The sequence below is a fragment of the Pinus tabuliformis genome, chromosome 7 (assembly GCF_031772625.1).
Source record: "Pinus tabuliformis cultivar Carrire ecotype Pingquan chromosome 7, CPIR1, whole genome shotgun sequence".
In the NCBI taxonomy this organism is placed as follows: Eukaryota; Viridiplantae; Streptophyta; class Pinopsida; order Pinales; family Pinaceae; genus Pinus; species Pinus tabuliformis.
The window spans coordinates 838,574,539-838,646,461 of record NC_142293.1 but is presented as its reverse complement, the minus strand read 5'-3'; the positions used below and the strand labels follow the sequence as shown (position 1 = coordinate 838,646,461).

At 37.9% G+C, this 71,923-nt stretch overlaps 1 protein-coding gene across 1 annotated transcript; it reads left to right on the top strand.

Moving 5' to 3' along the window:
- The first annotated feature begins 24,462 nt into the window (after positions 1-24,462).
- On the top strand, positions 24,463-45,520 carry LOC149250235 (eukaryotic translation initiation factor 3 subunit B-like). The gene is made up of 11 exons (XM_089458980.1): positions 24,463-24,782; positions 25,052-25,286; positions 40,211-40,357; positions 40,661-40,789; positions 40,927-41,055; positions 41,201-41,284; positions 43,388-43,512; positions 43,602-43,800; positions 43,946-44,478; positions 44,580-44,688; positions 44,777-45,520. The coding sequence occupies exons 1-11, from the start codon at positions 24,652-24,654 to the stop codon at positions 45,122-45,124; spliced, it is 2,169 nt and encodes a 722-aa protein (XP_089315106.1). The 5' UTR covers positions 24,463-24,651; the 3' UTR covers positions 45,125-45,520.
- The last annotated feature ends 26,403 nt before the right edge of the window (positions 45,521-71,923 follow it).

Below are 71,923 nucleotides of genomic sequence, written 5' to 3'. Positions count from 1 at the left end.
GACATTATCCCTCCTTTCCTAAAATTGATTTCTTCAACTGGCTGCTATGTCACTCCAAAATCTTGACTGATGAAAATCTTCAGAAGTGTGGTTTCCACAGTCCTTCAAGGTGCAGCCTTTGTAAGGTAAATCAGGAAAGAGTCATTCATCTAATGCTTAAATGCACCTTCACTTTGCACATTTGGATGGAAAACCCTGGGAACTTTGAGTTCTAGTTTCGCGTTGCCTTCCTCCATTCCCGAACTTTTTGCTAAATGGCTGCAAAGGTATCCTAGACCTCCCCCAAAAAACAAAATTATCAGAGCTGCTTGGTCTGCTCTTCCTAAAATAATCTGTTGGCAGGTTTGGCTTGAGCGAAATAAAAGAATTTTCAGAAACTACGAACAGGATGCCAAGCTTGTGGTAGTTAAGATTAAATGCCAGCTAAAAGAGTGTCTGAGAGACCATAAAGATGATTTAAATCTCAGCCAGCAAGATATAAATTGGGGCTCCTCTCTCAATCTTCAGTTCCAAAATATTGCAAATAGTATCACCCTCCCCAAAGATTGGCAAATAAGAGTTTCAACAAAATAATTCCAGGATTGGAATACAAAACAGCAGAGATACTCTCTCTTTTTTGATGGGGCTGCAAAGGCCAATCCTGGAAGAGCTGGCGCAGGAGGCGTCATATTGAACCCAGATGGCATAAGGATACACAGTTTCACCTGGGGTTTGGGCATTACTTCTAGCATTCAAGTTGAGGCTTTGGCTCTTTTCCAAGGGCTCAAGTTGTTGAAAGTGTTGAACATCAGGGAGGCTATGTTAGGTCCCTATAATACTAGTGATTACCCCATTACTATTGTAGTTGTATCCCTTATTAATATTGTTGTGCCCCTATTGTCCCCATATTGTTATTACTGTGCCCCATAGAATCCCTCTATTGTTATTTTTGTGGCTTTATATTATTATTGTTAGGTCGGTTGGGTTATATTGTGACTCCTTAGACTCCTATATATAGAAAGGAGGTTTTGTCATTTGAATCATCCAAGAATTGTTCATTTATGTAATGTAAAGGAGGTTTCCCCCTCGAAGAGGCTGAATTCTAAGGCGTTGATCTATCCATTCTATCTTTTTTTGAGCTGGTTTCATAACATTTGGTATCAGAGCTTTGGATTCTAGGGTTTCGCTGCTCCAAATAGGTGATTGTGGAATTTTCGCTATAACTTTTTTTTCTGCGACGTTTTAGAAGCTAAAAAAAGAACCCATTTGAGAAGAAATCGCACTGAACCTCTGGTTTGAATTGCAGAGCTTTTCGTGCTATATTTGCGGAGATATGATCTGAGGAAATTGGTCTTTTTGCAGACTCCTGAATTACATTCCAAATAGGTGACCTGGGGAAAATCGTCATAACTTTCTCTTTGAGCATCGGATTGAAATTTCGTCAGAAGGTACAAAAAGAGGATGGACTGTAGTTTCTTGTATATATTTTTCAGATAAAAAGGTCGAAATAGTGACTCGTGGAACGTCGTACAAGTTTGCACTACTGAACTAGTCTATAATCAGGTCACTGTGGGAGATTTGGCATAACTCTTCCTTGGAGAATCCAATTTGGATCAAACTGGTGGCATTGGAAAGAGGACATAGAGGACTACTGTAGGTCGCAATTTCAGAACTGGATGATCCGAAATTACAGAGATACATCGAAGGCAATATCGAGCTCCGACAAAGTGAAAAAAGGTGTGTAGATTTTTTTAAATTTTTTCTCAAGCTTGGTTTGAAAAAATATTTTGAAGAATTCAAAGGGCATAGTAGAGCATTATTATTGGTAACTGATGCCTCGAGGAAAGAAAATGCAAACACCTAGTAAGCAACCTGAAAGCCCTAGCATGACTCATGAAGAAGAGGAGGAAATGCTACATGATATATCAAAATTACAAGACCAAGTGCAACAAATGTCACTCTCACAAAAGCTAACAGAAGCTACGATAAATGGCGTGGAATCTAAGATAAAGGGCGTGGAAGCTAAGAAGAATGGCATGGAAGCTAACATGGACGATTTGAAGACAGGCATGGAAGATTTGAAGACAATTTGACAAAGTTTCTACAAGAAATGCATACTAATAGTGAAAGGGTAGTAAAGGAAACTCATGAGGAGAACAAAAGAAATGTTAATCATGATTTCATAGACTCCAATGTTGGACTGAAGACCCACCATATTCCAAAAATCGATATGAGGAAGTTTGATGGCAAGGATCCTGCAACATGGATATTACAAATGGAGCAATTTTTCAATCTCAATAATGTGCAAAACACACAAAAGATACGTATTGCAACTTTATATTTGGAACCAAATCAGTTTGTATGGTATCAATGGCTTTGCTCTCGTAAACAAATTATCACTTGGGCAATTTTTACGGAAGAATTGACAGCACATTATGAGGATATAAAAAGCAACACTTTTTTTAGCCAATTGATAAGTCTCAAACAAAATGGTTCAATAATGGAGCACATTGAGGAGTTCCAAAAATTGAACATAAGTGTAAAAAATATTCCAGAGGAGCATAGGATTGATGTGTTCATAGGGACTTTAAAGGATAATATCCAACATGATGTTCGCCTTTGGGAACCTGATTCATTAGAGAAGGCATTCAGGTTAGCAAGAAAAATGGAAAGCAAAATTATGGCAATCAGGAAGCATACCACCCACAACTATAAAGATGGAAGTGTTGAGGCCCCTAGTCTTCCACAACCTATAAGGTTGACACCACAACAATTGGAAGAAAAAAGAGCAAAAGGGCTTTGTTACAGTTGTGATAGAAAATACACTAAAGGTCATAAGTGTGCTGAGAAGAAATTATTCTACATTGATTGTGAAGAGGAAGAAGAAAAGGAGCAAGAAAGGTCAAAAGAAGAGGATATACTCTAGGAACAAAGCCTAGATAAAGAAGAAATGAATCCGACCATATCTTGTAATGCATTGGCTGGAATTACCACTCCTCAAACCATCAAGATAGAAGGACAAATCAAGAAGAAAAAGGTAATAGTGTTGATTGATTCAGGAAGTACCCACAATTTTATTCATTGTAAGATAGCAAAAGAATTGAATTGCTTCCTATATCCAGCACCAGGGTGTCAAGTGATGGTTGCAAATGGAGGAACGATAAATTGCTCTGGAAAGTGCCATAATATCAAGCTATCCATGGGAGAATATGTATTGAATATCCCAATGCTTTCCATTCCAATGGGAGGTGCTGATGTTGTACTAGGCGTCCAATGGCTACAATCCTTGGGTACAATAGCTTTTAATTTTCAAGAACTTTTCATGAAATTTTCTATGGAAGGAAAGGAAGTTGAATTAAGGGGTATTGTAGGGAAACCGGGAAAGATAATCAGCTCTAACGGTATGACAAAGCTTCTAAAAAAAAAACAAAGAGGTGTAATTGCACAATTATGTTCGTTAGATGTTTCCACATTGGAATCATCTATTTCTCCAGATCTCCAAAAAGTCTTGGACAATCATTCCAAGGTATTTGAGACTCCCAAATGTATCCCACCTATTCGTGATCATGATCATGCTATTCATCTGATTCCAGGAAGTGTTCCTCCAAACATCAGGCCGTACAGATATCCCTATGCCCAAAAGAGTGAAATTGAACGTATGGTTGCAGAAATGCTAGAGGCTGGTATAATTCAACCTAGTCAAAGTTCTTTCTCTGCTCCAATAGTATTGGTGCACAAGAAGGATGGATCATGGTGCATGTGTCCAGATTATAGGGAGCTCAACAAGCTCACTATTAAAGATAAGTTTCCCATTCCTGTCATTGATGAATTACATGGATCAATTTACTTCACCAAGTTGGATCTTCATTCAGGATATCATCAAATCAGAATGAAGACTGAAGATATTCTGAAAACATCATTTAGAACTCATGAGGGTCATTATGAATTTTTGGTCATGCCTTTTGGCCTTACCAATGCACCTTCTACATTTCAAGGTTTGATGAATTCCATTTTTAAACCCTTCCTTAGAAAATTTGTGTTAGTATTTTTTGATGATATACTAATCTACAGCAAGTATTGGAAGGATCATGTTGAACATGTTGACAAGGTGCTACAACTATTGGAGGAGAAACAATTATATGCAAAATGATCCAAATGCTTCTTTGGAGTACAAGAGGTGGAATATCTGGGTCATATTGTATCTCATGAAGGAGTTAAGGTAGACCCTAGAAAAATTAAAGCCATTAAGGAATAGAAAATCCCCGCATCCATAAAGCATGTGCGAGGATTTCTCGGGTTGACAGGGTATTATCAGAAGTTTGTTAAGAATTATGGGAGAATAGCAGCACCTCTAACAACATTATTAAAGAAAGATGCATTTTCATGGACTCTAGAAGCAACAAAGGCCTTCGAACATCTTAAAGAGGCAATGTGCCAAGCACCGGTCTTAGCTACACCAGACTTCACAAAAACCTTTATTATGGAATGTGATGCTTCAAGAAATGGAATTGGTGCTGTTTTAATGCAAGATGAAAGACCCATTGCTTTTGAAAGTCATCCAATCAAGGGAAAATTTTTACACAAATCTATTTATGAGAAGGAAATGTTGGCAATACTCCATGCAATTAAGAAATGGCAACCCTACCTAATGGGAAGACACTTCAAGGTAAAAACGGATCATGATAGCCTTAAACACTTTTTAGAACAAAGATTATCCTCTTAAGAGCAACAAAAGTGGGTCACAAAGATGTTGGGTTATGACTTTGAAATCATCTACAAAAAAGGGAAGCAAAATGTGGTGGCAGATGCACTCTCAAGAAAGGATGAGGATGTGGAAGCATTGTTGTACGCCATTTCTATTATCCAACCAGAATGGATAAACGAAGCAGGGGAGGAATGGAAGAATGATGAAGAAGTGTGGGCACTTATTCGAAAGTTACAACAAGATTCCACTACATCTGATACATTTAGCTGGAAAAATGATTCGTTATGGTACAAAGATCGCTTATACCTCTGTAAGAATTCCCAACTAAAACAAAAGATTCTTATGGAATTGCACACTTCTCCCTTAGGAGGGCACTCAAGATTTTTAAAAACTTACCACAGGGTTAAGAAGGATTTTTTTTGGGATGGCCTTAAATCGGATATTCAAAAGTTTGTGGAGGAATGTTTGGTTTGCCAACAAAATAAAGTTGAAACAATTAAGACACCAGGTCTATTACAACCTTTATCCATTCCAAGCCAACGTTGGGAGGAGTTTTCAATGGATTTTATCACAGGTTTACCCAAGTCTGAGGGAAAGAGTGTCATCATGGTGGTAGTTGACAGACTTACCAAGTATGCACACTTTTGTGCATTATCACATCCATTTAAAGCCAGTACAGTTTCTACTGCATTTATGGAAACAATTCAAAAGCTATATGGAAACCCAAAGATTATTGTAGGTGACAGAGATCCCATTTTCACTGAAAATTTTTGGACAGAATTATTTACTTGTCTTGGTACTCAGTTAGCTCATAGCTTATCTTATCATCCTCAATCTGATGGGCAAACTGAGATAGTAAACAAATGTTTGGAAGGATATCTTCGTTGCTTTGTATCTGATAAACAGACACAATGGGTCAAATGGTTGCCTCTGGCTAAATGGTGGTATAACACTTCCTTCCATATAGCAACAAAAATGACCCCATTTATGGCACTTTATGGATATCAGCCACCATCCATCACATCATATTTAAGAGAAAATTCTAAGGTTCAAGCAGTGGAACATCACATCGAACATCAACAACAAGTCCTCCAACTCTTAAAGGATAACCTCGTGTTGGCACAAAATAGAATGAAACAACAGGCAGATCAACATCGCAACGAAAGAAGTTTTGATGTAGGTGATTGGGTATTCCTACAGCTACAACCATATAAACAAATGTCCCTCAAGCAAGCTAAGAAGGATAATAAATTATCACCAAAGTATTATGGTTCGTACAAGGTGTTGCAAAAGATTGGTACTATAGCTTACAAATTGAAGCTTCCTGCAACTTCTCAATTGCACCCAGTTTTCCATGTTTCATGTTTAAAGAGGGTTATAGGCGACAAGCTCCCAGTTCAAACAATATTGCCAGAACTTTACGAGGAAGGAAAAATTATATTGGAACCGGAAGCAGTCACAAAAATAAGAACTCGACAGCTACTAAATCGATCAATTTCGAAGTATCTTATCAAGAAGAAGAACTTATTCGCTGAAGATTCCACATGGGAGGATGAAAATTTTATACAGAATCATCCACAACTACTCAAGCGTTGAGGACAACACTTTTTTGAAGGAGAGGGGCATGTTAGGTCCCTATAATACTAGTGATTACCCCATTACTATTATAGTTGTATCCCTTATTAATATTGTTGTGCCCCTATTGTCCCCATATTGTTATTACTGTGCCCCATAGAATCCCTCTATTGTTATTTTGTGGCTTTATATTATTATTGTTAGGTCGGCTGGGTTATATTGTGACTCCTTAGACTCCTATATATATAAAGGAGGTTTTGTCATTTGAATCATCCAAGAATTGTTCATTTATGTAATATAAAGGAGGTTGCCCCCTCGAAGAGGCTGAATTCTAAGGCGTTGATCTATCCATTCTATATTTTTTTGAGCTGGTTTCATAACAGGCTAATGTATTTGGGGACTCTCAGGTCATCATCAACGCTATGGTGACACATTCTAAGCCAACGGATTTAAGGCTTGCAAGGCTGATTTTCAGAATAACAGACCTTGGAGACTCTTTCTAGAATTTGAATTTCTACCATGTGTTGAGAGCTAATAATAAGGAGGCGGACATTGAAGCCAACAAAGCATCCCTCCTTACGGTTGGAGCCTTACTCAGAGGCGGACAGGAAACATGGGAACCAATTCCTTAATTTAGATAGCTATCATGTTTTACTGCTTTTTGTTAAACCAGTTCGTATGTATTCATAAACTTGGAAAAATCTCTAAAATTGACCTCATAGTAGCAGCCAAAAAGAGATGTGAGCTAAGCATAAATGTCATGGCCTTGCATGGTTATGCGGTACTTGTGCAATTAGACTCACCTTTTGTAATCCGATGTTTGGCATTAAGGCCAAGAATCTAATATATCCACTACATGTTTTTGTAAAAAAAAATAACTTGGAACAAAAAAATATTGGCTTAACAATAGTTAATGAAAAATAATAAAAGGGTTATAGGTATGAAGTGTTGGGAATCACGATTGTTGCTAGAACAAAACTTGCAGGTGTTAGTCAACAATCGCATCACCAGACACAAGTATCCACAAGAGGCGGTTAGTCCATGTTGTGAAACACATGAGGAGCGTTGGTATCTAATGTCCAATAATCGCTCCCCCAACATGAGATGGGTGTGCATCGAACTCATGACCTATGCTTGATACCACTTGTTGGGAATCACAATTGTTGTTAGACCAAAACCTGCAAGTGTTAACCAATGATCACATCGCCAGAGATAAGTATCCATGATAGGTGGTTATTCCATGTTGCAAAACACATGCAGAGTGTTGGTTTATACAATGTCGAACATGAAGGTATTTCCTCAACTATTATAAACATTTTAAGCATAGTATGTCTCTCTAAGCATCCCAATTCTTCCACATTTTCAACAGCAATCAATACAAACTTCCATGAACTCTTACCATCCACCAACACATGGGAAAATATTTCCATAATAGTCATAACAATCATGAAAATGAAGGAAAAAACTTCCTCTGACATGGGTGCTTATCCCCATATGATCCAGAATGATCCAACGAATCAAAATATGCTCAAAAATCAAAGAGCTCGGAATTTCTCGAAACCAATGCCAAATCATAGTTCTCGTCATTCTGATTCCAAAAATGCTTGAATCGCCTCAATTTGGCACCATATGCGAAAGTTATGGCGTTTTGAAGTTTTTGCCCAATAGTTAAAAAGTCAACTTGTAGGGTTGACTGGGTTGCTGATGGGTAGAATCTACAGTTGAAGTCAGCAGGTGATTGTATAGGGTACAATGTCAGATGGGCTAATCTCGTGCTGACATGTGGTAGGGTCGTACAGGTTGGTTTGGCAGTTTGTGATTAGTTACTGGTTGTTGAAGTCACCTAATTAGGAGGTGCCATGTGGCCCAATGAGAGGGCGCCAAGTGGCCCTCTATTATTGGCCAAAAATATTATAACGGGTTGAATGACATTAGTGGGGTTTGACCCCTCAACCTTCGGCAACATAGTCCAATGTCTCCCCATTACACCACACACATGTTACTTGATATGTAATGGATGTCAGTTATATTTAAAGTGCATGTGCTAACAATTTGGGGATAGGGGCTGGGCCGGTAGGCCTTCCTAACCGACCCTGGCCCTGATCACATTATATAGCACATGCCCATAGGTGGATGTAGAAGCAGAGGGAGGAGAAGTTAGCTCTAGCCATGGGTTCTACATGAATGCACATACATCCAATGATGGGAGGCACCGAAGCGGTGGGGGTGGGTGGTTAGCCCAGCCCCCGGTCCCATTTGTAACGATATAACCAGAGCAGTGTTGGCGCGTAGCCCATGGCCACTTACCACCACATGCAACCGTTGGTAGGGTCCGCAGAGGGGTCAAACTGGTGGGGTGGGCGCGTAGCCCTGGCCCCTGACCACATGGTCCCCACGTGCCTAGAAATTCAAATTCAAAATTTGGTGCTTAAGGCTTTATGGGTGCGGTTAAGGAGGCGACAATTTGCGCCAATTGCAGCAGGAATTGCTCCGGTATTAGGCAAAATTGTTGCTAGGCGGTTAGCGAAAAGGCGTATTTCGTTGCATAATTAGGCAGTTTTGCTAATTTACAAGACAATTAGCAGAGAATTGTGGCAAGAGGCCTAACTTGGTCATTTTCAGTCTTTTTGAGCTCAAGAAGAGCCTAGAAAAGGGTTTTTGGGTGTTATAAACACAATGGCAACATTATTTTTGTGATTTTATCACTGTATGTTGGACAATTTACCATATAACACCTTTTTTAACATGAGAAGAGCTTATATAGGGGTTTTCCAGCCTTTTGGATGCATCTCAAGCAATTTTTTCTTCATTAGAGCAGCAATTTTTAGTTTATTTTCTGTTTGATCGTGGGGAAAGACCATTTCAACACTTCATGATGAAGTAGTTGGTTTTATGCCTTTTTATCTCAAAATGAGTACAAAAACTTGTTGCCACATTCAATGTGAGAGTCTTTTTTCTTTGTTGCCATCATTTCTTTGCTAAAGGGAGTCAACTTGTGACTGAGAGTTCTCTGAAGGAGAACATTTCTTTGTAGTAGAAACAAGTGCCACTCTAGAAGGAGTTTTACTCCATGAGTAAAAGATTTGTAATGTACTCTTTTGTTGTTGAGATCAATAAAGCGACCTAGCCATTGGAGCAGGGCCCACAGATGCAGCTCAAGAGTGGTGAACTCCATTATCACATGGTTGCTCATTTTTTTACCATGTTGGATTACATATAATTTTGTTTCATATTTAAGTTCATTGAAAACTTAACTATTCACAGTTGGAAAAGTTGCAAACTAAGTTAACTTTTGAAGACCCAAATTTAACTTGCAAAGTGTGAGAGGACGATTGATTTTTATTTTTTTCAGATCATGTGGTATCAAAACATGTTCTGACTAGATTGCAAGCACAGGTGAAATTTTGTAGCACGCGAGGCTTCTAGAACTAGAGGTAATGAATTCTTCTCTCCAAGTGGAGAACATGGAATTGAGAAGATTGCTCAAAGCAATAGAGGATGAAAAGAAGAAGTTGTGCCTGATGTTGCAGAATGTCATTGAAGAGAAAACTAGGGAATGTTCAGCTACTGAAGCTTCCCCCAAGGCTCAACAAGTTTGTGGTCATGGGATGACTAATGTTTGTACCCTTTTTCAAATGAAGAACATTACTTATATGTTAAATCACAAGAGTGGTTTTCTTGAATCTTCATCTACCACTTCGTCTACAAAAGAGAAGAAGGAGGAGATGGCTAAGCTTCAGGAAGAGGACCAAGAGTCTCAAGCAAAAAAGGAGGTAAAATATACTTCTTGTTCAATTCATTCTCTTAACAATGATAATGCTTCTTTTGCATCATTTGAGAAACATACCAAGGGTATTGGTATGAAATTGTTGACCAAAATGGGGTACAATGGTAAGGGTATTGGAATCCATAGTCATGGAATTGTTAATCCTATTGAGGTGAGAGCACAACCTTGGCATGAAGGATTAGGATATGTTCAAGATGAAGTTGGAGAATGCTCCAAAGATGCAAAGTCAAATAATTCTTCAAGTGTGAAATTTGTGAAGAAAGAACTCTTGCAAGTTGAAGGAGAATCATGTCATGATGATGATGTTGATGGAAAAACATCTCCAAAGAGAGTTAGACACTTCACAGGAAGAATTAGTCAAGCTCTCCTCATCATTCAAATTCCCCTCTCCACGCTCATAATCAAAAGGACCATCATAAAAGGTATAAACGTCTTGATTATTCAAAATATTTCTATGACTATAAACAACATGATGATTTGAATAGAATGTTGTGGAATGTGTTTCCTTGCACTTTTTGTCGTGCACCTAACCATTGTGTAGCCAAGTGCCAAAAAAAGGAAAGCATTAGTCAAGAAAATGAATATGTTGATTGGAAGTAATACCAGGAAGGAAAACCCTCTTCCAAGTTTAAAGACATTTTTTTCCAAGAAATACTCATAAAAACTTTTTCACTCATTGCAATATAAGTAGGCATGGGATCGAGAAATGTTGCAAGCTACATCCACATCTTCATCCCAAGAAGGACAAACAGGTCATGAAAACACTTGAGAAAGGGAAGGTAGAAGAACGTACAAGGCACACAATAACCATTCTTGAAGCAGCTCCCAAAAAAAAAAAACTCTCTAGCCTGTTTGGGTAAGAAATGGTTTGACTATTTGTCTAATTAAATACTACATTTCTTTTGTATTACATATGTTGCATATTCCGACAACTGGGTATCTTGCAAAAGTGATGTTGTGAATAAATCACTTATATGCAACAATGTTTTCTTTGGCATGTTATGTTATTTTAGCTTCTTGTTAAGACAATTTGTATGGAAATTTGAGCATCGAATTTATTACATATTGTAAAAAGATGCATCTCATTCGGGGATAGTATGGTAAGCATCCTCAACTTTGAGATGAGAATTTGCATTATATTCCACATGCTTACAATCGTGCCCAATATTAATCTACGCAAGTATTTCGATTTGAAGCTTGTTTGGATTATTTTCCAAAGTCTCTTTTGTATTTTATCTTTGGTAAAGGTTTTGCAATAGGTGGACATAGTGATGTGGACAAAGCCAAGCATTTCATTGAACAAATGCAACCAATGCATCAAAGAGTACAAGATCATCTTGAGGAAAGCAAAGGCAAGTTCAAAGCAAGGCATGTCAAGCATCGAGTTGATCATGATTTCCAAGTGGAAGATCAAGTTTGGTTGTATATCAGCAATGAAAGACTTCAAGATGAATATTATATGAGCTGCCAAGGAAAGATGGTCACGAAGAGAATGTTAAGATTCCATGTATTAAAGATTTTTTTCATGAATGTTTAGATGAGTTGCAGCGAGACTCAATCCTTGACATGAGGATTCAAACTTCACGAAGAGGCAATGTGGAGTATCTTTGAGTGGGGCTCAAGAGTACCAATCCAAGTAAAGCAAGATGGATTGAGATTGGGAAAGTGAGGAAGCTATACTATCACTTAATTACTGAGTAAAAATAAGCTTTTGGTGGTCCAAAATCTTCCCAGTGGGGAAGAATGATCCAGGGGATCAAAATATGCTCAAAAATCAAAGAGCTTGGAATCTCTAGAAACCGATGCCAAATTATATATCTCGTTGTTCTAATTCTAACGACACTTGAATCGCCTTAATCCAACACCATATGTGAAAGTAATGGCATTATGAAGTTTTTGCCCAATAGCTAAAAAGTCAACTTGTAGGGTTGCCTGGGCATACCATACAGCTAATGTCAACATGTGACTATACAATGTTAGATGCGTCAATCTCGTGATGACATGGGGTAGGGTCATATAGGTTGGTTTGTTAGTTTGTGATTAGTTGTTGGTTGTTGAAGTCGCCTAATTAGGAGGCGCCACGTGGCCCAATGAGAGGGTTCCAAGTGGCCCTTTGTTATTGGCCAAAAATATTATAATAGTTCAAATGACGTCGGTGGGGTTAGACCCCTCAACCTCCGGCAGCATAGTCCAACGTCACTGTTACACCACACACATGTTACTTGGTATGTAATGGATGTGAGTTATATTTAAGTGCATGTGCCGACAGTTTGGAGATAGGGGTCGGGTCGATGGGCCCAATCACATTAGATACCACATGCCAATAGGTGGAGGAAAAAACAGAGGGAGGGGCAATTAGCCCTAGCCCCGGGTTCTACACAAACACACATACATCTAACGACGGGAGGCACTGAAGTGGTGGGGGTAGGTGGTTAGCCTAGCCCCCGGTCCCATTTGCAACGATATAACCAATGGCGGGAGCATCGGGAGTGGTGCTGGCACGTAGCCCACGACCACATGATAGCACATGCCACTGTTGGCATAGTCCGCAGAGGGATCAAAACAGTGGGGTGGGTGCGTAGCCCTAAACCTTGGCCACATGGTCCCCACGTGGCCAGAAATTGAAATTCAAAATTTGGCGCTTAAGGCCTTATGGGTGCTGTTAAGGAGGCGACAATTTGTGTCAATTGTGATAGGAATTCCTACGGTCTCAGGTGAAATTGTTGCTCATCGGTTAGTGAAAAGGCGGAATTCGTTGCACAATTAGGCAATTTTGCCAATTTATAGGATAATTAGCAGAGAAATGTGGCAAGAGGCCTAACTTGGTCATTTTTCAGTCTTTTTTTTGCCTAAGAAGAACCTATACAAAGGTTTTTGGGTGCTTTGAACATAATGGAAACATTATTTTTGTGATTTTATCACTGTATGTTGGACAATTTGCAGAGTCAAGTCTTTTTTTGTTGTAGACAAATATTGTTTTATGGCTTTTTTATGCCATATGAACACCTTTTTTAGCATGGAAAAAGCCTAGATAGGGATTTTACAGCCTTCTGGATGCATTTGAAGCATCCGTTTCTTCATTAAAGTAGCCACTTTTAGTCTATTTTCTATTTTATTGTGGGAAAGACCATTTCAACACTTCATGATGAATTAGTTCGTTTTATGATTTTTTTAATCTCAAAATGAGTACAAGGACCTGTTGCCACATTTAGTGTGAGTCTCTTTTTTCTTTGTTGCCATCGTTTCTTTGCTAAAGGGAGTCAACTTGTGAGTGAGAGTTCTCTGAAGGAGAACATTTATTTGTAGTAGAAACAAGTGCCACTCTAGAAGGAGGCTTACTCCATGAGTCAAAGATTTGTAATGTACTATTTTTATTGTTGAGATCAATAGAGCAGCCTAGCCATTGGATCAGGGCCTAGAGACGTAGCTCAAGAAGGGTGAAATCCATTATCACATGGTTGTTCATTTTTTTACCATGTTGGATTACATATAATTTTGTTTCATCTTTAAGTTCATTGAAAACTTAACTATTCATAGTTGGAAATGTTGCAAACTAAGTTAACTTTTGAATACCCAAATTTAACTTGCAAAGTGTCAGAGGACGATCGATTTTCATTTTCATATCATGTGGTATCAGAGCAAGTTCTGACCAGATTGCAAGCATGGGTGAAAGTTTGCAGCATGCAAGGCTTCTAGAACTAGAGGAAATTAATTCTTCTCTTTGAGTGGAGAACATGGAACTGATAAGATTTCTCAAAGCAACAGAGGATGAAAATAATAAGTTGTGCCTGATGTTGCAGAATGCCATTGAAGAGAAAACTGGGGAATTTTCAGCTACAGAAGCTTCCCCCAAGGCTCAATAAGTTTGTGGTCATGGGATGACTAATGTTTGTACCCTTTGTCAGATGAAGAACATTGCTTATATGTTAAATCACAAGAGTGGTTTTCTTGAATCTTCATCTACCACTTCGTCTATAAAAGAGAAGAAGGAGGAGATGGCTAAGCTCCAGGAAGAGGACCAAGAGTCTCAAGCAGAAAAGGAGGTAAAAGATACTTCTTTTTCAATTCATTCTCTTAACAATGATAATGCTTCTTTTACATCATTTGAGAAACATACCAAGGTTATTGGTATGAAATTGTTGACCAAAATGGTGTACAATGGTAAAGGTATTGGAATCCATAGTCATGGAATTATTAATCCTATCGAGGTGAGTTCACAACCTCAACATGAAGGATTAGGATATGTTCAAGATGAAGTTGGAGAATTCTCCAAAGATGCAAAGTCAAATAATTCTTCAAGTGTCATATTTGTGAAGAAATAACTCTTACAAGCTGAAGGAGAATCATGTCATGATGATGATGTTGATGGCAAACATCTCCAAAGAGAGATATACACTTCAAAGGAAAAATAGGTCAATTTTTCCTTGTCATTCAAATTCTCCTCTCCAGGCTCATAATCAAAAGAGCCATCATAAAAGGTACAAATGTCCTGATTATTCAAAAGCTTTCTATGACTATAAACAACATGATGATTTGAATAGAATGTTATGGAATGTGTTTCCTTGCACTTTTTGTCGTGCACCTAACCATTGTGTAGCCAAGTGCCAAAAAAAGGAAAGCATTAGTCAAAAAAATGAATATGTTGATTGGAAGTGAGACCAGGAAGGAAAATCCTCTTCCAAGTTCAAAGACATTTTGCCAAGAAATAATCATAAAAACTTTTTCACTCATTGCAATAAGTAGGCATGGGATCAAGAAATGTTGGAAGCTACATCCAAATATTCATCCTAAGAAGTAAAAATAGGTTATGAAAACACCTTAGAAAGGGAAGGCAGAAGAACGTGTGAGGCACACAATAGCCATTCTTGAAGCAACTCCATGAGAAAGTGAAATGCACAAAAAAGAACTCCCTAGCCTAGTTGGGTAAGAAATGGTTTGACTATTTATCTAATTAAATACTACATTTCTTTTGTATTACACATATTGCATATTCCCACAACTGGGTATCTTGTAAAAGTGATGTTGTGAATAAATCACTTATATGCAACAATGATTTATTTGGCATGTTATGCTATTTTTGCTTGTTGTTAAGACAATTTGTATGGAAATTTGAGCATCAAATTTATTACATATTATAAAAAGATGCATCTCATTCAGGGATATTGTGGTAAGCATCCTGAACTTTGAGATGAGCATTTGCATTATATTCCACATGCTTACAATCGTGCCAAGTATTCATCTACACAAGTATTTCCATTTGAAGCTTGTTTGGATTATTTTCCAAAGTCTCTTTTGTATTTTATCTTTGGCAAAGGTTTTGCAATAGGTGTACATAGTGATGTGGACAAAGCCAAGCATTTCATCGAACAAATGCAGCCAGTGCATCAAAGAGTACAAGAGCATCTTGAGGAAAGAAAAGGCAAGTACAAAGCAAGGCATGTCAAGCATCGAGTTGCTTGTGATTTCCAAGTGGAAGATCAAGTTTGGTTGTATATCAACAAGGAAAGACTTCAAGATGAATATTATATGAGTTGCCATGGAAAGATGGTCATGAAGAGAATGTTAAGATTCCATATATTAAATATTTTTCTCCTAAATGTTTAGATGAGTTGCAGGGAGACTCAATCCTTGATAGGAGGATTAGAACTTCATGAAGAGGGAATGTGGAGTATCTTTGGGTGGGGCTCAAGAGTACCAATCCAAGTAAAGCAAGATGGATTGAGATCGGTAAAGTGAGGAAGCTACACTCTCACTTACTTACTAAGTAAAAATAGGCTTTTGGTGGTCCAAAAGCTTCCTAGTGGGGAAAAATGATCTAGAATGATCGAGGGGATCAAAATACGCTCAAAAATTAAATAGATTGGAATCTATAGAAATCGGTGCCAAATCATAGATCTCGTCGTTTTGATTCCAACAACACTTGAATCGCCTCAATCCAACACCGTATGCGAAAGTTATGACGTTCTGAAGTTTTTGCCCAATAGCTAAAAGTCAACTTGCAAGGTTGACTGGGTTGCTCACTGGGCATACGTGCAGCTAACATCAACATGTGACTATGTAGGGTATGATGTTAGATGGGGCAATTTTGTGCTGACACGTGGCAGGGTCGTACAGGTTGGGTTGGAAGTTTGTGATTGGTTGTTGGTTATTGAAGTGGCCCAATTAGGAGGCGCCACGTGGCCCAATGAGAGGGTGCTACGTGGTCTTCTGTTATTGGCCAAAAATATTATAACAGGCCGAACGACCTCAACATGGTTTGACCCCTCGACCTCCAACAACATAGTCCAATGTCTCAACGCTACACCACACACATATTACTTGATATGTAACGAAAGTCAGTTATATTAAAAGTGCACGTGCCGATGATTTGGGGATAGGGGTTGGGCCGACAGGCCTGCTCGACTAGCCTTGACCCCGGTCACATTATATACCATATGCCCACAGGAAGAGGTGGAAGTGGAGGGTGGGGCGGTTAGCCATGGCCTAGGGTTCTATGTGAACCCACATACGACCAACGACGGGATGCACCGAAGCGGCGCGGGGAGGTGGTTAGCCCGGCCTCCGGTCCCATTTGTAACGATATAACCAATGGCGGGAGTGTCGAGAGCGGTGATGGGGCGTGGAATGTAGCCCACGACCACATGGCTTCACATGCAACCATTGGAAGGGTCCGCGGAGGGCTCGGACCAGAGGGGCGGGCACGTAGCCTTACCCCTTGGCCACATGGCCCCCACATGGCCATAAATTCAAATTCAAAATTTGGCGCTTAAGGCCTTATGGGTGTGGTTAAGGAGGTGACAATTTGCACCAATTGCGGTGGGAATTTCACCAGTCTCAGGAGAAATTATCACTCGACGATTAGCGAAAAGGCTAATTTCATTGCAGAGTTAGCCAATTTTGCCAATTTGCAGGACAATTAGTAGATAAATGTGGCGAGAGGCCTAACTTGGTCATTTTTGAGTCTTTTTGAGCTCAAGAAGAGCCTATATAGGGGTTTTTGGGTGTTATGAACACAATGACATCATTATTTTTGTGATTTAATCACTGTATGTTAGACAATTTGTAGATTCGTGTCCTTTTGTGTTGAAGAAAAAGACTATTTCATGGCTTTTTGAAGCCATATGGAGACCTTTCTTAGCATGGAAAGAGAATATACATGGTTTTTCGAGCTTTCTGGATTCGTCTGCAACAATTATTTCTTCACTAGAGCAACCATTTTTAGCCTATTTTCAGTTTGATCATGGAAAAAGACCATTTCAACAGTTCATAATGAAGTAGTTGGTTTTATGCTTTCTGATCTCATAATGAGTACAAGGACCTGTTGCCACATTCAATGTGAGAGTCCCTTTTCTTTGTTGTTATCATTTCTTTGCTAAAGGGAGTCAACTTGTGAGTGAGGATTCTTTGAAGGAGAACATTTCTTTGTAGGAGAAACAAATGCCACTCTAGAAGGAGGTTTACTCCATGAGTCCAAGATTTGTAATGTACTCTTTTTTTTGTTGAGATCAATAAAGCGGCCTAGCCATTGGAGCAGTGCCCATAGACGTAGCCCAGGAGGGGTGAACTCTGTTATCACATGGTTGTTCATTTTTTACCATGTTGGATTGCATATAATTTTGTTTCATCTTTAAGTTCGTTGAAAACTTAATTATTCGTAGTTGGCAAAGTTGTAAATTAAGTTAACTTTTGAAGACCCAAATTTAACTTGTAAAGTGTTAGAGGACTATCGATTTCCATTTTTAGATCACCATAATCATCATATAATACATGAAAAAGACAATGGAAGACTTGAGATCGGTAAAGTGAGGAAGCTACACTCTCACTTACTTACTAAGTAAAAATAGGCTTTTGGTGGTCCAAAAGCTTCCTAGTGGGGAAAAATGATCTAGAATGATCGAGGGGATCAAAATACGCTCAAAAATCAAATAGATTGGAATCTATAGAAATCGGTGCCAAATCATAGATCTCGTCGTTTTGATTCCAACAACACTTGAATCGCCTCAATCCAACACCGTATGTGAAAGTTATGACGTTCTGAAGTTTTTGCCCAATAGCTAAAAGTCAACTTGCAAGGTTGACTGGGTTGCTCACTGGGCATACGTGCAGCTAACATCAACATGTGACTATGTAGGGTATGATGTTAGATGGGGCAATTTTGTGCTGACACGTGGCAGGGTCGTACAGGTTGGGTTGGAAGTTTGTGATTGGTTGTTGGTTATTGAAGTGGCCCAATTAGGAGGCGCCACATGGCCCAATGAGAGGGTGCTACGTGGTCTTCTGTTATTGGCCAAAAATATTATAACAGGCCGAATGACCTCAACGTGGTTTGACCCCTCGACCTCCAACAACATAGTCCAATGTCTCAACGCTACACCACACACATATTACTTGATATGTAACGAAAGTCAGTTATATTAAAAGTGCACGTGCCGATGATTTGGGGATAGGGGTTGGGCCGACAGGCCTGCTCGACTAGCCTTGACCCCGGTCACATTATATACCATATGCCCACAGGAAGAGGTGGAAGTGGAGGGTGGGGCGGTTAGCCATGGCCTAGGGTTCTATGTGAACCCACATACGACCAACGACGGGATGCACCGAAGCGGCGCGTGGAGGTGGTTAGCCCGGCCTCCAATCCCATTTGTAACGATATAACCAATGGCGGGAGTGTCGAGAGCGGTGATGGGGCGTGGAATGTAGCCCACGACTACATGGCTTCACATGCAACCATTGGAAGGGTTCGCGGAGGGCTCGGACTAGAGGGGCGGGCACATAGCCTTATCCCTTGGCCACATGGCCCCCACATGGCCATAAATTCAAATTCAAAATTTGGCGCTTAAGGCCTTATGGGTGTGGTTAAGGAGGTGACAATTTGCACCAATTGCGGTGGGAATTTCACCAGTCTCGGGAGAAATTATCACTCGACGATTAGCGAAAAGGCTAATTTCATTGCAGAGTTAGCCAATTTTGCCAATTTGCAGGACAATTAGCAGATAAATGTGGCGAGAGGCCTAACTTGGTCATTTTTGAGTCTTTTTGAGCTCAAGAAGAGCCTATATAGGGGTTTTTGGGTGTTATGAACACAATTACATCATTATTTTTGTGATTTAATCACTGTATGTTAGACAATTTGTAGAGTCGTGTCCTTTTGTGTTGAAGAAAAAGACTATTTCATGGCTTTTTGAAGCCATATGGAGACCTTTCTTAGCATGGAAAGAGAATATACATGGGTTTTCTAGCTTTCTGGATTCATCTGCAACAATTATTTCTTCACTAGAGCAACCATTTTTAGCCTATTTTCAGTTTGATCATGGAAAAAGACCATTTCAACAGTTCATAATGAAGTAGTTGGTTTTATGCTTTCTGATCTCATAATGAGTACAAGGACCTGTTGCCACATTCAGTGTGAGAGTCCCTTTTCTTTGTTGTTATCATTTCTTTGCTAAAGGGAGTCAACTTGTGAGTGAGGATTCTTTGAAGGAGAACATTTCTTTGTAGGAGAAACAAATGCCACTCTAGAAGGAGGTTTACTCCATGAGTCCAAGATTTGTAATGTACTCTTTTTGTTGTTGAGATCAATAAAGCGGCCTAGCCATTGGAGCAGTGCCCACAGACGTAGCCCAGGAGGGGTGAACTCTGTTATCACATGGTTGTTCATTTTTTACCATGTTGGATTGCATATAATTTTGTTTCATCTTTAAGTTCGTTGAAAACTTAATTATTCATAGTTGGCAAAGTTGTAAATTAAGTTAACTTTTGAAGACCCAAATTTAACTTGTAAAGTGTTAGAGGACTATCGATTTCCATTTTTAGATCACCATAATCATCATATAATACATGAAAAAGACAATGGAAGACCTTTTCTTGCAAGAGATGTACTCTCTTCCCAAGGATGTGGCACTTGGACTTAATACACACCCTTAAGTCAAATATCTATGTGAAGGCTCCAAGGAACATACCTAAGAAATGATAGTACTCCCAAAGGACAATGACATGGTCAAATCACCCAACAATTCCATTTTCTCTTCCCCTCTTTTAGCATGCAATCCCCTCATTGCTCCCTTAAGCAAATATTTTGGTATTATATTATTATGTATTTTACCTCTTTATACACGGATTTTACTTATTCATGAACATATCGTGGAAACTATACCTACCATATTGTAAACCTAGCCCATCACTTTGTCTCCTATGCATTTCACTAGTTGGGCCCAAGCTTTGAGCTCCACACTAGGCATATTTACAACACAATTCATTTTTGACACTACAATATCACTATATGTTAGTCCACATGGCTCATAAGCCTCATCATATAAATAATACATGTTCATTACATATTATATTGCATGATTACAATACAAGATATTACATTACTGAGCACATCTTAGAAATGAAGCATACGAAGCATGGTTAATTCAACCATCTTTTTAATTCCACTACATATTGAGTGATCAATTCATAATGTGTAGAAATACTAGTTATGCATGTGTTGGGGATGAAAACAATGATACAAAGGTCGGTATGAATGATTTCTTAGTGAATACCCATGCCTTGGAGGGAATGTTGTTAAATGCATTTTAACATGTGCTAGGGGATGTGATCATAGAGCTTTGCTTGAATAATATGATTATTTGTTTTGTTATTATTGTTTTTTAACACAATTTAAATATTAAAAATATTTTTTCATCTCTTTTATGCTAGGTTGCAAAGCATCTCTCAATAGAAACCAATGCACTAGTATAAAAGTGTAGAGGTATCTGAAGTTCAAATAAATTTCCATACAAATAGCGTTTTAATGTGTCTAGATTTAATCACCATATGATTGAAAATTTTATAAAAAACATATTTGCAAACTCTCTCAATTAAAGGCTAAGATTTATATTCGAAGTAGTTATGTTTTTTTTGGCATTTTAATTAAATTCATTAATTATTTTTTTTTCATAAAAACAAGTGTCCTATAAAATGAGTTATGATTTTTTGAACGTGCTCTATCGGTAAGCCATGATAAATGAATTATGGTTTTTGAACCTATGGTATCAGTAAACCATGATATTGTAAGAAAACCTATTTACAAATTAAGAATCTTGTTACATGTTCTTTTAAATGTACATATATTTGTTTTATATATTATTATTATCATTTTTATAATATTAAAAATTATTTTAAATAAAATCATAATTTAATTATTTTTTATAATTTTTTTAACCACTTTTAGAAATAAGTATTTTAATGCTTCTTATAAATTAATGCTTAACTTATATATCGCAATTAACTTATAAGTTATATGTTGCTAGCCTTTATTACATTGAAGGTGTTTTTAAGGGGAAGTTGCTTTGGGCACTTTCGTCATCTGTCCAGAACCTATACACATAGGCCATGTGTCCGCACTTTGTTGTTTGTCTGGTGTGGGAAGGAGGAAACAACAGGAACAATTTACGTTTGACTTGACGCCCATTTGCCCCGTTGATGGTAACGTTCTCGCACCCTGTGACTGATATGCCTCAGAACTCATGGGATCTCATGGAAAGGATTGACATTGGATGATGATGATAAGAAATTCCATGAAGCTTTAAAGGACATGCAAATGATCGGGGAGAAACTGGGTAACGTGTGGATTGCTAACCAAAAGTCGATTTAGCAGGATTGGAAGGACGTATCAGTAGGGAACAACATATACAAGCTCTGCAAGAATATTGACTTCAAGGAGGGCAATGTGATAGAATTGTTCGATGAGGTAGTGAGGTTGTTGGCATTGACCGCTGCATTGATCAGATATCAAATGCACTTTTGGTGAACTATAGGAGGTGGGTGAGGGGTTTAGATGAAGGAGAGGTGTCGAAATCACTGTATATAGCGGGAAAAACCAGAGGACTAATGGAGGTATTGGGTCGAGATCCTAATTTAACTGATGCAAGCAAATTTGATGACAACCTTCCCATTGAAAATACCTCAGATTTAGCCCTATGAGGCATCGATGACACCTCACCGAAATTTTTTCTACTTGTTCACAGACAATTCTGCCTATAGATAAGGAATGTAAGGCAATAATGTAAGGCAATAATGCCGCCAGGGGCTTCCCCTGAACTTGACTTGAGCATTCTGGTCATTTACAAAGACATTTGTTATTGTTTTTCTGCATCTAGTAGAGTGTAGGGTATATTTTTAATAGGGAATTTGTGATATCGCAACAACATAATGCTTTTACAAATGAAACAAAGTTACTTCAACAAATACATTATTCGTTCGCAATATTAGAAATCAATGCATTTAATATTTTTTAATGACGAGGAGGGCAAACAACCTCTATTTACATTGGCTAATTTTCTAAAACTATAGCCGATTTGCTTGAATTAGTAAACTGTGGAGATGTGTTCAATGGCAATGTCAAAACATTTGCACATCTAGTTGCGACACGAATGGAATTATCGCTTATCACTTTGTTTCAATAATGTTTTTTTAAGCCCTAGTTTTTGATTAATTTTATACGATTCAACTTAATACTAAATTGTATAATGTTTGCTTAGTAATTTCGTTTATTGTCTATGCCTTTTTAATAGAAAACAATTAGGTGTTTTTGAACTCATCGTGACATACCACAGGTATTTTGGACAACTTATTTTAATTTATAATATAATTATGTGATAAAGTTTTTAGAAGTTTATTTTAAATTGAGGTCCCAATATGAGATATTAATATTTTTATATGTAATTTTTTTTTATAATTTTAAAATATTTTTATATTAAATAAGAAAAATAAAATTTATATTTCAAAATATTGATCTTAACATTCTATAAATCAAAATTTAAATACCTTTCCAATAATATTTGTAAATATTTTTTTTTGGGTTGAAAAAAAAAATATTCACAAATCAAAACAATCATACATATATTTTCTAAATAGAGTTTTACATATAACATGACAAATACTTAACAACATTAAAAGAACAATGTATAAATTCTACAAAGTAGTTCCTTGTCCCATGGTAGTTAATGTTGCTTTGCATTGCAAAATGTTAGTTGATGTTATAGTGCAATGGGGTTGTGTTTTTTTTTTTCCCCTCAATTAAAAATCACAATTTCTTTTAATAAAACACATTGCATTTCCTAGGTGCTTATGTTGCGCTGCAAAGAAATAAAAAGTAGATGATAAATATTTCAAAGAGAGTAGAGATATAAATTGTATTTATAATAAGAAACAAAAAATTACATATTGAATATATACAACTCATTTTTTACAACTTTTGAAAATGGTGTATTGTAATCTAAGTATAGTTTTAATGGAACAATGTGACAATTCTTTTACATAATCTAAAGTGCGGAATTGTTGCTTCCAGTTGTTTAAGGCGATTGCCTATATGCACCAACATGGGTGTTTTCATTGTAATCTTAAACCTAAAAAATTGCTAATGAACAAAGATGTTATCAAAATTGTTGATTTTGGTCCAGCATGAGAGGACTCCTCACAATTGCCGTTTACATAATATGTGGTAAGACGTTGGTATCGTGTTCCTGAAGTTCTTCTCTGGTAGTAGTCCTATGTGGCCCCATTATTGATATGTGGGCAAAGGGTGATATCATGGCATAACTTTTTACCCTTCATCCTCTTTTTCCATGATATAGTGAAGGAGATGAGATATAAAAAATATGTAGTGTAATTGGTAGCCCGAATAAGAAAACTTGGTCTCAAGGGTTAAGACTTGCAAACTTCTATTCAATATCAATTTCCTCATTTTAGTGAGAATCATGTCTCACTTACCACTACATCAATATAACAACAATCAAACTAGATGATTATACATCAAATTAAGGATTCCAAATTTGTGTTCTTCTTGAGCCACTTTTGTGACAAGTTAAATATTACAATTAAACCCTTCATGTGGTTATCCCATTTTTGTTCATTAGATTTATGAAATGGAATACTATAATATAATTATTGTTTTAATGATGATTATATTTGGCTTTTTATATTGGTAATTAATTTTTCCGCTTTATATATTATTTTTTAATTTTTTTAAAAGCATAATTTCATTTTTCCACTTCATAAATCAATATGTAATTTTTTTTTAAAACATAATTTCCACTTGAGTGGCAGAGACTATGCTACTTGCAACACTTATTTATGTAAGACTAAAATTATAAATGGGTAAAAATCTCAATTTATTAATTCTTACCCAAATAAGAATATAGAATTTGATTTCCTATTGATAATTTAGTATAGACCAATACAATTTGTAATATTTTATGCCTTTTTAAACCTAATTTCTAACTTAACTAACCAATACTAAACTACATTGCAATAATTATTTTAAATAAATTATTAATTTTATATTCAATATATTTAATATAATCAAAATTAAACATCTTTAGTGTTTGGTTATATTAGGCTAAAAATAGAATTTCACGGCCTCTACAAAATGTGAACTTGTTAGTATGGGCAACACCCCGATTTTTTTTTAATGTATTCTCAGAGCTTTCATATCTTTACTGAAAGTCCTTCGCTCCCATAGAGAATCGCATATCGAACTCAGTTACCCACGCGTTTCCTTGCTTCGGAGAGGCCTCGATATCGAGTCCCGCAGCAGCAGTAGAAGGGTTTACAAAAAAAGATGGAGACGATGGAGATGCCAGTGCCTGCCCATCGCCTGGGCACCGATACCCAGCAGCTCAACATCGATTTTTCCAATGTTGACTTGGATTCAATACAGCTTCCTCCCGGCGAAGATTTTGGCATCAAAAGGTTCTCACTACACTCCACTTTAATCATCCAGGAAAAATAAGATTAATTATTTATCTGAAAACCCTAAACCCTTTCTATGGGGTCCATGGTTTCGCCTATTTGATTTGCATTGATCTCTGTTATTTTGTTCTAAATGTATTCTCAGGTAATCCAAAAAGTTAATGTTGCATTTTATTTCTTCACCCTTGTCAGTTGTGTATAAATTCAATTCGTAGTGGACTGTCTTCTATTCCTTTCATTAATTTATTTCATGTCTAATTTGCCACTAGTGAGGATGAAGAGGAAGAAGAAGATTCACTAGAGTTCGAGACTGGGTTCGGTAACATTGTAGTTGTAGACAATCTCCCGGTAGTCCCTCCAGAGAAGTTTGAGAAACTCGAAGGCGTTGTTCGCAAGATATTTGGGCAGATTGGTACAATCAGGGAGAGGGGGCTCTGGATGCCACTCCACCCCGAGACCCAGAAGACTAAAGGATATTGTTTTATAGAGTACAACACCCCTCAGGTACAACCTTGCCATCATTACTCGGTTTATTTTGTTTTTGGTTTTTTTTTCGGGCTTTGTTTTGTTTTGTTTGTTTTTTTGGTTGTAAGGATAGGATGCTTCCTATGTTCAATGTGTGGCAAACATGCCATTCGTGCTGATAATCCTTTAGAACGATTCCTTTGGCCAAGAACCCCGAAGGTGGTTGGGTTATCAGTTCGACCAAAGTCGCCCAGGGGCATATTATAATATTCCTCCGGGATTTGAACCACGAGAGGCTGTAAAACACTTCGCTTTACCATCTCAATGAAGCCCGCGTTGCCCGTCCCTCTAATAATCTGGTGGGTATGGATGCACTTTATTGCCTGGTGTTTAAGCTCTAGATGCAATTGCTCGAGGAAAATAAAATCTGTGTTTTGTGCATTCAGTGCAATTTGAGAGAGATGTATTGTACATTAGCATATCTTATACACCAAATTTTTACCAAATGTAATTTTATTATATAAACCAAATTGCATTCTACAGTTGTATGCACATTTTATATACCTACAGTGGGCGATTGTCCAAATAAAACATCTAGAAAGGATCCCACACAAGGATCTAATCTACCCAGATTGCAGAACAAAGTCGAAAGTGTGCAGATTTTATATACCTGCAGTGGCTGATTGTAAACAAAAAACATCTAAAAAGGATCCCACACAAGGATCTAATCTTCCCAGATTGCAGAACAAAGTCGAAAAAAGCTAAGCTGATGTTGTAACTTATTCCTACAGTATCTCCATCAGAATGTCGTAATAATCAAATAAAAAAGAGTATGGTAATTTCTTATCAACTGCAATATCCTCATAAACAAACTGACATTCAACTTCTTCTTGATCTATTAGAGAAAAGGGTATGCTGATATTTAGTGCATTGCCCTTCCAGCATCTCCTGCGCATGCCAAACACTAGGTTCCATCTGCAATCTGGCCTTAGAACTTCCATCAACTTCAGCATTTCTTTCTGTGTACACATAATGAAATGATTTTGTTTTAAATGCTGATTTTGCAATTTGATTCTCTGAGAAAATGGGCCTTGACACATATTTATCCAAATTACTTATTCCTTTCATCTGATTGACCACCACTAGTGAGTCACCAAAGATTTGAAAATTTAAGGCACTATTCCAATGGCCAGATTTATGAGCAGGTTTAAGGCCAAAAGTTCAACATAGTTATTTGTGCCCCTGCCCAGACCTGTTTTACACTTAAACACATGTCTGTTACTAATATCAATGATTTCACGTGCACCCTAATCGAAAGATTACCTGTAATATCCTAGGGGAATTTTGCCCTAGGGTTTCAGAAGCTAGGGTTTCAAATTTCTTTTTTTCTTATTCAGTGGTGAGCTAAACAAACCAATCAGTAGTACAGTATAATAGGATCTACAATAATTTAACATTGCAATATCACTGTTCATTCAATCACTGTTCATGCAATCAACAATGTCACTGTCATCCAATTAATAATACCACCGTTCACCTAATCTTCAACCAAATCAATGAATTTTTAGTCCAACCAAAAAGTAGCCAATGAACAATTTTATACCTAACTACTACTAATCCACAGACTACAACCACTGTCTTTGTGCAAATTCTACTCAGAGGACTTAAGGGAGTCAGTCCGAAGTCTTCTACAGGAGAACTATTGTCGATTTTAAGAACTCATTTGTAGCTTGCCTCAGGATCGGTTCTATCTCCAACGGAATTCCATCTGCCACAGTCTCCAGTTAAGCCCTAAAATTAGACTTTCAGGAAGGTCCGACTCCTTCAAGTTTAGGATACTTCTGTTAAGCTCCAAAGCCCGCAGATTGCTTCAGATAGGAGAATTATCACAGAAGATTAACCTTGGGAGATTTCATGGTGCCTCAGGAATTTTGGGTTTCCTGCCTTCAATCGGTTAGCTACAGGGGACCCCGACTGCCTCAGAAAATCACGTTTCTGCGTAAGGTCTGTTCTATCAGTCTCAGGGAGTTTTGTGGTCTGCTTCAAATGATTTTCACAAGGGTTTGGCCATGAGAATTTTGCTCTGTCTTAGACAATTAGCTTTCGACCATTGCGTTCAGTTTTGCCTTAGAGGGGGTTGTGGCTAGCACAGAAACTTTGGCCTATTGACCTCAGAGATCTCGGCTACTGCAGAACGGTTTTTTGAAACTGTTTTCCCTGCTTAAAGGAGCTTCAGCCTGTCTCAAAGGATATGTCCAGCTTCAGTTCTTTCCATGTACTTCATTTCTCCTTAGATCAATAAGTCCTTGTTGCTAGAACAAACCAAAATACAAAACCAGAGTTGATCCAAAACCTGTGCTAGGACAAATAAGAGTGACTAGGTAGGGTGGGATCACCTCCCACTGAAACTAGTCCAAACAGAAAATGGGTTCTTAATCTGTCCGAGTCTCAGGCTCAACAAAACAGAGATGAAATAATTCAATCCAAGTCATGCCTCAAATGATTCTAATCCTCTTGTATTTATAGATTTGCTTGAGGGGGTTTTCTTTTTAATTAATTGAGTGAGGTTCACACCAAGCCCGAACTTTGGGTTTTTTCGCCTAGCTGCCCCAAAACTTGCCCAAACATTGGGTATTTTGGGTTATTCCCTTTATCAAGGACTATAGCCTACGGGGATCGATAAGCTACTTTGTCCCTTGGACTAATTAATCCCATGGGGACATTACAATTTTTTTTCCAGAAACTCCTCATCAGCCTTTGTAACTTCCTTCCTTTGCCAGATAATTAGCATGCTGACAGGGGTCACCATCATGTCACAGTTGCTGCTTCTACTTGTTTGATCATTAGTGAGGTCTATGCAAAAGATGCAGCTCTAAGTCTTTAGAAACAGTTTTCTGGTGGTGAATCCTCCCTTAAGTAGTGAAGCCTTCGCAGTTTTGCTGCTTCTACATGTTTCATCATTAGTGAGGTCTATGCAAAAGATGCAGCTAAGTCTTTAGAAACAGTTTTCTGGTGGTGAATCCTCCCTTAAGTAGTGAACCCTTTGCAATTTTTTCTTGTGCTGTCCATGCTTTTGCCGCTGGCCCCGTTCCCTTTGAGGGTGACTTATTTCCAGTTTCTTGGTTGCTGTCTTTTACAGTGTTGCACATATTGTGGTGATAATATCAGAATTATCACGATATTATTGCTGAAAACAACCTCGCTGATATTATCGCCAGTATTTATTGCGATAAATTGCCTGAATTGAAATTATCGCGATAAATTCAAATTATCACGATAATTTAGGTAATTATCGTGATAAATTCAAATTATGACGATAATTTATGTAATTATTGTGATAATTTAGGTAATATTTCAATTTCAGCTTGTTAACAATTTTCTCTTTTTTCTTTTGACCCTAATTTTTTAAAAGTGAGTTAGGGGATTGTGATGTGAGGATACTTCGTTACTCTGACTATTTCCATCAAGCAAACAAGGGGAAACCTATTGTTTTCATTTACCATGGTAATATTAAATTCTTAAAGTGAAAGTGACATTTTCATTTATCTTTCGTTTCATCCTTTTACTTAATTTTTAACATTACCATTAATTGACTCGGGATGTTTGAGAGTGGTTTTGACCTCATTGGATTTCATATGGAGAAAGTAGAATTTTAGATCCCGCTCAAAATCCAGCAGACTTAACAATTTTAGGATTTCAGGATTCGTGGGATTGCAATGTTTCTATTACATTATGTGATGTATGAGGGTATGGAACTAACATTTAATCAAGATCACCAAGCCCTCTATGTACCTCGTTGTTGCTGGCAATGACTGTTGAGCTCCTCCTTCATGATTGTAGTATTAATGTACACTTAACTCAGTTATTCATGATCCTAGTAAAAATGTACACTTCACTCAAGCAAAATCATTGGTTAGGTTATTAAGTTTTTTTTTTTTTTAATGCTCAAAGGGTGATCTTGATGAGGAGGATCCTAATATAGGCAATTGTTTTGATGTTATGTTGCTATTTGTTGTAGCATGATTTTCTTTGGATTTCAGAAGCAATTTAGAGCCTCGCTATTGTTCTTTTCTAATTCAAATATGGCTTGCACTCTATGATATTTTAGTTATATACACCCTTGCTATATACATGAGAAATTTTGCATATTTGTGTATAGTATTTGGATTCATATAGATGCACATGAATTATATGTTGTTTTCAAAATTTGAATATTTTATCTATTATTTGGTTGACCAATCTTTTGGTCCAATTGAGGATGTTGTGACCATTTTCCATCAAGCAAACAAGAGGAAATTTGTTGTTTTCATTGCCATGATTCATCTCATGAGATACATTTATTTTTGTTTTGATATGATTTTGTATCATTCTATTAGATTTTATGACTTAGGACAAATATCATATTTCAATACAAATTTTGATGTATCACTTGACATCTTATACATCTTATATATCGATTTTATTTTCATATTTATGTAGCAATGTGTTTGTTTGATGTTGATGTTGTTTTAGAAGTTAAAAGATTGAGAAAAAATGATTATTTTTGTATTTTTTAAAGTTTTCCAATAATTTCTGATAATTTCCAATATTTTCCCTGATATTGCCGATAATTTAAATTTTGGACCGCCGGCAATAAATTGCTGATAATGATAAATGTAACATTGGTGTTTTAAGCATGGCTGGTCATTGAAAATATCTAGCCTGGTGTGGGAAAACAGCCCATCAAACAGCAGAAATTTAGTGGCAGCAATTCCTTTTGTAATCTTGCAACCTTTTGCCTTTGACAAGAATGTTTTGGCAGCCTTCATAATGTCTATCTGACTTGGAGATAGGCTGTAAATTGTCTCATTGCCATGGTTCAGATCCTTTCTTCCTGTAATTGCAGCCATCCCAAGAAGCATTTGTGCTGTTGCATGCCCTTTTTCATGCCCCTTGATGTGCCCTTTATAATCAGTGCGACCTGTGCCTTTTATAATCAGTGCGACCTGTGCCTATTTCCTTAAACCTTTTGGAAGGATCTTATAATACAACTTGTTCTCCTTTGTGGCCCATGTTTGCACAAACAGTTTGATCTACACATGCTGTTGTATAGCGCTGAGGATGAGCACTTCTAGCTGGTTTGTTCTGTGTAGTTTTGATGAGACTTTCCCTGAGAGTAGATTCAGGGAAATGTATATCTCATCTTTGTAGAAGATAACCTCATTCTCCACCTTGTGCCTATCATCATGAATGAGTCCGTCCAATACTTTGCAACCAAATTTATTTGAGTATTCTACTAAGAGATGGGCTCTCCCATCTCTCAAGAATGTGTTATGCTTTGCAGTTTGTTCATACCCGACCTCAGTAGATTGTAAGCAGTTACTTATAGTTCTACAAACTGAAATGCAATTGACTTTGCCTTGTTTGGGTATGACCTCCATTTGTTGGGCTGTGACAATACGGGGACCCCCATTACTCATACCGCTTAGAACTACCTTGTTGCCTTTTGGGTCTCGGAATTCCATTTCCATCATTTGGTGGTTCATCACGATTCTTCCTAGTGAGTACAACAACTGAACTCCCAACACCATGTTAGAATCTGCCAATTCTATCACATAAAAATCATCAGTAAGCATATACTTACCAAGAATGACGCTCAATTGTGGAATTACCTGGGTGCATGTCATATGATATCCATCAGCATCCCTCACTTTGAAGCCCTCAAATTCTTGGACGGGGATGCCTCTCTTTATCAGTATGATTGCATCAATAAAGTTGTATGTCGCTCCACCATCTATCAATGCTATTACACATTACCCTTAAATAGCGCCTTTGATTTTAAATGTGTGATGTTTAGGAACTCCTAAGAGTGGCAATAGTACCTCTTTCGATTCTTGGAAGTGGCTTCCTCACTGCTTTTAGGGGTGGTGCTACTTAATAGATGCTAAGCGCCTTGCTTGGTGGCTGCGTTGTACCACTCTCACTTATCGCTATCTAGTAGTGAATCTTACCTTTTCCCAAACATTGGTGACTTGGTTCCCATGGCTCTTTGCAAGTGAAACAAAGCTTCTTTCTTCTAAGCTCGTTTTGAGTCTCTTCTTCTAACCGATCCTTCTTGGTTTTGTTGTCCATAGATATCTTCTTGCCCTTGTCATTTGGAAGGACTACTGTCATGAGTGGAGCATTCACTTTTAGTGCTGCACCCCCCATATCTCGAGTTTTTTTGATGGCATCCTGTAGGGTTGCAGGGTTGAAAGACTTAACCCAGCCTTGTAGGGGTTCGACTAAGAGCATGACCAATATTTCTTTGGCGATGTTAGTGACCAAGACTGCTGTTCGTTTGAATTCTGCAATATATTCTTCATGTGATTGCTTGAGTTGTGCTAACACTCTAAAGTGTATATCCGGGTTCTTCCGATCAATTCTGTCTATCAACCTTTGCATAAATTCTACATAAGAAGTGATGTTTGTATGTCCCAATGTAACTAGTCCATGATACCACCAATCATGTGCTTCTCCTTCTAGGTGTAGCGTGGAAAATTGAAAGCATCTATTTCCTGCATGGGATTAAGTCAGAAATAGGTGTCCAACTTTTGCACCCAGTCCTTTGCTGAGCATTTTGATGACCACTCAAAAGAGGGGATGGGTAGCTTTCCTACCTTGTGCATCAAATTCGGATTTTGTTGTTCCCAGTGTCTATTTTGATATCTAATGTTGCTATATCCCGGGAAAGTTAGGGCTGCTCAAGTGTTCTCTTTGAGCGTTGGATACTCCTGAAAGTATTCATTAGAGTCTATTCTATTATGTTGCTTCTTGGGTTGTTGTCTGCTGTTGGTTTAAAATTTGAGGGAGTAAGGGTTCGAGATTCCTTCCACTAGTTGTCTTGTTGTGTGCTTGAGGAGGAGCATTGGAGAAACCGTGGTTATGGCTATTGCTTCCTTCAGTACTAGCCCTATTATCTATGTTCAATCCTTTGTTACGAAGATTATTTATGGCTTGGACAATAACCAGAGCCATCTGTTGTTGTCCTTCCAGTAGCACATTGTTGAATTGTTCATTTGTTGCTGCTGCTGGACTATTGCATTTAGTAGGTCACTAGGATGCTGTCCCCTTGCCCAGTTCCATCCCCCATAGCTGGCTTATGGGTATTTCTCCTTCTTCTTATAGTGACGTTGCTTGTATCTCTTGGAAGCATTCAAGGATCATGCACTTACAAGCTGGTAGGATGCTTGTATTTCCTTTTTGCTTATTCAATGGTGAGACAAACAAACCAATCAATAGTACAATATAATAGGATCCACAATAATTTAGCAACACTGCAATATAACTGTTCATTCAATCATTGTTCATCCAATCAACAATGTCACTGTCAGCCAATCAACAATATCACCATCACCGAATCTTCAACCAAATCAACGAATTTTTAGTCCAACCAAAAAGTAGCCAATGAACAATTTTATACCTACTAATAATCCACAGACTACATGTTAAAATTGGAAACTAGGGCCAAATTCCACCTTAGGACAACTTATATGATGGGAGATGATTATTGCATTGGATTCCTCTTTTCGAGAGGTCCAATTTTGAAATAAAGATCATCTCATTCTGACAAGCAGAAATGAAATTTTGAATTTATTCTCTCTCAAGCACAAATTGTCAAGGTCGGCCTCAGGCAAATGTAGGCTCAAGAAGCCCAATAGATGTGTCTCATCACCCTCAACGAAGTGTATAAATAGGAGTGACCTCTCTCCTCATTTGGACATCACTCATCTTATCACATATCTCTCTTTCGCCTCTCTTGATTGGTTCGTACAGCTTGGAGGCATCCTTCTCTACTTCACACGTGTGACAAAAGGACAAATTTCTGGGATTGTTTGCTGGCCGAATTTTAGGCAAACAAACCAGCGTTGACTAGTGCTCATTTGACCTTCTTTGACTTTGGTTTTCAGGGCAAAATTTCGATTTTCCCAAGCCTGGGCACAAAAACCGAGATGTTTTGGGAAGTTTGACTGGTGTTGACTTTAGCATTGACTTAAGATTTGATCGCAGAAAATTACAACATTGTTTCTCCCTTTGACCGAGTTTGATTGAATTGTTTTGGGTTGACTTTGACTCTTTGAACGCCGAATTGGACTACTGTTGATCAAGCTGCTTGGAGGATGTTTTGGTGTTGATTTGACCATTTTTGACTTTTTGGTTAGGGGTGAATTTTGACTGCAGTTGACTGCAGATTTGTCAGGGTTGTTTTGGGCAAGTAAATTTGATATTTGTACTCTCTCTCTCGCTCTGTGCTGAAATATTGAATAATAATAAAAAGATTTGATCAAAGGGTTTTCCCCACATTGGGGTTTTTCCCCGGCATCTGCCAAATCTCGTGTCCTCTTGTCTTGGCTTGTATTTTGCACATGTTTGTATGTTTTATTTGCATTTACTATCAATGTGTTTAAGTTAATGTGATTAATACTGGAAATAATTGGAAATTGTCATTGGGCTGATAAGGAACATTGAAGTAAATTGTGCTAAAGCATAGAACATACCATTGTTATCTAAAATTAACATTGTATCAAAGCTCAGGTGAAGACAAAGCCAAAGCAAGAGTGAGAAAAAGCAATCACTAAGGGAAGTTGTTGGACTAAATCTTGGAACTAGTCCCAATGACGACTACATCTTACTTCAAATCCGAGGACAAGTTTAAGGACAAATCCGAATATCATGCATGGAAGATGTCTCTAGATTTGACTTTGGAAGAAAATGATGCCATGGACTATGTCAAAGGAAGAGTAGTGGAGCGCCCTTCAAATGCATCCACAATTGCACAAACAAATTACAAGAAGGGTGAGGTTAAAGCTAAGAATTATTGTTGATTCTTTTCACAAGCCTTTGGTTGCCTATATTTTTGATTTGGAAACATCTAAGGAGATGTATGGCAAGTTGGTTGGGATGTTCAAAGTAAATAATGCAAATCAAGTTCTCTTTCTCAAGAACAAGTTGAAAAACATCAAGATGGATAAAGGAGAATACATCCAATCCTACTTCATGAGGATTACTAAGATCAAGAATGATCTCCTATCTATTGGAGAAGTCATTGGTGACAGGGAGCTCACTAGTATTGCACTTGGAGGCCTTACAAGAGAATGGGATGTGTTCAACACTACCATTCTCAACAATGACAAGATTTTGGGATTTGATGAATTATTGACTAGATGCACTCAAGAAGAAATAAGGATGATGGAAAGAGACAAGCCCTCAAATGGAAGCAATCCTACCACCTTCATTGCTCATGCTAAGAGGAAGAATAGGTCCAAGAAGACAAGGTCAAGGGTTCAAGCTGGGATTCAAAGAAGGAAGAAAAGGAAGATGCTTCAATTGTAAGTTGTAACAGGTTTGACCCCTTTGCTAGAGAGTGTCCTCACAAGAAGGATACTCCAAGAGATGATGATAACCATAATAACAACTACAAGGGAAATGACAATCAAAGGAACAACATGTTCAACAACAAAGGAAAGAGGAATGCTCCTGCTGCTCGAAATGGAAATGGTCGTCCTCCCAAGAAGTCAAGAAACTCTAGGTATGAAGAAGTTAATGTTGGTGAAAAGCAAAAATAATTTTATCTTATTTTTTCCCTCACCACCGCCTCTCCTCCGAATACATTAGATCATTGGTTGATTGATAGTGGTGCCTCAAGGCACTTCACTAGGTACAAAGAGGCTCTCTCAAACTTGATTGAAAAGAAGACAAATATGGAGATTATACTTGGGGATAATGCCACTTACCTCGTGAAAGGAATTGAGTTTGTTACTCTTCACTTAAATCAAGGTCAAACCCTTCATTTACAAGAAGTGTTGTATGTACTTGATCTGAAAAAGAACCTGGTCTCTATTTTTGCGATGGAAGATAAAGGTTTCAAGGTGACATTCATTGATGGGAAGGTTCGTGTTTGGCAAAGGAACCCGAGAGATGCATTCACTCTTGGATTCAGGGTTGAAGGTCTTTATCAGGTTGGAGGAAGTCCGTTGGGAGCAATGACTTGTGATACTTCTCTTCAATCCAAATTATGGCATTGAAGATTTGCTCACCTTCATTTCAAAGCCTTACCTGATGTAACGAAGATGGTAACAGGTATGCCTGAATTCAAGTTAGATCATAAAGGTGTTTGTCAGGGATGTGAAGCTGAAAAACATACAAGGGGACCATTCCCCTCCAATAAAACTCAAACCACCGATATTCTTCAATTGGTTCATTTTGATCTTTCAGGTATGTTTCCCGTAACATCTTTAGGTGGATATTTGTACTATTCTATTTCTTAAAGAAGAAGGACGAAGTTTTCAAATGGTTTCGCTCTTTCAAAGCCTTAGTCGAGAATCAAATAGGGAAGAAGACCGAAATATTGAGGACCGATAATGGGACCGAATATGAGTCAAATGAATTCAATGACTATTGTAGAGAAGCTGGGATTAAGAGGGGGACCACTACTACATATACTCCTGAGCAAAATGGTGTTGCCGAAAGGAATAATCAAACAATCTTAGAAGCCACCCATGCCATGCTTCATGACCAAGGTCTACTGAAGTTCTTATGGGGAGAAGCTGCCAACACTGTTGTGTATGTTCAAAATAGATGCGCACATCAAGCATTAGACTTCAAGACACCCGAAGAAGTTTTCACCAGTAAGAAACCTGATGTTTCTCATTTTAGAACTTTTGGTTGTCCCATACATTTTCATGTGCCGAAAGAGAAAAAAAACAAGCTAGATGCATTTGGGAAGAAAAGAACGTTTGTGGGCTACAATTAAACTTCGAAGGCATATAGAATCTATGTGCCTGGTCAAAGGGAAGTGGAGATAAGTCATGTCACTTTCAATGAAGATTCTGTCCTTAGGAAAGTCCGAGATCTTCTTATCCCTAGGAAGGACAACAATGATGATGATGCAAGAAAGCAGGATGAACCTCCGACTGATGATCCACGTCCTAGTGAGCCCACTACTTCAAGAAAAAGACCTTTGTGGCTCAAAGATACTCTTGAAGATGATGAGAAACATTTTGCATCGAGGGGGATATTTGTGAAAGCAAGAAGGCGAACAGGTACCAAGGGTACTTAGTTGCCATGAGTACCATTGTACAATTTGAGCCTTGTACATTCGAAGAAGCTATGAAACACCAAGTTTGGAAGGATGCGATGAATGAGGAGTATGAATCGATCATGAAGAATGATGTTTGGGATATGGTTCCTAGACCCAAGGACAAGTTAGTGGTCACTTCGAAATGGCTCTACAAGATCGAACATGGAGCTGGTGGGAGTGCTGAAAAGTTCAAGGCCAGATTTGTTGCTCGAGGCTTCTCTCAAAAGGAAGGAGTACACTATGATGAGATATTTGCATCGGTTGCTCGATATACGACTATCTGTTCGATCATAGCCCTTGCTGCCTTGCAAGGATGGAGCCTACACCAAATGGATGTCAAAATTGCCTTCTTGCATGGCTCACTTAAAGAGGAAGTCTATGTAGAACAACTTGAGGGATTTGAAGTTCAAGATCATAAGACACATGCATACAGGTTGAAGAAAGCCTTCTATGAGTTGAAGCAAGCCCCTAGGGCCTTGGTATGAGAGGATTGATAGCTACCTTATGACGCTGGGATTTACAAGGAGCGATGCTGACTCAAACCAATACTTAAAGGTTAAAAAGGACAAGCCTCTCATTTTGGTCCTTTATGTGGATGATCTCTTTTTGACAAGTGATAACCCTCTCATTCATCAATGCAAGGGAGTTGGCTTCCAAGTTTGAGATGAAGGACCTAGGACTGATGCACTACTTCCTAGGGATGGAGGTCTGGCAAAATCCAGGAGAGATTTTCCTTTCTCAAGGAAAATACATTGTGAAGCTACTTGAGAGATGTGGGATTGTGGATTGCAAGTCCGTGACTACTCCGATGGAACTCAACTTTAACAAGCTATGTGGAAGTGCTGTTGGACCCGGATTAGCGAACCCTTCCGAGTATCGTCAACTTGTGGGTGCTTTGATGTTCTTGGTCAACCCCTGTCCGGACATATGCTTTGTTGTGAACACGTTGAGTCAATTTATGGTTGAGCCTCGTCACATTCATTAGATTGTTGCTAAGAATCTCTTGAGATATCTCCGGGGCACAATCCACTATGGACTGAGATACATTGCTGGGAACTTGAGACTACATGGATATTCAGATGCTCATTAGGTTGGCAGTGTGATGGATCGTAAGAGCACGTCTGGGTGTTGCTTCAATATCTTCGATGAGCAAGAAGCAGAAATCGATTGCTTTAAGCACCACCGAAGCCAAATACATTGCTGTGAGTATGACCTGTTGTGAAGCTGTTTGAGTATGTGCTGGATACCACAATGATCTTCTGTGAAAACCAGAGTGGGATTCACCTATTAGAGAATCCCGTGTTCCACGACTGCTCCAAGCACATTGATATCAGATACCACTTTATCTGGGATATGGTACAACAGGGAGCAATAAGGCTCCAACACATTAGAACATATGAGCAGGTCGCAAACATTCTCACGAAGCCTTTGGGGAAGGTCAAATTCTTAACGTTCCAAGAGAAACTTGGAGTTGTGGAACGACCCTCTTATGAGGGACCCGCATGAATTGGACACTGAGCTTTGGGAGGTTCTTGGGGGCTTGGGGTACTTCTTGGAGCTATGGGCGACCATAGGGTGAGTGGTTCACCTTCCCCTAGTGGTGTGCTAGATACAGGGTGAGTAGTTCACCTTCCCTTGTGATACCCCTTGATGGTTGACATGTGTGTAGGGTGAGTGGTTCACCTTCCCCTACCATTGCCGACACATGTAGGGTGAGTGGTTCACCTTCCCATACGATTGTCATATGCATAGGATCAATGGTTCACCTTCTCCTATGGCATATGAGCAGGATGAGTATTTCACCTTCTCTTGTCGGTGCCACAACACACATCCTACCCATGGAGTCTGGGACTCATGGGAAGTACCTCTCATCTGGCCAATGAGTTGGGAAAAGTGGTTAGGGACCATAGCACTACCGATGGACGCATCGTGTACTGTCGTACTCCCTATGACTAGGATGCACGGTGTTCAACAACTTGATCTGGGATCAAGGACTGACTTTTGTCAGTGGAGAGTGGTATGATCTTATGACTCACTCTCGATCACTTTTTCTTCATTATTACTTCATGGTTCAACAGAGCAGAGTAGTGATGACAGAGATGGTACATGATGATAGGATGGTATGATGATAGCAAATGGATTGGCAGGTGGAATTCTCCCTAGTTGAGAGGGAGTGTTAAAATTGGAAACTAGGGCTAAATTCCACCTTAGGACAAACTCATATGATGGAGATGATTATTGTATTGGATTCCTCTTTTTAAGAGGTCCAATTTTGATATAAAGATCATCTCATTCTGACAAGCAGAAATGGAATTTTGAATTTATTCTCTGTCATGCACAAATTGGAAGTCCAAAGAGGAGAGGAACACTGTTGTAATTTTCTGTGGTCAAATCTGAAGTTTTGGGCAGTTTGACCGGTCCAATAAGAAGCGTGTCTAGGTAGGGTGGGATCACCTCCACCGAAACTAGTCTAAAGAGAAAATGAGGTCTTAAACCCTTGGAGCCTCAGGCTAAACAAAACAGAGATGAAATAATTCAATCAAATCATGCTTCAAGTGATTCTAATCCTCTTGTATTTATAGATTTCCTTGAGGGGGGTTTTCTCTTTAATTAATTGGGTGAGGTTCACACCAAGCCCCAACTTTGGGCTTTTTTGCCTAGTCATGCAAATACTTGCCCAAACATCGAGTATTTTGGGGTTTTCCCTTTTATCGAGGACTATAGCCTATGGGGATCGATAGTCTACTTCATCCCTTGGGGACATTACATCACCTTGACAAACCCTGTCAAAGTATGTGTAAGTACTGCTTTTATCAATCTGCTCAACAGTGATTTGCCTTTGTGACTTTTCCTTACTAGTCTGCTTGAAGCACATTGAATATGGAATATAGGCTTATCTTTACATATGTTGGAATTGCTGCTTAACCATATTTCCTAAGCTATGATCAATGGAAACACTTTTATATATTTTACAGCTGTGTTGTTGCACAATCTATTTAGTTCTTCATCTAATTTATTCTCACCATAAGTCCCATTAAGTCTGTAATGGATTCCACTTCATGCCAGGCCTGACCAGTAAATGTACAGAACACTAAAAGGTGAGAATTTTTTCTCCATTAACCCTGCAAACTGCACACCAGCTGGGCCCTTGGTTGCTTCTCTTTTTCGTTTTATCTCAACTTTCAAGTGAGAACCTTATTTTTAAGTGCCAGCCTCATGAATCTGTATGCTTTAAGTGGACATTTAAACTTTCATATACTTTTCCACCACCAAACAGGTTCTATTATGCCATTAGTAGCACTTAGAGCCTGATATACCCCTTTTGGAGGACAAATCCCTTTGATATGATTTTTTGACCATATAAGCTCATCCTTGTAATCTTTGATTTTCACATGACTTAACCTAAGGATAGATATATAGATTCCCATTTTTCTGCTTCTCTACCAAACAGACCAACCGTATCTGCTGTCTTCCATTCCTGTCTCAACTCAAATCACATCTTAGAAATTGCTGCATATTCTGGCAGCTGATATTGCTGCAGATGGCCAACCTGGCCTATCTTTAAATGTTGTCCTATAAAGGAACTGCTGTATGGGCAAAGATTAACCAGTGTTGTCATTGGCTTTCTGGGAAGTTTGCATTGAGACTATTAATTTCTTTTAGAATCTCCAGTGTTTTACCATCTTCATTTTTTCTATCAAAGTTTGCTGTATTCTAGGTTGATGCCCATTGCCTATTGATGCATTGCAAACGTCTCTTTTCTCTCTTTATTAGGAGCGTATGAAAAGTTTCAATGGTATGTTTTCAATCTTTTCCTCCAAGTGACACTTCTTCATAACTTCCTTTTGTTGTTTGAATAATGCAGGAAGCACAGACAGCAAAAGATCAAACAAATGGATATAAGCTGGATAAATCCCATATATTTGCTGTTAACATGTTTGATGACTTTGATAAATATATGAAAGTATCAAATGAGTGGATTCCTCCAGAAACAAAGGCCTATACACCTGTGGTAAGAGTCATTATCTAGCCCTGTGATATTAAAACTATCTGTCAAAGTGAACATGTTTGAATCTATAATAGTTTAAAAAACATTTCGAAGTTCTTGAAAATTTGTACATAGAATATCCACTTGAATCATATAGGATAGCAGAGAACCTTTAATAATATATAATTTATGGCTCTTAAACATAACTGTTGATTTTGGTCTGCTATAAGTGAGCATCATTGCCAATTTAGCAAACCTAACCATGTTGAGTTGATTTCTTATAAGTTTGTTTTTGCTTTTGCTTAATGTAGTATTATTATTTGGCAGGAAAATTTACAACAATGGCTAACAGACGACAAAGGACGTGATCAATTTGTTGTTCGTGCTAACACTGACACTGAAGTTTATTGGAATGATCCTAGACAACTCAGACCAGAACTAGTCTACCGACGTGGAGTAAGTTCATCATGGCACATTGATGCACGATATGATCTATGAAATATACTTCTTCACAAGTGTGATCACTGATGATATCGCCAATTCTTTTTTTCAACTTCCAAGGGTGCTGAAGTTAAAGATCTTTTCTTTTGCAGTACTGGACTGAAAGCTTTGTCCAGTGGTCATCTCTTGGAACTTACCTCGCAACAGTGCACAGGCAGGGAGCAGCTATTTGGGGAGGTGCTACAACCTTTAACCGTCTGATGCGATTTGCACATCCGCAGGTTTGTGTTTGCCAACAGTTATTTGGTGCATATTGAACATAGTATTTGCGAATTACTCCTCTGCAATTACATATTTAAGACCTACATTAAAAGAACTCTAGTAAATACGAGCTTAGAAAGTAACTGACAGCTATTATCTATACAGGTAAAATTGATAGATTTCTCTCCTGGTGAAAAATTCTTGGTTACTTACAGCAGTCACGAGCCAAGTAATCCTCGAGACACACAGGTACATCTTGGGATCTGTTACAATTTTTAAAAGACACGCTTCAAATTTTTATCATGTAGCAGTAAACTATAAAGTATAGGGAACATAGTGTGAAATAGTCTGTGGCAAAAGATCAAGCCACCGACTTACTCATTTGAGCAGGGACAAAACCACTACACTAGCAATAAAGTATAGGGAACATATTGTGAAATAATCTTTGACAAAAGATCAAGTCACTGACTAACTCGTTTGAGCAGGGACAAAACCACTAGAGGCTTTTTAACCAATATTATAAAACTCAGCTTGGTGAAAGACTCAGCAAGGCGGGAGAGTAAGAGTTTGACTCATATTTGGCAAAGCTTCTGCTGAAACAAAAACTTATAATGGCCTTTTTCACTGATTGAGTTATTAAGGGGCTTAATGAGGTTTTCAAGTGTTCGCAAGTCAAACTTGCCAGCCCATGAAAAACTTGGTGAATACTTGCATATCAGAGTTTGACTCTCATTTAATCCATAGTCGAAGAAGCCGCTGGTGAGTCAGACTTGCTGGAAGCAAGTGTTACTAGCCAGTGCCTCAACCTGGCTTGTGTTAAGTCCTAAGATGGGTTTTATTCATGAGTTTGATTCAAATCCAGTGAGTTCTGTAACATCGTCTTAAAGAGTAACCATGCAAGCTATCTAGAAATTGATGCCAGATTTCTCCTTACAAAATGCTGAATAGCCTGAAAACCATGTAGGGGAGAGGCATGGCCCCAAAAGCTTTGATCAAGTTGCCAAGCATGGCCTGAACATGAAACCAGATAGGGTAACCATGCAGATTTGCTACGTGGGTGTGTTGGTGAAAGCATAACACTAAAAGCAATGAACACAGCTCCTTTGAAAGCCCAAGTTGCATGCAGCTCTACAATGTTGCCGACTAGAATAGAAAAGATACCAGAGAATGGGGTTGAACCTCTCACAATCTGCTGCTATCGTGGCCTTCATCACAGCCAACTACCATGTTTCAGAAACCATTGCACACAATAAACAGGCTGAGCCAGAAAAAGCAAGACCATGGGCTGGAAGAGAGCACTTCATGATCCTTCATTGAACTTAACTTGGAAGCTGCTACCACAAACCCTCTCCACTTTTTTGTCCTATGAGGCACCAAATAGGGCCACATTTCGGAGAGTCTGGAATATAATATAACACTGCTGTGGGCTGGAAGGGAGCACTTCATGATCCTTCATTGAACTTGGAATCTGCTAGCACATGCCACAAACCCTCTCAATCTTTTTGTCGTAGAAGGCACCAAATTGGGCCACAGTTCAGAGAGTCTGGAATATAATGTAACACTGCTGCGACATGGCTAAACCTGCACAAGGTAATTGAGTGGTATGCTAAATGTTCCTGGATTCCAGAGTTGCCTCTTGACCAAATCACTGCCACATTGCTAAACTTGCACAAGGCAACTGAGTGACATGCCAGAGGTGCCTGCAGTCCATACTTGCCTCTCAGAGTCTTGACCAACTGGAGCATCCTTTTTCTCCCCTACCACCTGAATGGGATTCTCATGCAGGCAAAATCACAGCCTCCTTGGTCTCCTATGCCACCTGAATGGCATTCTCATGCTGGCAAAATACTCTAATATCATTTTGGAAAGGGAATGCATATGCCCAAGGGAGGCAATGGCCTTTCCTTTTTGCTTGACCTGGTTTCCCCATTTGAAGGCAATTACATTTTTAAGTAAACGTTGACCAGAAAAATGTTACCATTTTGCTGCACAACAAGATAAATACATTTGAATTATCATGTACAACTGTTGATTTTTGGTATTTATCCTTTAAGATCTAACAAATTTGTTCTAACTTCTAACACATAAATGCATTTTATTTAGAGGCTTACCCTCAACTTTTTTGACGTGAGGACTGGTAAAGAGGGAGGCAACGGCCTTTACTCTTCCCTTGACCTGGTTCCCCCATTTGAAGGCAATAACATTTTTAATTAAACATTGACCAGGAAAATGTTACCATTTTGCTGCACAACAAGATAAATTCATTTGAAATATTATGTACAACTGTTGATTTTTGGTGTTTATCCTAAGATTTAGCAAATTTATTCTAACATATAAATGCATTTTGTTTAGAGGGTTACCCTCAACATTTTTGACGTGAGGACTGGTAAAGTATTGAGAGAGTTTAAAGGAAGTGCTGATGATTTTGCAACTGGTGGAACTGGTGGTGTTGCTGGTGTGTCTTGGCCTGTATTCAGGTATTTTATTTCTCCTAATGATTTGTAGTCTATGGGTCAATACTCAATAATGCTATGTTTGACTTGTTATCCATCATATTTGTGAGCAGATGGGCTGGTGGCAGAGATGACAAATACTTTGCCCGTATTGGAAAAAATGCTATCAGTGTTTATGAAACTGAAACTATGACTCTCCTAGATAAGAAGTCCATCAAAGTTGAAAATGTAATGGATTTCAGTTGGTCTCCAACAGATCCAATACTAGCCTTGTTTGTGCCAGAGGGAGGCGGGGGTAACCAACCAGCAAAAGTGAGGATGATATTTTAACACTGATATATGGAGTCCTATAAATTTTTATCAAAGATTGTGATTGTATCAATTATTCTTATAATCAAAATAGAAAGTCACCTACGTCTGGGGTACAAATTTGACTGGAATGATTGGTGTGTTTCAGGTGAGTCTTGTACAAATCCCTGGAAGGGAAGAACTAAGACAAAAAAATCTCTTCAGTGTAAGTGATTGCAAAATGTACTGGCAAAGCAATGGAGACTACTTGGCAGTCAAAGTGGATCGCTATACCAAGACAAAAAAAAGTACATACACAGGTTTTGAACTTTTCCGAATTAAGGAAAGAGATATTCCCATAGAGGTCCTGGAATTAGAGAACAAAAATGACAAGATCATTGCATTTGCTTGGGAGCCCAAAGGCCACAGGTTTGCTATTATCCATGGGGATGGACCCAGGCCAGATGTTAGTTTCTATTCAATGAGGAGCCCTAATCATGTGGGCCGGGTTTTCAAGCTGGCTACCATCAAAGGAAAACAAGCAAACTCCCTTTACTGGTCCCCCATTGGACGGTTTATTATTCTTGCAGGTCTAAAAGCTTTAAATGGTCAGCTTGAATTTTACAATGTCGATGAACTGGAGACAATGGCAACTGGTGAACACTTCATGGCAACTGATATTGAGTGGGATCCTACTGGAAGGTGAGAGCTTTTTATATCCATATGACATGATGCATTTTTAGTTATTATGTCTGTGTTTTGAAAGTATCGAGTCACTGCTAATATGTACTTCCTGTTTACAGATATGCTGCAACAGCAGTCACATCTGTGCATGAAATGGAAAATGGGTTTAACATATGGTCTTTCAATGGAAAGCTATTGTACCACGTTTCAAGAGATCATTTCTACCAGGTAAGTATGCAAAGCATTTATTGTAAACTATGTTGTACTTCATTTTCTGATTCGTAATGTTTATATCTGTTTTCACTGTGATTTGCAGCTATTATGGCGGCCGAGGCCACCCTCTCTTCTAAGCCCAGAGAAAGAGGAGGAAATCGCTAAGAATTTGAGGAAGTATAGTAAGAAGTATGAGGCTGAAGACCAGGATGTTTCGTTATTGTTGAGTGAGCAAGACAGGGAGAAACGGAAGAAAATACAAGAGGATTGGCAGGTCTGGGTCAATGAATGGAAACGTTTTCACGAGGAAGAGAAATTATTTAGACAGGAGCTACGTGATGGAGAGCCTAGTGATGAAGAAGAGGAATATGAAGCAGAAGAAGTTGAAGTTGAAGAGATCGTAGACGTTACTGAAGAGATTGCTTCATTTGGTTTTGAGCAGTTGGACTGATTGATTGTATGGTATGCAGCTGCTTGTGCCTCCATACAGCCCTATGTTTGTGCCATTATGCAGACAGATAGCTTAGCTAGAAGATTCAGTGGTTTTTAATTGTTTTCCTGGCCAGATTCATAATAGATGAGATACTCTTTTGTTGAAATTTTGTAGAATGGGCATTGAAATAGCCACTTTCTCAAAGGAAAAATTGCAGTGTGAAAGGTTGATCTATTATTCATTGAATGATCTAATGTTTCTAGGGTACTTTCTTGCATGTCGGATTTTTTTTTTGTGTGTCGGATTTTCAATGTAATATTTTTGTGAGGGGAGATGCTTTATGTAAATGTACTGGAATTATATTTTAGTTACTCTTTCAGGAATTTTAATTACCATACTTTTTGAGATTTTGCATTTGGATCCAAGATTTTTGAAATACAAACTTTGGAGCTCATCAATTTTGGTACCAGCTTACATACTATTTTCACAGGCTGATCCTATAGACAGTTCTCTTAAACAGTAGCAGCGTGTAATGCAATAAAATATATGTATATAAGTGTCATGTTTGGAACTACATGCTCCCTAATAAAAAAATTGTTTGACATTCCTGTATTGGCTTTTCCGATTCAATGGACTGTTGGTCGGCCTGAAACGTTTTAGAAAAAATACTTGGAAAGGGGAAAATCTACTGTGATTTCACAACTCCTAATATAATGTCAAAGTCAAACGAATTCATACCTTCGATACTCGAGTGCCGGATGACTGGGTTTGGCTACGCGACGGTCTTATGACAGAAGCAATAATTCTGACTAAATCTTTTACTGTTCGAAAATAATACATCCAGATGGTTTTTGTTTAATGACTTGCATGTTAAAACCTTCAAAACCTTAAAAGAAAACGCATCGTTCCATGGGGACGTATCCCCAGGGTGAGGGGGTGCGGTCCCTATGTTTCCCGCACTATCAGGACAGGGGAGACCTGGGAAACATTTCCCAACTATTGTCCTTTTGAGAAAATTCAGGGAAACACAGCGGAAGTGTTTTTCCAATGTGGGGATGCCTTTCCCCAAAAGGCTGCTTCTGGGCATCTCCCAAAAAAAAAAAAATGCTGGGCACTCACTCTGAGTTTTGCCAAAATAATAATTTAAAAATGCTGGGCACTTCGAATTTTGCCTTCCCCAAAAGGCTGCTTGTGGGCATCTCCTAAAAAAAATGCTGGGCACTCACTCTGAATTTTGCCAAAATAATAATTTAAAAATGCTGGGCACTCACTCTGAATTTTGCCAAAATAATAATTTAAAAATGCTGGGCACTCACTCCGAATTTTGCCTAAATAAGGCTGCTTGTGGGCATCTCCTTAAAAAAAATGCTGGGCACTCACTCTGAATTTTGCCAAAATAATAATTTAAAAATGCTGGGCACTCACTCCGAATTTTATGAACGGGGAAGTTTGATATTCAACTTTAGGACCCTACTAATGCTAAGGTAATGCTAAATTTTTTATTTGAAATTTTAACATTATTATGAATTGTTTCAGCATGTTTAAAAGTGGTTCCAATCTCATTGGATTTCATACGGAGAAAGTATAATTTTATATCTTGCTCAAAGTCCACTGGACTTAAAATGGTTTTCATGATTTCAGGATTGTGGGGATTTGCAATGTTTTCGTCGGTTTCTATCATATATGAGAGTATGAAATTAACATTTAATCAAGAGCAACAAGCCCTCTATGAACTTTGATGTTGATAGTATTGATGACTCATATCCTATGTCATGAACTTGGTAAAAATGGTACCGATCATTAAAATAAAATCTTAATTTGACATGTTAAATTTTTCTATCTTATTTTAATGCTTATAGGGTGATATTGATGACTGAGACACCAATATATATGTAATGATTTTGATATGTAGGTATTTGATGTAACATGATCTTTTTGGAGTATAGAGGCCATCTAGAACCTCTTTGTTGATGTGTTTTTAGTTCAAATATGGTTTTTATTGGGTGCTATTTTCATTATATGCACTTTTGCTATGTATATATATATATATATATATGAAAATATTTGCATGTTGGTGTCCAATGGTTTGGGTTCATATGGATGCACATGGATATTTTTGCTAATTTTTTCAAAAAATGAATTTTTATATATTTTTTGATTCAATTTTTTGGTTCTTTTTTTTGTATTTAAATCCTATTTTTGGTTCCTAGTTTTGGGGTAGACTGGTTCTGGGTCTGATAATATTGGTTCATTGTCCATTGTTCATTTTCAGTTTTAACTATTGAGTTTTGAATCTAGATAGTTATCGATAATGATGACTTTAGATCAAGTCATTGAATCGTAACTCTACTATTTACTATTCTAGTCTTCATGCTTAGGTATCTACCATTTTGCTTCATACAAATCAGATTTTAGAATAATGAATGAAGAATTTAAATCAATGCCCCTCGGTGCCCTTTGAATTTCCTAAAAATTTGTGGCTGCTCCCACATGTCTTTGTGCATCTCTCAGTTCTCGCTTCCTCCATGTTAGACACTTGATGGAACATTGGAAGACTTGCAGTACTAATTGAGTTCAAGAAAATTCTTAGTACTCTAACGAGCATTTGAAGTTACTAGAAACATGGTGGTTGAGTGCTTCCTCCTGTCCATGATTGGATGGAATAGAATATTGTTTCTCGAGGTCCTTGTCATCTAGCCTTTGGTACACAATCTCTGCTTCCTTCAACTAACCCTGACTTGAAGTTATAGACATTCTTTGATTTGATGCTGTTGTTTGAGAGTTTTTGATAAAATTGATTCATGTTCCTTATCGTTCCACACTCAACATCCAATGCATCCACTTTCTACTCTTGTTGAACAAGAGAGTTCATGATTATTGTTGTTTTGGATGTGCTATGATGTTCATTCTCATGTGTTTTGGAGGTCATTACAACATCAAGGCTCGATTGCGTTGAATTGATTCATCATGGTTTCTCAAGATTCTTCTAAAATTTGGCACCTCTATAATCCATGATTGAAAATAGACTAGGGGAAGGAATATAACATATGGGAAAATGGCCTAGGGTCAACATGGTATGTAGGTGAGAGAGGCTTAGGGAGATTGAGTGGAGGGAGCCTTCTTTTCCACGTAAACTAGTCCGAGGGTCTATACCAAGGTTTTACAATACCGAAGATAGAATGACCCTCTCCTTTTAGTTGAGCGTGCTTGTGCATCCTCACTCTTTCTTTGGTTGAGCGAGGGGTACTAAAGCAAAGTCTCCAACGAGGTCATGAAATGCAAAAGAAGGTTTATATAATGTGTTCACATTCCACAAACCACCAGAGTCTTTCTTTGAGAAGATTGATTTATTGTTCCTCGATCTATGATATCGACAGGGATAGAGAGATTGCCTTTTTTGTGTTCCTTTTAAGATACAAAAAGAGGGACTAGGGCATAAAACAAATCGTGAAGGATCATAGCACAACCTCCAACATTTCACTTAGAGAAGGGAATGCACATCATACTAAAAAACTTGTATTAGAGTTATGCCAACCAAATATTATAATAGACAAGACGTTGAAGAGCTTAGTAAATAGAAAAAGCTAGATACCTAAATAAAACTTGACTTTGAGTGCACTTGAGAACCATAAGTAAAAATCACTAGAAGAAATCCCGTCTCATTGTTAATAGAAATTGCAGATGGACCAAGACATCAAAGAGGTAACAAACAATGTGAAGAGAGTCTTATTAGATTTGCCCAAGCCAACCACTGGTTATTGTCCTTATAAGTTTGGTCCCCACACCAATTCATATTATCACAACAACAACGTGTTCCTTCTCCATAGGTTTCAAAACACTACACACATTACTTTCAGTGTGTGAGAAGAGGAAACACTCATTCTTTTGAATATGGGCTCCATTCATAAAATCTATCATTTAATGATTGGGAAGTGGCTACTAATACATTTGATGATTGTCTACCCCATACATCCTTGGGATTATTAAGATATTGGGTGTATGCTCCACCCATTTTTTGTCCAAATGACACTAGTGGTGTAAAACACTGCCTCATTGTTGAACTTATGATTATACTTGGGAGGGGGAAGAGGTGGCAGTGAATTAGAGTAAGATCCTCCTTTTTTATTCATCAATCATTCATTAACATCAAAATATTAAATGCATGTAAACTCAAATCACAATACACAGAGTAAAGTGGAAACCCTCGTGGGAGAAAACCACATAACTTATCTTTATAGATGTTTGTAGGCACCAACTCACTATCACAAAGCTTGTAGGCACCAACCTACCGAAGACTCCAATCTCCTTGGTTAAGCACTAACTCAACAAGATATTGTGCAAGTACCAATCTACTGGGGACATCAATCTCCTTGATTAAGCATAAAATTTGCAATATTTGTATAAGCAACAACCTAAGGTCTTCATACATAGAGTACTTTTGACTTCACTTGCATGCTTCATACATTTCACAACATCATCACACGCTAAAGTGTCATGCTCCAATGCCTCTTTTTGCGTCATACTCCAGATATAGCTTCAAACCCTAGTCAGATTTAGTTTTCATGCCCTAGTGAACTTCATAGTATCATTTCCCATTATATGATCCCAGACTAGCATACTTTACAACATCACAAACCCAAAACAACACATTTCATAACATCATAGGCTTTAGTCCTTCACAGTGCACCCTTGGTACTCTATAAACTTCTTAGAATCCTCTTGTGCACCTTTAAACCCCAAGAACACTCTGCGACTCCAGTTGCACACCTGTACTCGTTCTTCTTGCTTGATATACTTCAAATGCACTCATCTATCCTGTATTTTTAATGTTTCTATGTTCACTTATGGGGTTGGCTTGTAAAAACTAATTGAGCCAACCTGTACCTTTTGGCTTGGTCAATTTAACAAAATATTTCATATCTCCTCATCCTTTGGAGTTAGAGGGAGTGCTATATACCATTGGAAATGTTTTTGAATAAGTTTTTCAATGATATATCTTATGTTCCCATTTGAGATGGTTATTTAGATTAACAGACTTTCAAAAATAGGGTATCCAAATTGGGCATGAAACATCCAAAAACAATATTTCCAACAATCTCCATATATAAATATTTATCTTAGAAACCTGTAGTCTCCCATTTCTTTGACATCAATGACAACAATATTTCCAATAATCTCCCCCTTTGTCATTGATGACAACCTATCATGATAATTCTACAACATTACTATAATACTCCCTTTGTCTACAACTCTCCTTGTATTTGCAATTTCTTTCCCTTCGACATCAATGACAAATAGCTGTTTCCTTTGGGCTTGTGCTTCCCTTTACTGGTGGGATGAGAAGGATATCACTTCTAGCTTTTGTTTGAGATAATTCAAATGTTTCTCTGATATTGGGTTTGACAAAAATATCTGCAATCTATTCCTTGGTGACAATGTATTTTAGCCTGACACTTTGTTCACCTACTTGTTTTCTTACAAAGTGGTACTTGATGGGAATATGCTTTGTCTATGAGTGCATAACATGATTCTTTGAAATTTTTATTGTTGTTGTGTTATTGTAGATGATTGAGATTTCCTAATCATAGACTACCTTGATATCCTTCAATCTCTGCTTCATCTATAGAACTTGTGTGCAACATGTTGTTGCAATATACTTGGATTCTGCTATGGATATCAGTGGGATAAGAAGGATATCACTTCTAGCCTCTTTTTGAGATATTCAAATGTTTCTCTGGGACGGGGTTTGACAAAAATATCTGCAATCAATTCCTTGGTGACAATGTATTTTAGCCTGACACTTTGTTCGCCTACTTGTTTTCTTACAAAGTGGTACTTGATGGGAATATGCTTTGTCTATGAGTGCATAATATGATTCTTTGAAATTTTTTATCACTGTTGTGTTATCGCAGATGATTGTGATTTCCTAATCATATACCACCTTGATATGCTTCAATGTCTGCTTCATCTATAGAACTTGTGCGCAACATGTTGCTATTGCAATATATTTGGCATCTGCTCTAGATAGAGTTTGAAGTTCGCTTCTTACTTAATGATGGTACTAGAAAATTGCCTAGAAAGATTGCTCCTCTACTTGTACTTTTCTTGACGTCAATACTTCCTACCCAATCTGCATTTGTATATGTTGTAGAGTGAAGTCCTTACTTCTTGAATACCACAATCCAAATTCCAATGTGCCCTTCAGATATCTGAATATTCTTTTTGCTGCTTGCACATGTGTCTCCTTTGGTGCAGATTGAAATCTTGCAACCAATCCTACTACTTGCATGATGTCTGGCCTTGATGTTGTCACATATAGTAGGTTTCCAATCATTGACTTGTACACAATTTTATTTGCTTCTAGGGATTCATCATCTTTGCTCAATTTACATCTCTATGATCATGGGTGTATTAACAGGTGCATAGTCTTCCATTCTGAATTTCTTCAACATCTCCTTGATGTATTTGGTCTGAGAAATGAATATGCCTTTGCTGGATTGAGAAATCTACAAACTTAGAAAGAATGACAATTCTCCAAGCATGGACATCTCAAATTATTTTTGCATTTCTTCTGCAAAATTTTTACTCATTTTGTCAGCACTATTTTCAAATATGATATCATCCACTTGAACCACAATGATCAAGATATTTTCATTTTATGTTTTGATCTAAAGATTTTTGTCTACAACTACTCTTTTGAAACACTGTTGTAGGTATTTGTCAACTCTTGAATTCCAAGCTCTAAGAGCATTGCTTTAGTCCATAGAGTACTTTCTTCAGTGTGCATGCATGATATTTGTTTTTTAACAATTGAAATCCTTCTAAATGTCCAATATATACTTCTTCTAGATTTCCATTTAGAAGGTTGGCTTGACATCTATTTGATAGACTTTGAAGTTCATGATATACACACAAATGCCAAAAACATTTTGATTGCTTCTAACCTTGCAATTGGAGCAAAGGTTTCTTTGAAGTGAATAACCTTAACTTGAAAAATACCCTTTATAGACCAATCTCACTTTATTTCTTACTACTTGTCCATCTTCATTCAACTTTTTTTTGAAGACCCATTTGGTTCCGATCACATTATTTTCTTTTGGTTCGGGCTCAAGTTCCCATGTCTCATTCTTCTCAATTTGATTAAGTTATTTTTCCGTAGCATTCACCCAATGTTGATCTTCACTATCTTGGGCAATATTTTGAATAATATTTTTGTTTTTTGGCTTGTTTTGGTGTTCTTGGGCTATATTTCAAACAACAAAGAAAATTGTACTTTGATGTTGACTACTCTGTTTTGAAACTAACTTTTGTTTGTTTCTCGTGCTAACATGGATTGCAAATAGTGTCTATAGGTTTTGAGATCATTGTCATATCTCTTACTACTTGTGTCTTATTGAGTTTTACTATATTGTCAAAGTTTATATGACCCATATTTTTATGCTATAACCAACTAATGTCTACTCATCACTAACAACATTTTTCTCCTTTGAATTCATTGAGGACATAGACATTACTTAGGGTTCTATTTGCATTTTCCAGTAATCTTCTTGAATTTGCTTTGATGATCTCACATACTTTAGAATGAAATGTGAGGTTTTAACTTAGATCACATATTTTTATTGACACTTTAAAGATTGTGCTTTAGCCCTTAAACATACAATACTTTTATTTTAGTCTGTACATCATTAAGACTAAACATACACTTTCCAAGTATACTTGCATTATCTCTAAAGGTAACACTACCTCCTTTTTCTTCCTTTAGGGTGAGAAATTTGTTATGATTCTCTATCATGTGTTTTGAACATCCATTATTAATATATGTTGAGCCTCAAACCTGCACCTTCCTATACACCCTCTCAGCCTTCCTTTTCCACTTATTTCATCCACCCAGTTGTTAAATCATTGCATTGTAGTTTAAAAAGAGCTTTTTACATGGTTTTCTGACTATGCTTATGACTGTTGTTTGGTTTAGTTTTTTGTTCATGCAGCTGCGGAAACTTGTCAGTTTCCGCAGCCAGCACAGGATTCCACAGCTATTTTGTTAAAAGCTGTGCTACAGGTGTCCTATGAAGAAACGAGCCACATGGGCAAGCTCCAGGTGACGGATACATGGAACGTGTCCCTTCAAATCAGCCAAATCATCCATGGAAGGTCACGGTCAACGAGGGTCAAAGGCAAAGCCAACCAAGGAGTTCAGCGGTGGCACGTCTCTGTTTTGAACATGTGAACGTTTACGTGGCACAGTCCTCAGCTCACGAAGACACCAGCACACCTGGAGATCATCCCCGTAACCTGAATCCAACAGCTACCACTCCGGAGATTTAATAGACATGATGACAATTACGCTAGATCTCGGCTGAAGGGATCTACGTGTCTTTGGCAACGCAGTTAATAGCGTAGGATTCAGTTAATTAGTTCAGCACTTTTTCATTATAAATAACGCGTCGATGAACGTTGTAAAGAAGCTTTTTGGATATGTAATTTCTGAACTGTTGTTGTTATCACCCCACTGTTTTATATATGTTGCTGCTTTAATACATGAGAAGACTTTTCTGAGTTCATTCGTGTGATTACTCGTTGACTGGCTGAAGTGGCAGAGGGCCCCTGCGCGCTGAAGCCTTGTAAAGTTTTCATTTGGTTTTATTATGTTTCTGCTTTCATAATCTTTAGCTTGTACATAACACGCTGTTTTAATGTTTCTTAACTCACTGCTGTTTATATTTTCACCTCTGTTTTCTTATAGTTGTCAGCTGATCAGTGCTTTTCTGCAGGTTTTCTTAGACAACCCGGGCAAATTTTCATCTTTTTGATAACTATTGACACATGAGATCATCTTGTCCTTCCTGCTAACTTTCATTTTCTAAAGTTTAATTTCAGTATTGTCTTTTTCAAGTTGTGATTTGTTTTTTTTTTTTTGTTATTTAGATATCATACTGCTCATCAATTTATGGTTTCTTTCTATAGTGAAGTGACTCTATTAGCAAGAAATCATAATATTACTAACTGTAGTGTGATTTAGTTATCATATTGCTTAAACTTATTCATGATTGCTTCCCACAAGGTAGATTGAGCTGAAGGGTAAAGGATCAGAAGAGTTGAAGTAGTGTGATTAGTTTTCTTTCTGCAATTTAATTTCTTGCAATTTAGTTATCATATTGCTTAAACTCATTCATGGTTGCTTCCTACAAGGTAGATTGAGCTGAAGGGTAAAGGACCAGAAGAGTTAAAGTAGTGTGACTAGTTTCTTTTATGCAATTTAATTTCTTGCCATTTAGATATCATATTGCTTGACTTGTTCATGATTGCTTCCCACAAGGTAGATTGAGCTGAAGGGTAAAGGATCTGAAGAGTTTAAGTAGTGTGAATTATTTGCTTTGCTTTTAGTTTGAGTTGCTTTAAGTTCAATTTTTACTTTCTTTTCACTCAGCAGCAAGGATACTGGGCTATTGTCATTAGTTCACTGTTTGATGCATTTACTTCCTCTTAAGAATTGATTTCAGTTTAGTTGTTTTAAAGCTTTCTTTTTGAGCACTTTCTAAGTTTTGAAAAATCACTGTAGAAATCATCATCATCATCCATCCATATTCCATACTTAACTTTCATTTCCGCCATCACACATTAGGGTAAGATAAATCCAAAAACAAATTAAAAAAAACTCAAAAACGACAAAAGACTAAGGAAATGGTTATCTAGTACATATAGTACACTTCACTTCGTCAGTTTACGAATCTCGGATTGACATTTTAAATAACAATTTAGATCACACTAAATTGACCAAACATTTGGCGCCGTTGTCGGGGAAGTGAAACTAGGTAGCCAATTTCTTAAAAAAAAAACAAGAAAATTTCAAGGAAGGAAAATTGATAACCTCTCAAAGTATGCTCTCCTCTTGCACTTAGTGTGATCTGGAGGATCAGAAAAGAGAAAAGTTATTGGTTTAATAGTTTCTTGAGTATGCTCTCTTCTTGCACCTAGAGTGACCTGGAAGATCAGAAAGAGAATTATTAGCCCGACTTGAAGAAAAAATGACATGCATAGAGCAAGAGATTCTAGGGGAAGGTTTTTAGCTAGAGCCAAGAGTTCGATTTTTACAACTCCATCTACTTCAAGGAATAGACAAGAGACACCTCCATCATCTCCAACTTACACTCCTAGCCCTAGGATCCCTGGAATTCAAGAGGCAGTAATTGACTCTCCCACACCATCCATCGAATCTGAATTAGGAAGAGATCCTTTTCTTCCTTCTACAGGGAGATAAATTGTAATTGAAGAAGTAGAATCACCTGAGGAAGAAGAGGGAGAAATTCCTCCTCATTTGCCATTAGTAGAAGAACCAGAGGACTCTGAAGTCTCCGGGAAAACTACCATGACAGAAGAAGGAGCAAACGGATTTGGTAGAGGTAGAGGAGGAGGAGGAGGAAATAATGGAGGAGGTAGAGGTAACATTGGGGGAAATAGGGATGGAGATAACTCATTCGGATTTCCTATAGTCGATGAGGACTCTCGAGCAACAATGAAAAACATCTCACCATCTGTCCTCCCAAACTTTCATGGGTTAAGAAATGAGGATCCTGAAACATTTCTATTTGAGTTTGAGGTCGTGTGTCGAACTTATGATTATCTGGAAGACTCTCAAAAACTCAAACTGTTTCCTTCAACATTGAAAGGAGCAGCTTTGAAATGGTTCATGGGATTACTCACTCAATCCATTAGGACTTGGAATGATATGAAACAAACATTTTTGGATAGGTACCTGGACTATTGTATGCCCACCAATCACAAGGATGAGGTATTCAAAATGGTACAAAAAGAAGATGAAAACTTGGAGGATTTACTTGAAAGATTCCAATATAATCTGAAAAGAGCAAAAATGAGTAATTTAGATGAGGAAACCTTGAAAGCCCTTTTATTAAAAGCCATTAGAGATGAATGGATAGATATTTTGAACATGATGGGAAAAGGAGACATATCTCAACTTCCACTTCATGATATAGCAGAACTGTGTGTCCATCTCTCAAGGGGGAAATCTAAAACTCAAAAAGGGCCTAGAGATCCTTCTCTCATCAGAGCAAACAAATCTGCAACTGGATCAGTAAGTAGGGCTGAGATTGGCAACATGCTTGATGAATTCAAGACTAACATCTTAGGGAGTCTTAGTGAGCAACTAGACACTCTTAAGATTCACAATAAGCAGAAAGCAGAAGCTGAGGCTTTGGCCATCTTTTGCCCAAAGTGTAGAAAGAAACATGCTCTAAGGGAATGTCCCTTGGATGCAAAAGTTGTAGAAACATGTGTAATTTGTTCAGAGAATCATGAGACCAAGGATTGTCCTTCAATTCTTGGGCTCAAAGCTGTCTTTCAAGAAGATCCAAATACAATCGAGTCTCTCTGTTTTGTTGCAAGGAGACCTTGGCAAGGGCAACAAAATCAAGGGTTTAACAACTCTATGAACTTTCAACCCCCACCAAATTGGAATCCTTGGCAACAACCTTGGTCCCAACCTCAAAATCCTTTTCAATCATGGGTACAAGGTATGCAAAATCCTTATGGGAGATTTGCTCAATTTTATCAATATCCTCCATCTTTTCAAAATCAACAAGCTCCACAACTTCCAAATCAAAATCCACAATTATCATTGCCATTTCAACAACAACAACCTTCTCAATAGAATCCAAATTCTCAACTCTTGCTCCCATTCCAACAGAAGTCAAATCAACTTCCTTCTCAGCCATTGCCAAACCCCAATAATAAAAACCCTCAAAATGCTTATATGATAGAAGGTCAACAATTTCCTGCCTATATGATTGTTCCTCTCAATGATGTACAACTTAGATCTGGTAGAGTTTTAGATAAACCTTCTATAGATGTCCAAAATCAAAGCATTTCTGAGGAAGAATCTCTTGAAGCCAATAAGGGTTCTGAAGCATCTCTTCAAAACCCAAACACTCAGAAAGAAAAAGAAAAAGAGTTAACCCCCACAACTCCTATAGTTGAGCAACCTGCATCTTCATCCACACCTCCTTTTCCTGAAAGATTACAAATTGACAAAGGAGTGGAAAAACAAATCTTGTTGCCTGACTATGATTTTCTAGATGAATTGAAGAATGTCTGTATCAAGATTCCCTTGTTACAAGCCATTAAAGAGATTCCTATTCTAGCGAAAACAATAAAGGAGTTGAGTCTTAAAAGACCAGGAAGGAAACCAAGAGATACAAGAAGAATCCACCTGGTAGGAAAAATTGCAGATATCATGATGGGAAAAATTACTATGAAGAAGTATGTAGATCCCGGTAGTCCAATTGTCAAAACACATATCAATGGGGTAGAAATTCCAAATACTTTGATTGATTTGGGGGCTGCTATCAACATCATGAGTAGACAGACTATGGAACAGCTGAAACTTCCTAACCTTCTCTTTACACCTACTTTACTGCAACTTGCAGATCGATCAATTATCAAACCAGATGGTGTATTAGAAGACATTTCAGTCTCCTTAGACTCTTGGGAATATCCAGTGGATTTCATGATTTTAACTCCCAAGAGTAATCTAGGAGGACATCCTCTCATCTTAGGAAGACCTTGGCTAGCCACAGCTGATGCTTTTATCAGTTGTAGGTCTGGGGATATGTATATTTCTGATGGTAATTCGACAAAGAAATTCAATCTGTATCCTCCAGCAAAAGCAATTACAGAAATAGGAGATAATGAGTGGATTGATGATGAAGATACTATACAACCTGTCTTTACCATTTCTGAGATCAGTGAAGATAGTCAAATTCTGAACACATTAGAAAACTTTGAAACATCTTCAGAATATGACCACACACAATTTCAGTTGGATTCTGACATTGAGTATCTATCATCTAGACAAACGTCTCTTTTCTCTATGGAAGAGTTTGGTAGTTCCGCCATTGAGATATTTCCAGGAAAAACATTAAATATCAACAAAAACTTGGAAAGATCACAACAGGAAGAGCTAACCAAAATCTTGCAAAAACATTCTACTGCATTTGCATGGGAGTGTACCGATATGAAAGGTATTGACCCTAAGACTTGCATTCACCACATCTACATTGAGGAAAACAGTAGACTAATCAGACAACCTCAGAGAAGGATGAATCCAAACCTCAGGGAGATAGTGAAAGAAGAGCTCCAAAAGTTACTTAATGTAAACTTCATTTATCCAATTTCAGATAGCCGATGGGTTTCTCCTTTGGTTATAGTACCAAAAAAGAATGGTAAATGGAGGGTTTGCATTGATTATAGAGAATTGAACAAAGCAACCTTGAAGGATCACTTTCCTTTACCCTTTATCGATCAGGTATTAGATACTTTAGCAGGAAAAAAGTATTTTTCATTTTTGGATGGTTTTAGTGGTTACAATCAGATTCAGGTAGCACCTGATGATCAGGACAAGACCACATTTACCTGTCCATGGGGAACTTTTGTTTACCGAGTACTTCCTTTTGCATTATGTAATGCACCCGCAACATTTCAAAGGGCAGTACTAGGAATCTTTTCTGATCTAATCCATGATTGTGTAGAGGTTTATATGGATGATTTTACAGTTTATGGTAATTCGTTTGAAGAAGCATTAGAGAATTTGGAAAAAGTCCTTATAAGATGTAAAGAAACAAACCTATCATTAAGTCATGAAAAATGATTTATGATGTTTACTGAAGGGATTGTTTTAGGACATCATATTTCAGGAGATGGGATTAAAGTTGATAGATCAAAAGTTGAAGTCATCTCCAAGTTGCCTATTCCAAATTGTCAAAAAGATGTTAGAAGTTTTCTTGGATTTACTGGATACTATAGAAGATTTATTGAAAACTTCACCAAAATAGCATCTCCACTCTTCAAATTACTTACAAAACACTGTGAATTCAAATGGGATCCTGATTGTCAATCTGCATTTGAAACTTTGAAAACAAGAATATCTGAAGCACCCATTTTGAGAGGGCCAAATTGGAAACTTCCTTTCCATATTTCTACAGATGCTTCAGATACAGCTCTAGGAGCTGTGTTGGGTCAAAAGGATTTAGTTCCTTATGCCATTTACTACACCAGTAAAAATTTGACTCCCACTGAGTTAAACTATACTGTGACTGAGAAAGAGTTCTTAGCTGTTGTTCATGCAATCAACAAGTTTAGACATTATATAACATGCTATGAAACTTTTGTCCATACTCATCATTCTGCATTTAGATATCTCATGAAAAAACCTGTTACTAATGGCAGAGTTACAAGATGGTTTTTACTTTTACAAGAATTCAATATTACTGTGTTCGATAGACCAGGGAAACAAAATACAGTAGCTGATTTCTTGTCTAGAATCCAAAATACTAACGAAGATTCTCCTGTAGAGGATAAGTTTCCAGATGAATATTTGTTTGTAGTAACTACTAAGACTCCTTGGTATGCAGATATTGCTAACTATTTGGTTACAGGGAAGCTACCTCCACACTTATTTACTAATGAGAAAAGGAAAATTATTCAGGAGAGTTCAAATTATTCATGGATTTCTAATGAATTGTTTAAGACAGGGCTAGATTGTGTGATCAGAAGATGTGTTCGGGAAGATGAAATGCCTGACATCCTCAAGGCATGTCATGATGAACCATGCGGTGGGCACTTTGCTGACAAGAGGACGACCTATAAAATCCTTTCTGTAGGATATTATTTGCCTTCTCTCTTCAAAGATGCAAAACAATATGTCAGAAGGTGTGATAGCTGCCAAAGAGTTGGGAGACCGACTCTCTCAAATGAAATGCCATTACAACCACAGGTACTCATCGAACCCTTTGAAAAATGGGCTTTAGATTTCATTGGACCCATTAATCCACCATCTAGACAAAAGAAGTATATATTGGTTTGCACTGATTATGTCATTAAATGGGTAGAAGCCAAAGCATTGCCTTCTGCCACTGAAAATTCAGTTATTCAATTTCTTTTTGAGGACATTTTTACTTGTTTTGGTGTCCCAAGAGAAATTGTGACAGATCAGGGAAGTCAATTTACATCTAACTTGATGGAGAAGCTGATGGAAGAATACAAAATCAAGCACAGGAAATCTACTCCTTACCATCCGCAAGCAAATGACCAAGTGGAATCTACAAACAAAGTTCTTGAGAGCATCATCACCAAAACTGTTCATCTCCATAGAAGAGTTTGGGCAGAAAGGCTTCCTGAAGCCTTATGGGCCTACAGAACTACATGGAGGAACACAATAGGACATTCTCCCTATGAAATTGTTTATGGGAAAGAAGTCCTGCTCCCCATTGAGTTTCAAGTCAAAACTTTCAAGATGACAGTTCAGTTGGGGATGAATCTATCAGAAGCCCAAAAGCACAGAATGGAGCAGCTGAATGAGCTAGATGAGATCAGACAATATGCAATTTTAAGGACTGATCTAGTTCAACATCAAAGAGCTAAGTGGCATGACAGATATATCAAAGAGAGAAAGTTTCAAGAGGGAGATTGGGCTTTACTGTTTGATTCCAAGTTTAAAGACTTCAAAGGGAAGTTTCAGACTCATTCGCTTGGACCATATGAGATTGATAAAGTCTTTAACAATGGAGCAGTAAGAATTAAGACCACTGATGAATTTCAGACTCCTCTTATTGTGAATGGCCACCGATTGAAAATTTATCATAAACCACTCTCAAAAGAGGAATTTGTCAAAATGTTTCAAGAGAATTCTGCAATAAGGCTGGTGGAGAAGAATTCTTCTCCCCCATCAGCCTAATCTTTGTTTCCTTCAGTTTTTTGAAAAAAAAAAAAAAAAAAGAAAAAGAAAAAAGAAAAAAAAGAAAGAAATGTGTATAAGCCTGAAAACCAATCACAGATTGGCGGTTTTATGCAGAAAATGTAGAGTGAAAATCAGGGACACCTGACACTCTATATTTTCCAAAAAAATCTCCTCTCCTTCTCTTTCCATCTTCACTTCATTTCACTTGTCATTTCACTTCACCTCCATCTCATTTCCATTTTACTTCACTCCACTTCACTCCCACTTCATTTCACTCATTCCATTTCACTCCATCAATAAAAGTCCCCTTCAGGACTATTTTCATTCAGTTGGTTTTCCTCTAACTATCTTTGTGCAGTTAAGGGGGTGTTGTCTCAGTTTCCGCAGCTGGGAACCGTTTCCGCAGCCAGAAGCAGTTTCCGCAGCCAGAAACGATTTCCGCAGCCAGCATCACTCTGTTTTCAAAATTTACAGTCAACTGTTAGTGCAATCATCATGAAATGCAGGTGTAATTGAGCTAAAGACATGGGGCATCTCCAAGATAACAAAGAAGAGCAATTGGTTAGAAGCCTTGAGCAAGAAAATGACAAAGTTACAAAGGTATGATCAAAAATCTTTATCAAATAACAATTCAAGTCATAATTACGCATAGTCATTAAACCATAACAAGTTCTACTATGAGCAATGATTTAATACGATAGCTCCACTACCACTTCTATTCTACGATACCACTCCACACACCTCGCATTCATTTCTCTAACGGTCTTATGATTATTCCGAGTTTAAACTCAAGTATGACTGCACTTCCATTTATTACCCGTACTCTTGAGACGTGACCTATTGTGTTACGGCTCTTCCCAGCCGTAATTTCCGCAGCCGTCTGTTGAGACGTGTAAAATCTCATACACCGTCATCCGACTCGAAAGAATCCCACCGTTACTCCACTCGCTTATCACTCCACTCACACTCCACTTATACCCTACTCCTCGCATGCATTCGCATTTTATTTTAAACTTGTTCACTGTTGCTCACCCTCTGTTCCTCCAGTAATTTGGATACTTCCATTCCCTGTTCTCCATTTCTAACTGCAGCCACTACAGTTCATCCTAAACCCTGACTGCAGTCACTACAGCCATCCTAAACCCCGTTGCAATCACTACAGTCTATCCTAAACCCTGTAACAGAGCTATTTTTCCTTAAACCCTCACACGCAGAAGAACTCTCAGTGGAATTTAAAACAGAGGATGGGAAAATTACTGAGAGCTGAGCCGGAAGGACCGAAATACTTGGAGGGTTATCCTCAAGTTAAGGAATTGCTGAAGAAAGTCAGATGGCTACGATTTATCCAGAAGTTTAAAGGCTATAACAAGGAGGTGACCAAAGCTTTTGCACGGTCTTTTAATAGACAAATAGTGGAGGTTGGAGATTTAAAATTCACAATGACCGAGGCCACAGTAGCAGCTGCCACGGGCATACCTCAAGAAGGTGAAAGGTGGTTTAAAAATAGAAGTGTGGAAGATCAAATATGGAGAATCATGCTACAAAATCAAGGTATGGATACCACCGTTTTTACAAGAGGCATCCCTGTTCATGTACTAAAAGAGGAATGGTCTAGTCTACTGTTAGTCATCCAGAAATTTATCACGTGTGAAGGTCGTTTTGGCTCTATGTATATGTATCATGTTAGACTGATGATGAATTTCATAGACGGTCACACTCTTAATTTGCCTCATTTTCTGCTATCAAGTTTGAAAAAGATGAGTTTTACAGTTCAAAAACACGTAGGCAACATTGAACCTCATCTCTACCATCATGGGCTCATAAAAATTCTTATTGAGGATCAGTTGAAGAAAACTAAGGATACTTGGGAGCAATTCTTGACAAGAAACTACTTCCAAGAGCCGTCTGAGGCCTCTGGAAGCAGTCCACCAAAGATTCCAAGGAAAAGTAGGAGGAAAGAAAAGAACATTACAATCCAAGACTCCCCTACAATAGAAATTCAAGAAACTGTCCAAAAAGAAGAAGAAGACAGAGCTAAAAGTAAGAAACAGAGAAAAGAAAAAGGCAAAAGAACCATCCAAGAAGTTTATCCATGTTGGGTCCCTATAATACTAGTGATTACCCCATTACTATTGTAGTTATACCCCTTATTTATATTGATGTACCCATGTAGTGCCCATATTGTTACTATTGTGCCACATAGAAGCCCACTATTGTTATTGTTGTGCCTACAATATTATTGTTATGTAGGCTTTGATTGTATTGGGACCACTTAGACTCCTATATATAGAAAGGAGGTATTTTCATTTGTATCATCCAAGAATTGTTCATTTATGTAATGTAAAGGAGGTTGCCCCCTCGAAGAGGCTGAATTCTAAGGCGTTGATCTTTCTTTTCTATCTTTTCTTGAGCTGGTTTCATAACATTTGGTATCAGAGCTTTGGATTCTAGGGTTTCGCTGCTCCAAACAGGTCATCGTGCCATTTTCGCTATAACTTTTTTTCTGTGACGTTTCAGAAGTCGCAAAAAAAACACATTTGAGAAGAATTGGCGCTGAACCTTGGGTCCGAATTTCAGATATTTTAGCGCAATATTTTCGGAGATATGATCTAAGGAAGTTGGCCTTTTTGCAGACTCCTGAATTACATTCAAAACAGGTGACCTGGGGAAAATCGTCATAACTCTCTCTCTGAGGATCGGATTGAAATTTCGTAAAAAGGCGAAGAAAGAGGACGGACTGTAGTTTCTTGTATGTGTGTTTTAGATTTAAAGGTTGAAACAGTGGCTCGTGGCATGTCGTACAAGTTCGCTCTACTGAATCAGTCTAAAAGCAAGTCACTGTGGGAGATTTCACATAACTCTTCCTTGGAGAATCCAATTTGGCTCAGACTTGTGGCATTGGAAAGAGGACGCAGAAGGCTACTACAGGTAGCAATTTTAGAACTGGATGATTCGAAATTACAGAGACACATCAGATTCAATATCAGGCTTCTATAAAGTGAAAAAAAAGGTGTGTAGTTTTTTTTTTAAATTTTTGTGTAAGCTTGGTTTAAAGGAATTCAAAGGGCATAGTAAAGAATTATTATCGGTAACTGATGCCCCGAGGAAAGAAAATGCAAACACCTAGTAAGGAACCTGAAAGCTCTAGCATGACTCATGAAGAAGAAGAAGAAATGCTACATGATATATCAAAATTACAAGAACAAGTGCAACAAATGTCACGCTCACAAAAGCTAACAGAAGCTAAGATAAGTGGCGTGGAATCTAAGATAAAGGACATGGAAGCTAAGATGGATGATTCAAAGACAGATTTGAAGAGAGACATGGCAGATTTGAAGATAGATTTGAAGACAGATTTGAAGAGAGACATGGCAGATTTGAAGATAGATTTGAAGACAGATATGGAAGAATTGAAGAAGTTGCTACAAGAAAGTGTCACTAATGGTGAAAAGGTAGTAAAGGAAACTCATGATGAGAACAAAAGAAATGTTAATCATGATACCATAGACGTTAATGTTGGATCGAAGACTCACCATGTTCCAAAAATCGATATGAGGAAGTTTGATGGCAAGGATCCCGCCACATGGATATTACAGATGGAGCAATTCTTCGATCTCAATAATGTGCAAAACACACAAAAGGTACGTATGGCAACTTTATATTTGGAACCAAATCAGTTTGTATGGTATCAATGGCTTTGTTCTCGTAAACAATTTATCACTTGGGCAATTTTTACGGAAGAATTGATAGCACATTATGAGGATACAAAAAGCAACACTTTTTTTAGCCAATTGATAAGTCTCAAACAAAAGGGTTCAATAATGGAGCACATTGAGGAGTTCCAAAAATTGAACATAAGGGTAAAAGATATTCCAGAGGAGCATAGGATTGATGTGTTCATAGGGTCTTTAAAGGATAATATCCAACATGATGTGCGCCTTTGGGAACCTGATTCATTAGAGAAGGCATTCAGGTTAGCAAGAAAAATGGAAAGCAAAATTATGGCAACTAGGAAGCATACCATTCACAACTATAAAGATGGAAGTGTTGTTTCCCATAGTCTTCCACAACCTACAAGGTTGACACCACAACAATTGGAAGAAAAAAGAGCAAAAGGGCTTTGTTACAATTGTGATAGCAAATACACAAAAGGTCATAAGTGTGCTGAGAAGAAATTATTCTACATAGATTGTGAAGAGGAAGAAGAAAAGGAGCAAGAAAGGTCAAAAGAAGAGGATATATTCCAGGAACAAAGCCTAGATGAAGAACAAATAAATCCGACCATATCTTGTAATGCATTGGCGGGAATTACCACTCCTCAAACCATCAAGATAGAAGGACAAATCAAGAAGAAAAAGGTAATAGTGTTGATTGATTCAGGAAGCACCCACAATTTTATTCATTGTAGGGTAGCAAAAGAATTGAATTGCTTCCTATATCCAGCACCAGAGTGTCAAGTGATGATTGCAAATGGAGGAACAATAAATTGCTCTGGAAAGTGCCATAATATCAAGCTATCCATGGGAGAATATGTATTGACTAGCCCAATGCTTTCCATTCCAATGGGAGGTGCTGATGTTGTACTAGGAGTCCAATGGCTACAATCCTTGGGTACAATAGCTTTTAATTTTCAAGAACTTTTCATGAAATTTTCTGTGGAAGGAAAGGAAGTTGAATTAAGGGGTATTGCAGGGAAACCAGGAAAGATAATCAGCTCTAATGGTATGACAAAGCTTCTAAAAAAGGAGCAAAGGGTGTAATTGCACAATTATGTTCGCTAGATGTTTCCACATTAGAATCATCTATTTCTCCAGATCTCCAAAAAGTCCTGGACAATCATTCCAAGGTATTTGAGACTCCCAAAGGTCTCCCACCTATGCGTGATCATGATCATGCTATTCATCTGATTCCAGGAAGTGTTCCTCCAAACATCAGGCCGTACAGATATCCCTATGTCCAAAAAAGTGAAATTGAACGTATGGTTGCAGAAATGCTAGAGGCTGGTATAATTCAACCGAGTCAAAGTTCTTTCTCTGCTCCAGTAGTATTGGTGCACAAGAAGGATGGATCATGGCGCATGTGTCCGGATTATAGGGAGCTCAACAAGCTCACTATTAAAGATAAGTTCCCCATTCCTGTCATTGATGAATTACTGGATGAATTGCATGGATCAATTTACTTCACCAAGTTGGATCTTCGTTCAGGATATCATCAAATCAGAATGAAGATTGAAGACATTCCGAAAACGGCATTTAGAACTCATGAGGGTCATTATGAATTTTTGGTCATGCCTTTTGGCCTTACCAATGCACCTTCAACATTTCAAGGTTTGATGAATTCAATTTTCAAACCATTCCTTAGAAAATTTGTGTTAGTATTTTTTGATGATATACTAATCTACAGCAAGTCTTGGAAGGATCATGTTGAACATGTTGACAGGGTGCTACAACTATTGGAGGAGAAACAATTATATGCAAAAAGATCCAAATGTTTCTTTGGAGTCCAGGAGGTGGAATATTTGGGTCATATTGTATCTCATGAAGGAGTTAAGGTAGACCCTAGCAAAATTAAAGCCATTAAGGAATGGAAAATCCCCACATCCATAAAGCATTTGCGAGGATTTCTTGGGTTGACAGGGTATTATCGCAAGTTTGTTAAGAATTATGGGAGAATAGCAGCACCTCTAACAACATTATTGAAGAAAGATGCATTTTCATGGACTCCGGAAGCAACAAAGGCCTTTGAACATCTTAAAGAGGCAATGTGCCAAGCACCGGTCTTAGCTACACCGGACTTCACAAAAACCTTTATTGTGGAATGTGATGCTTCAGGAAATGGAATTGGTGCTGTTCTAATGCAAGATGAAAGACCCATTGCTTTTGAAAGTCGTCCAATCAAGGGAAAGTTTTTAAGAAAAGCTATTTATGAGAAGGAAATGTTGGCAATACTCCATGCACTTAAGAAATGGCGACCCTACCTAATGGGAAGACACTTCAAGGTAAAAACAGATCATGATAGCCTTAAATACTTTTTAGAACAAAGATTATCCTCTGAAGAGCAACAAAAGTGGGTCACAAAGATGTTGGGTTATGACTTTGAAATCATCTACAAAAAGGGAAGCAAAATGTGGTGGCAGATGCACTCTCAAGAAAGGATGAGGATGTGGAAGCATTGTTGTGCGCTATTTCTATTATCCAACCAGATTGGATAAATGAAGCAAGGGAGGAATGGAAGAATGACGAAGAAGTGTGGGCACTTATTCGAAAGCTACAACAAGATTCCAGTACATCTGATACATTTAGCTGGAAAAATGATTCGTTATGGTACAAAGATCGCTTATACCTCTGTAAGAATTCCCAGCTAAAACAAAAGATTCTTATGGAATTGCACACTTCTCCCTTAGGAGGGCACTCAGGATTTTTAAAAACTTACCACAGGGTTAAGAAGGAATTTTTTTGGGATGGCCTTAAATCAGATATTCAAAAGTTTGTGGCAGAATGTTTGGTTTGCCAGCAAAATAAAGTTGAAACAATTAAGACACCGGGTCTATTACAACCTTTATCCATTCCAAGCCAACGTTGGGAGGAGGTATCAATGGATTTTATCACAGGTTTACCCAAGTCTGAGGGAAAGAGTGTCATCATGGTGGTAGTTGACAGACTTACCAAGTATGCACACTTTTGTGCATTATCACATCCATTTAAAGCCAGTACAGTTTCTACTGCATTTATGGAAACAATTCAAAAGCTACATGGAAACCCAAAGATTATTGTAAGTGACAGAGATCCCATTTTCACTGGAAATTTTTGGACAGAATTATTTTCTTGTCTTGGTACTCAGTTAGCTCATAGCTCATCTTATCATCCTCAATCTGATGGGCAAACTGAGATAGTAAACAAATGTTTGGAAGGATATCTTCGTTGCTTTGTATCTGATAAACAGACACAATGGGTCAAATGGTTGCCTCTGGCTGAATGGTGGTATAACACTTCCTTTCATACAGCAACAAAAATGACCCCATTTATGGCACTTTATGGGTATCAACCACCATCCATCACATCATATTTAAGAGAAAATTCTAAGGTTCAGGCAGTGGAACATCACATCGAACATCAACAACAAGTCCTCCAACTCTTAAAGGATAACCTTGTGTTGGCACAGAATAGAATGAAACAACAGGCAGATCAACATCGCAGTGAAAGAAGTTTTGATGTAGGTGATTGGGTATTCCTACGGCTACAACCATATAAGCAAATGTCCCTCAAGCAAGCTAAGAAGGATAATAAATTATCACCAAAGTATTATGGTCCGTACAAGGTGTTGCAAAAGATTGGTACTATGGCATACAAATTGGAGCTTCCTGCAGCTTCTCGATTGCACCCAGTTTTCCATGTTTCATGCTTAAAGAAGGTTATAGGCGACAAGCTCCCAGTTCAAACAATATTGCCAGAACTTGACGAAGAAGGAAAAATTATATTGGAACCGGAAGCAGTTATAGAAACAAGAACTCGACAGCTACGAAATCGATCAATTTCAGAGTACCTTATCAAGTGGAAGAACTTATCCGCTGAAGATTCCACATGGGAGGATGAGAATTTTATGCAGAAGTATCCTGAACTACTCAAGCGTTGAGGACAACACTTTTTTGAAGGAGAGGGGCATGTTGGGTCCCTATAATACTAGTGATTACCCCATTACTATTGTAGTTATACCCCTTATTTATATTGATGTACCCATGTAGTGCCCATATTGTTACTATTGTGCCACATAGAAGCCCACTATTGTTATTGTTGTGCCCTACAATATTATTGTTATGTAGGCTTTGATTGTATTGGGACCACTTAGACTCCTATATATAGAAAGGAGGTATTTTCATTTGTATCATCCAAGAATTGTTCATTTATGTAATGTAAAGGAGGTTGCCCCCTCGAAGAGGCTGAATTCTAAGGCGTTGATCTTTCTTTTCTATCTTTTCTTGAGCTGGTTTCATAACAATCCATCCCCTGAGCAATCCATAGAAGAGGATTATCAACCTCTGTCGGAAAAATTAATAGATCTTCAGGCTGCTGCTATAGCCAAGAAAAAGCAAAAAGGAAAACAGAGTGCACAAAAGAAGAGTACTAGTTCATACTTAAGAAGGAGCACTAGGCTAAAAGGGAAGGGGAATAAAACCAAAGAAAAACAGTCTCACTTTATTGATTTAGGTGAAGAGACACTTGAGAAATCTCCAGCCCAGCCAAGCATTGAGTCAAGTCCTCCACGCGAGGAAAGCCCTTTTCGGCCGGAAAGAGAAAGCAGTCCTCCTCCACCAGATTTTGAGTTTAGGCCGAGAAAGACACCTGAGGTAGATCCTAATCAGCAAGAGGTATATAACTACCTGAAATCCTTAGAACAATCAGCTGCAGGACCAAGTACCTCTCTGCCACTTGATGCACAAGTTCAGTGTTTGAAACAGGAAGTATTTGAGTTAGAAGTCCTAAATATGCATATCATACAGGAAAATGAAGCACTCAAAGAGCAGAGTAAAGTAGACAAGATTGTCCATGATAACACTATGCTCCATTTAGGACTGTGGAAAAAGAAAAACAGAAAACTGAAGAAGAAACGCAAAAAGTTAAGTAGAGCATTGATTAACCTCAAGTTCAAATGTCTAGTCAGGAAGCCAAGGATGATGTTAGCATCAAAGAAGAAGGAAAGATGGCTAGATGTCCTTGCAGAAGCCTCAGAACATGTGGATTAGAGGGAAATAACTCAATTTTGGTTGCATGAGGACATGCAACACCTTCACAGTGGGGGTATGTTGAGCCTCAAACCTGCACCTTCCTATACACCCTCTCAGCCTTCCTTTTCCACTTATTTCATCCACCCAGCTGTTAAATCATTGCATTGTAGTTTAAAAAGAGCTTTTTACATGGTTTTCTGACTATGCTTATGACTGTTGTTTGGTTTAGTTTTTTGTTCATGCAGCTGCGGAAACTTGTCAGTTTCCGCAGCCAGCACAGGATTCCGCAGCTATTTTGTTAAAAGCTGTGCTACAGGTGTCCTATGAAGAAACGAGCCACATGGGCAAGCTCCAGGTGACGGATACATGGAACGTGTCCCTTCAAATCAGCCAAATCATCCATGGAAGGTCACAGTCAACGAGGGTCAAAGGCAAAGCCAACCAAGGAGTTCAGCGGTGGCACGTCTCTGTTTTGAGCATGTGAACGATTACGTGGCACAGTCCTCAGCTCACGAAGACACCAGCACACCTGGAGATCATTCCCGTAACCTGAATCCAACAGCTACCACTCCAGAGATTTAATAGACATGATGACAGTTACGCTAGATCTCGGCTGAAGGGATCTACGTGTCTTTGGCAACACAGTTAATAGCGTAGGATTCAGTTAATTAGTTCAACACTTTTTCATTATAAATAACGCGTCGATGAACGCTGTAAAAAAGATTTTTGGATATGTAATTTCTGAACTGTTGTTGTTATCACCCCACTATTTTATATATGTTGCTGTTTTAATACATGAGAAGACTTTTCTGAGTTCATTCGTGTGATTACTCGTTGACTGGCTGAAGTGGCAGAGGGCCCTTGCGCGCTGAAGCCTTGTAAAGTTTTCATTTGGTTTTATTATGTTTCTGCTTTCATAATCTTTAGCTTGTACATAACACGATGTTTTAATGTTTCTTAACTCACTGCTGTTTATATTTTCACCTCTGTTTTCTTATAGTCGTCAGCTGATCAGTGCTTTTTTGCAGGTTTTCTTAGACAGCCCGGGCAAATTTTCATCTTTTTGATAACTATTGACACATGAGATCATCTTGTCCTTCCTGCTAACTTTCATTTTCTAAAGTTTAATTTCAGTATTGTCTTTTTCAAGTTGTGATTTGCTCATTTTTTTTTTGTTATTTAGATATCATACTGCTCATCAATTTATGGTTTCTTTCTATAGTGAAGTGACTCTATTAGCAAGAAATCATAATATTACTAACTGTAGTGTGATTTAGTTATCATATTGCTTAAACTTATTCATGATTGCTTCCCACAAGGTAGATTGAGCTGAAGGGTAAAGGATCAGAAGAGTTGAAGTAGTGTGATTAGTTTTCTTTCTGCAATTTAATTTCTTGCAATTTAGTTATCATATTGCTTAAACTCATTCATGGTTGCTTCCCACAAGGTAGATTGAGCTGAAGGGTAAAGGACCAGAAGAGTTAAAGTAGTGTGACTAGTTTCTTTTATGCAATTTAATTTCTTTCCATTTAGATATCATATTTCTTGACTTGTTCATGATTGCTTCCCACAAGGTAGATTGAGCTGAAGGGTAAAGGATCTGAAGAGTTTAAGTAGTGTGAATTAGTTGCTTTGCTTTTAGTTTGAGTTGCTTTAAGTTCAGTTTTTACTTTCTTTTCACTCAGCAGCAAGGATACTGGGCCATTGTCATTAGTTCACTGTTTGATGCATTTACTTCTTTTTAAGAATTGATTTCAGTTTAGTTGTTTTAAAGCTTTCTTTTTGAGCACTTTCTAAGTTTTGAAAAATCACTGTAGAAATCATCATCATCATCCATCCATATTCCATACTTAACTTTCATTTCCGCCATCACACATTAGGGTAAGATAAATCCAAAAACAAATTAAAAAAAACTCAAAAACGACAAAAGACTAAGGAAATGGTTATCTAGTACATATAGTACACTTCACTTCGTCAGTTTACGAATCCTGGATTGACATTTTAAATAGCAATTTAGATCACACTAAATTGACCAAACAATATACCATTGACTTCCTTTGTTTTGGGAATTTAGTACAAGTCATTATTCTTCCTTCTATTATTCTTGCTTCATTTTCCACACTTTTGCTTATTCTTCTCTATGTCTGGAAAAAACATATTTTTTTTTGTATTCATGCTTTTGTGATCCATAATGAATTAAGCAAAGTCTTTCAGTAGAAATCACATAAGAGAAATTTTTCGCTGATGCGTTTCGAACCAACAAGTGTGGTTCATCATAAGGAAAAAAACATCTTATTCCTTGTTTTGTTTTGTTTTGGAGACTTTATTATGTTGCTTTGACAAC

Bases quoted from the DNA above. Each gene is read 5' to 3' on its own strand.
- LOC149250235 (XM_089458980.1), top strand. From the start codon at position 24,652: ATGGAGACGATGGAGATGCCAGTGCCTGCCCATCGCCTGGGCACCGAT. The intron at 25,287-40,210 runs GTACAACCTTGC...TGAATAATGCAG, and splicing joins TAGAGTACAACACCCCTCAG to GAAGCACAGACAGCAAAAGA. The intron at 44,689-44,776 runs GTAAGTATGCAA...TGTGATTTGCAG, and splicing joins CAAGAGATCATTTCTACCAG to CTATTATGGCGGCCGAGGCC.